General features: G+C 40.8%; 3 protein-coding genes across 6 annotated transcripts; 1 reads left to right on the plus strand and 2 right to left on the minus strand.

Annotated features, from left to right (window-relative positions):
- The first annotated feature begins 1100 nt into the window (after window positions 1–1100).
- On the plus strand, window positions 1101–39518 carry pard6a (par-6 family cell polarity regulator alpha). Of its 2 annotated transcripts, XM_040133176.1 has the most exons (6): window positions 1101–1476; window positions 8945–9167; window positions 27455–27744; window positions 30923–31048; window positions 32877–33076; window positions 34970–39518. In XM_040133176.1, exons 1-6 carry the CDS (start codon window positions 1354–1356, stop codon window positions 35280–35282), a joined length of 1275 nt encoding a protein of 424 aa, XP_039989110.1. In that variant the 5' UTR covers window positions 1101–1353; the 3' UTR covers window positions 35283–39518. The 2 variants fall into 2 exon arrangements, with proteins under 2 accessions (XP_039989110.1, XP_039989111.1); XM_040133177.1 differs by lacking the exons at window positions 1101–1476; window positions 8945–9167 and adding an exon at window positions 22714–22954.
- A 4607-nt stretch (window positions 39519–44125) lies between these two features.
- Window positions 44126–47781, minus strand: LOC120792787 (spexin prohormone 2-like; the record flags this gene model as incomplete). The annotated part of the gene is made up of 5 exons (XM_040132122.1): window positions 44126–44290; window positions 45759–45836; window positions 46794–46842; window positions 46933–47007; window positions 47740–47781. Coding segments are annotated over 5 exons (336 nt in total), but the record flags the coding sequence as incomplete, so codon positions are not given.
- A 3668-nt stretch (window positions 47782–51449) lies between these two features.
- tesmin (testis expressed metallothionein like protein) lies at window positions 51450–67480 on the minus strand. Of its 3 annotated transcripts, XM_040132118.1 has the most exons (13): window positions 67282–67479; window positions 66451–66683; window positions 66078–66170; window positions 65663–65753; window positions 65451–65555; window positions 63343–63466; window positions 58246–58274; window positions 58039–58115; window positions 57271–57342; window positions 56000–56102; window positions 53677–53814; window positions 52805–52902; window positions 51450–52404 (listed from the first exon to the last, which is right to left on the minus strand). In XM_040132118.1, the coding sequence occupies exons 2-13, from the start codon at window positions 66666–66668 to the stop codon at window positions 52221–52223; spliced, it is 1332 nt and encodes a 443-aa protein (XP_039988052.1). In that variant the 5' UTR covers window positions 66669–66683; window positions 67282–67479; the 3' UTR covers window positions 51450–52220. The 3 variants fall into 3 exon arrangements, with proteins under 3 accessions (XP_039988052.1, XP_039988053.1, XP_039988054.1); XM_040132119.1 differs by lacking the exon at window positions 53677–53814 and having other exon boundaries at window positions 52805–52941; window positions 67282–67480; XM_040132120.1 differs by lacking the exon at window positions 53677–53814 and having other exon boundaries at window positions 67282–67478.
- Between the last annotated feature and the right edge of the window lie 4609 nt (window positions 67481–72089).

Here is a 72089-nt window from a genome sequence, read left to right on the forward strand (position 1 = left end):
CAAGGAGCAGCTTAGAAGCCAGAGGAGCCAGCAGGATCACAGGAGATGGTGTACTTCAGAAAGACAAGAACACTGTGATCGCAGGATCCATGTACATACTAAGTAGAAAACCAAGCCATTAAATGCTAAACATGCCTGCATGTGTAGTTGCCCTGAGTCACTATTCTTGTCCAGCTCGAGTGGCCACCGTCACACCCACAAACTGAAACCAATGCTTAAGTGCCTCAAGGCATATGGTCCAAAAAAGTCCGAGATGGAAATGACATCTATCCTCAAATTCTTTCTCAATATATACACATATTTTTACTACAGGGCTGTTTCTAATATGTTGTTTCATTCTTCGTTCATGAGTTTCTTGGTGAGAAAAATAATCTATGATTTGTTTAGTGAGCTTGAATCTGAACATCCTGTTTTGAACTTCAAGGCAGCATTTGGGGCCAATGAGAGTAGATGCAGAGTAATAGTACAAATACAGTATGTGTTTACAGACGGTGGTCCAAAGGAGATTTATAATAAGAGTGTACCTGTGTAATTACGACTCCAAACTGGAAACTCCGGTTTTGCAGTTAGTGGGTTTGACTTCGGACTGTGTTATTCATTCCTCTTCATCACTGAACTGTGTCTGAACTTTACAGGATTAAGCACTACAGTGATGAGTGACTACAGTATGTAGTTACAATGGTTCGCTTGTGTAGCTAAAGTGACAAACACACAGACATAGACCCCCCCCCCCCCAAACACACACACACAGACACACACGTACAAGGTTTAGGACGGCCCCAGAGGCAGCATTAGCTATAGCGACGATGTCAGTAATGTGCTAATCGTAGTGCTGTAGCTAGCAGTGGCGGTTGCGGAGGCAGCAAATACGCATTGCCTCTAATGTAAACAGTAGCCAAACAGTGAAATATTGCTAAGCTAGTAGAGATGGTTTTGTCGGTATCAAGAGCCAACGTACGGTTACGGTAACGTTTCGGTGGTGTTACTCTGGCATCATGTCCCGCCCCCTGTCTTGTGTCCTCCAGCCCCATCAGGTTAGAGGAGAAGGACGGGTTACACGGGCACCTCACATCCCGCACTGGATCTACCGGACCCCACCTGTCGCGAGCGCTGTTGTTTTGCGTCCGCGTCGCAAGCGAAGCGATAACGGCGCGCTCAGATACAGGACGGCACGAGACACAAACCCAGGAGCGAGAGCTGGCCGCGCTTTGAGCCGAGTGTCGACGGAAAACAGAAAATTAACGCAGGGACCGCAGAGGAGCGCCTCGGCTCGCGCAAGCTGTTTCATGTTTTGAATCATTTTGTTCTTTTATCAGAGGACAGAGGAGGGAACGACAACCTTAATTCCGGTTGATGGTTTTATCCGCAGTGCTTCAGCCAAGCAGCCAACCGGGGAGCAGAATGTCAAGACAGCAGCAGCAGCAGCACCGGACGCCGTTAAAACTCACCGACAACGTGGTGGAGGTCAAGAGCAAAGTGAGTGGTGGCCTGATGGGGATGTTTGGCTGGTCATTTTAGTGGGGATACGAGGGTCTGGTTTACCGGGGGGGGGGGGGGGGATTGCCGATGCACTGACAACACCAACACAACCTGCCGTCGTTCAGATAAGGGACGCGATGTCTCCCTCTCTCGCTCGCCAACAGACCCACCGACACCTGCGTTTCACCGTTTAACGCCGGTAATTCAGAGAAAATACTGTAGAAATGAAGAGCGACTGGGGTGTAGCTGACCGGCGGCCTGGGTGCGCCCGCCGTAGCCTCCGCCGTAAGCGTAAGGCTACCAGACCCGAGCCTGCTACCGTCCGCCGCGCCGCTCAATTCCGCATTTATTCTGCACCCCGCCCCCATTTAAAAAAAAAAAAAAACGAATCTGCTACTCAGTGCCCGCAGTCTTTTCCTCTCCCTCTTTTCCAGAGGTCCTTTGTCCGTCTCTTCAGTTTTCATCCGATGAGTTGTCCCGTTAGGCTGTGTTACTGTGGTACCGTAGTGTAGCATTACTTCGGGTGCTACCTGTTTTAGCACTAGGCTGCGGCAGGTGTTAAGGTCGGGCTGTATTTACTTCACCACTGCCTGTACGCCGTTACTGTGCTTAAGGAGACCACCGTTTAGATGGTAGATGGTACCAGTTGTGGTCGCGACGTCTCAGTATAAATACAGTATACATACTCCGGGCTTCAAAGTATTACTTAAGTCACAGTACAGGAGTAGTCAGCGAAATATACTTAAAGTACAAATAGTAAAAGTACTCATCAAGCAGAATGGCCCTTGTCAGTGTAATAGTATTATATTATTGGATGATTATTACTGATGCATTAACAGGTGAGTGGTACTATAATGTTATAGTAGGTTTTTAACTGCTTCATGTACTTTTGGGCAGTTTCATCTGTAACAGTGCATCTTATGAAGTGGTGAGAATATGTTTTGCATGTAAAATCTTAATCTGTAAAGTAACAGATTCAGATAATAGCTGTTAAATAAATGTAGTGCAGTGAAAGGTACAGTATTTGTCTGTTTTGGGAGGCTAAATTTCCACTAGTTGAGGAAACAGATGTAGCTGACAATTGTAACTTTGCATTATAAGGTACATTCATAACATTTAAAACACTGATAAATTGTTTGGGTGACGGATAAGTGTGTGAGTTGTAATCTTCGTGTAATATCAATATCAATTTATTATACACTGGAATCGGTGTAGGTAAAAGATAACATGCAGTCAGTATTTTGAATCTTTATTTTAATCTATTCTCAGGTTGGAAAATTAATGGTATTATCGTGGCTTGATTGCTGTGCCTTAGAGTTCCATAGAGTCTCAATCAGATACAGCTAAGGCGTTGTGTCCATATATCCTCTGACATTATTTTCCCCCTGTAAAGATTTATATGCCAGCCAAAGCCTATGTCAGAGTACTTAGAGCATCCACAACATTAAAAAACGTAGTAAACAAATAACGCATTGATAATCTCTCGCTGTTTATAGAAGTATTCTTCGCAATGAGTAGGCCTACTTTAACTTTTGATTTCAACCTCTCAATGACTTTTCCACCACTATTAATGAGCGAAAATAGATATACAGTGTTTGGAACTTTCCACTGCTGTTGTTAAGCTGCAGTAGCTAGGGGAGCAGGGAAAAAAAGAAATTTAAGTGGACAGCATGTATGCCGAACTGGTCAGCGGGATGTGTAGTTAGGAAGATAAAACTTGGTATTGTCCCTTAAAATACGTTTTAGGATATACCATTACAGGCATTTGGAACATTTGAATCTGAATGTTAAATGTAGGTTAAAACCACATTTGTCATTTCTGTGGAAAAAAATAAAAGACAAGAGATGCTCCACATTCAGACCCACAATATGAAGCGAAACTTCATGACATGCTTGTTCGATAACGAACAAGCATGTCATGAAGTTTCGCTGCTTTAGCACACTCATGCAGTACTACAGTGGTATTTTCAACAATTTCATACACTGAGGAGCATGTAAATCCATACTTACATACTGTATCAGCTCTGTGTGGCTACTACATCTTAAACAGGAAAAAATTCAAATACAGCTGTCAAGAGACAACCTGTATGACTGGCATCATGGCTGGCCAAGGCAGTCCTGGCCTGTCACGACCTGTCACCCACTGCCAAGCCCATGCTCTCACTAACTAACCAGGGACACTGCCAGTGGATCCACTGCTAGTGGATAGGAATAGTGGATAATTTCTCTGTCATTGACAGTTACTCGATGTAAGGTTACAGACAGCTACAGTAAGTGCCACGTTAAAGCAAGAGTACGTATTGAAAGTAGGATAGGTCATAGTGATTTCATAGCGATTTGCCTCCTGACCCCTGCTCACGGCACAGTTTAGTTGCAGCCAAAAGTTTTGAAGGTCTGTATTTCCATGCAGCTGCAATTCCAAGCAGCAATTTTTAGAAATCTTCTAGTTGAACACATTTGCGAGAAAAGTTTTAAAAGAATTAAAAGAAATAATGAAAAAAAATCCGACTCCGGCTGTCACCTTTCAACACTTAGATGATCGATTACCATCTGAGGGCAGTTTTAAAGACTTGAAGGGAATTACTTCATCAAAACCCATTTCACTAAGCTTGAAATAACGAGAGACACCAGGAACATACACACATAACACACACGCACTCCTACACACAGTCACTTTTTTTTCTTTGACGTTCGGTCTGTTATGATCTCTCTCAGACGTGTGTCCGATCTGACCTGCTAACGATCCTGTCTGCTTTTCTCCCTTTGTCTCTCCTCCTTTATCTCTCTCGCTCTCTCTCTTTTTCTTGTGCGACTTAAGTCACTTAAGTCACTATCCTGGCTCTTTATCAGAAACAGTATTGGCTAAGTAAAATATGTGTATTTTTCCGACTCGGAGTCTGAACTCTGCCACCGGCAAAGCTGGCACTATATAAATTTTTACATGCACACACTCTAATTTTCATACACTTATGCAGCGAAATGCTCACTGTCTTAAAGTGCTGCAACTCTAGCAGACTGAGGAGGACAAAACACGGTACAGTAAAGATAGGATCATGGTTTGATCAGGTTTATATTAGCCAATACTGATCCATTAAAATATGCCCAATTCCCATTCTTGGGATCATTTCTACTTATTTTATTCTATATTTTTGAATTCGGCTGATGACGTTTAGGACAAACAACACCATCAGCATATGGTATTTTTTCCTTTGGCATTAGTTAAGCCATACTGAGATGATGTGAAAGCATATTTTTTAGGTGTGCATTAATATGTAAAATCACATAAAACAGGAGACTCCAGAATGTGCTGTTATACAAACAATTTAAGCCCCAACAAGGACGTTATAGTGGAAGACACTGCAGTAAACTATGTGTATGTTTTATTAATTGTGGGAAAATAATGTGCTCAGTGCACACTCCACTTTGAGGAGTGTCTGTTGCTGTTTATATATGAGTCAGCATGCCGATAGTATGTTGGACTAAACTGTCCAACATCTGTCATCAGTTGTATGGCTTGTCAGGAAATGATTTATACCTGTATTTAATTAGTTTTATAAGGCTGAACGCAGTGTCAACTGTCTGATTTACAAAGGATTTTTGTGATAATTTTCCAGGCACAGATTTCTACTCAGACACATGAACTGGAGTTGTCATGCAGGTACACTAGGCTGGAGTCTGTCATTTTAGCATGTCTTTTACAAAAGGCATCTCTTTCCTTATCCCCCATAGTCGCATATGTTTAGTTTACACAAATTTCGATTTGCACACAAATAGAGCGATAATTATCAGTGATCATCATATCCAATTTTGTAACAGCAGACAGTGGACGGGGTGTTCTTGTTTCGGTTCATCAACCTTGACTTAAGACTTGATGAATAATGAACTGAAATCACTACAGGCTGCGACTGCACACTTCTTTCTCTTGATAAGACATTACAGTACGTGCTTGGCTGCATTTACCTCGGTACCCTAGTGAGACATCAGTCGTACCAACAGTATCTCCACCTTCACCAGCTGCACCAGCAGACAGAGGGCTGGACCTGCCGCTCCAGCCCTCTGTCTCTGTCCACCTGTTAAGATGGCTCAGGTAAATTTTGGGAGTCTTATTACATATTTTTTCAGACATAGCAGTTGTAATATTATAATTTAAGAGTACTAATTTTTCTCAGTTTGAGTTGAGTCGTGGCTGAGGTAACAATAAGGACAATTTGTGCTGCGGTTTTTTGCTTCTCGTTCTTCTACAACTTTCGGAAGTGTTAGACAGCAGGCTATGCTGCCATGTGACTGTTAACATTTGATTGTTAATACAATCACTGTGGTGTCTCACAGTGGTGATACATTTTCAGAATAGGCCTGACTGGTGGATTGCTTAATATGTTTTCCATCAGGCTCTGATTTCATAATAATCTGGAGTATACAGGTTGCTACTGTTCCGTTGTAGCGTTAATAATGGCCCCATTTACTCGTGCACTGTAGTGTATACCAGTACAGAGAGTTTAGGCAATAGCTCTGTTAAGCCGTTTACATAATTACATAAGCCTTCCTTTCCCTGTAATAATCCATTTAACTAAACTAGACTAAACTATATCCACTGTTTTAATTACTGGTATGCATCTCTTAACCCAAAATAACATGTTTCCTGTCCTGGTACAACCAGACCTTGCTAAAACAATCATAAGCATATCTCAGCACTAATGTCACATTATGTTGTCGATCACCAAGGGCCTTTCTCTACTACAGTTCCCGTAACTGATTCTTCCCACCATCCAGGCATTTCTGCACAGGGATTGATGAGGTTGGGTGGTCCAGAGGGAGTTCAGGGATTTAGATTAAAGAAGAAAGCGCACGTGCACAGGAATGGATCCGTGATGAGGCATATGAGATTGTGAAACACTTTGAGAGCACACACAGTGTCCTGTAGTTGTAGGCAGTACATTGAGCACACATGCAGTACCTGCCGTGCCAGCTCCAGAGAAGAACAGAAATTCCATCACCTGAAAGTACAAACCAGCATATGTCCTGCTAATAGCTGTTGATGAAAGATGCTTTTTCGGTTCACCAAGATTAGCTGAGAACACTTCCAAAAGTTCAAGGACACCAAACACAGATACAGCAGAAACAAAGCAACACTAGGGCAGACAACACTTAGAAGGATAAACAATATAAACTCCACAGCAGCTGCAGCTCACAAGCATTAAAGCAAAAAGAGAGCCTGCACAGTCTTTTCACACTGACTAGTGCACACACACACACACACACAGTGCTACGTTGCTATGCAACTCAGTGGTTGTTGATGCTCTCATCCGGTGAGTGAGTTACAACAGTCATCAAGTTTGTTGTTGTACTTACTGTCTGAACGGCGGTCTGTGAGTCTTGTCCTCCACTGTCGGCTCTATGTCCAAGTTCAGTTTGACCGCAGGCCAGTCAGCCTCTCTTTTTTCACTGTGCTCCTTAAAGTTTTGGAACGGTCTGAGCCTACTGAGTGCTCGAAGGCACACAGTGAGTGAAACGATATAGGAGCTGATTTTACTGTATTTGACTTCACTGAATGACACACCTCTTCAGTAGCTGAGAGCGGATGTGTCAACGAAAAGAACTGTGTCATATTGCCAACCATTTTCCTCTTTTTCAGCTACAGCCTGTCAGTAGTGGAAGACGGATTCAGATCCTTTATTTAAGTAAAAGTACCAACACAGAAATGTAAAAATACTCCACTACAAGTAAAAGTCCAAAATGTAGTTAAAGTATTAAAGTAAAAGTACTGGTTTGGTCCCTCCGGCATATTATTATATATGACTTCATTAGATGATTACTACTGAAGCATCGGTGTGTAAGCAGCATGTTACTGTTTCAGCTGCTGGAGGTGGAGCTGGTTTGAACTAATTAATATACAGTTTTATACAAAAGAATACAGATAAATTAAAAATGAATAAATAAACAAATTAATAAATAAATAAAAGTTGCAATACACATCTGTTTTCAGTTTTTGGACTTTTTCTCTGATCTTTGATTTTTGGTGACATATTGGTTCATTTGAACATTTATTGAAATGAAACCATGTGAGCAGTTTAGAGGGGAAAAAAAATCAGTATTTGGTGGAGGCATTAACAACTCGTAGACTTCTGAAATATGACCATCAGACGTCAGAAGCAACGAAGGTTGGAAACCTTTAATCTTTAAAAAAGTGTTGCATTTTAAGAGCTTGTTATATTATCCATCGTGTAAAATCTTCATCTTAAAAGTAACTAGTAACTAAAGCTGTTGCCGCTGGTTCAAAACACAGGACGCTGATGTTGCCTGGCGGCGGCGATGGCAGGAACCCCTCACTGTCTGAAAGCACCCGAAGAGTGTATTGCTCATTGCGTATTTTCAAACAAAGAAAATACCAACTGTTTTGTAGCTGTATATCATTTACTACATCTGAAAGTGTAATGTAGGCTATTCTCTGATTTTGTAGCTGACATGTAGTTGTAATGCACCAGACGTCACCAGACAAATGCATGGCAGTGTTAGGTCTTTTTTAACAGAGCATTGTGTTAGTTCAGGCAGGTTACTGAAGTTGTGGTTGCAGGAGCTGATAAGCATCTGCTGTTTTATTCATTCTTCTTCATCGGCGGCTTATTCATCAGCTGCTCAGCAACTTCACCCTCTTATTGTACATGTTACAGGGTTGTCAACTTCCGTCGACCAGCCGGAGTGATATTCAGATTATCATTACCCTCTGCTAATCATTTCTGCAAATGCAGTTCTGTGATGGCTGCAGATATTCAGAAAACACATCGGAAAGAATCCTACATACAAAAGTTGCAGGAAACAAACAGTACAACTGGACTGATTTTGATTTTTTTAGCGATATTTTCCATGAAGGAGTTGATTTAGTTGATTTGTGGCTTCCTCTTATTGAGGAAGCCCAAACAAATCTCATAAGATTTGTTTGGGCGTGTGAGCATGAGACAGAGCCTGAAAGCCGAGTGTCTTACGCCAGAAGCGTGAGAGTTGTCAACACTGATGTCATGTCAATTTTGAATGTTGCTTGTATTTCCATAAGAACATCTTTTTCCATCAAATTGGCACTTGAGGGTTTTCAAATATTTGCTCCTGACATTGAAACAACAAAAAATGCATGACTTCAATTAGACTTCAAGTTATCTCAGTGTGACCGTATACCACCAGAACGCCACCAGTTTGAGTGACCGGCATATCTGTATTCATACATATCATTTCTACATATGTCATATCATATGTTATGTGACTTTATGTATCTGAGAATCCGTCTGTTTTTGATGTCAGCAGTCAGGCAGGCACTTAAAATGTCTAATACAACATTACGTGTAAACATTGATAGTGATCTTGTTTGTCTCAGCTGTCAGTGTATTAAATTACAAGTTGATCCTCTTCCATCCTAAACTCAGAAATATCTAAGGGGGAAACACCGCTTGACGACTGTGTCGTTCCCCTTTTGCAGTTTGAGGCAGAGTACCGTCGCTTCGCTCTGAAGAGGAACGGCCCGGGTGGCTTCCAGGAGTTCTACCGCCTCCTCCAAACCATCCATCACATCCCCGGTGTTGACGTGCTGCTGGGATACGCCGACGTCCACGGAGACCTCCTTCCAATCAACAATGACGACAACTTCCACAAAGCTGTATCGTCAGCCAATCCGCTGCTCCGCATTATCATAACTAAGAAAGGTAAGAGGAGTAGGGACAGACTGGGAAAATGTATCATGAAGAATTAAAGGTGGGAGAAAGCTGGTTTCAGAAACAGTCTGAATACAGATCTCTATATGCACCTGTTTCTCTTAACCACTCACGGAAACACTAGGACAGCTTGAGATGAAAACACACTTTTTCTCAGAGCTAGGCTCAACCTGCTGTCCTTACTCGCTTTCAAGCGTTGTCTACTGGTGTGTGTTTGTGTGAGCCGGGAGCTGTGCATTGCTGCACCGAAGGTCTTTGTTCTCCACATCAAACATGGTTTATTCTTCATACACAACTTCACCTGATGATTCTCCTCCTGCCTTTTTTTTTCTCATGCTGTTTTTCATGCAGTTCACCGTTAGACATTGCAAAGCCATCACTTCAGAGTATGCCATATCTAGGGCTGGAGAGCATGGGCTTTTCCTTTTTTGCAAATTCATTCTCGAGCTTGGAAACAGCAGTGGGCAAGAGAGCCTCAACTGTCTACTTATACACTGTTATTTGACCATATTACACGGTCTTCATCATCAGATGGTCAATTGTCACAGAGCTGTATATGCTGAAACGTTCCATGATCCCGATCATGTTTAGGACTTCTCGTCCATGTTCACTTATAAGTTGAGCTTGACAGCTCATTCTTGAAAACTGTTTGCTTTTGTCAACTTATTGGTCTCGTTAAAGGGTATGCAGCAAGACACACAGAAACCAGAGGATTCATTGCAGTAACAGAAGATTAACCGACTTAGGTTTTCTTTTCAAACCACACTTCACAGTGGGTTGTGCTAATTGACAATACGGGTTCATGGCGCAATATTTCATCATAATTTCTTGGTCATAGGACGAAGAAAAGTCGTTTTAGAACGGCCCCATTTTTCCAGTTTTTATTGAGATTCCAGTGGTTCTAGTCCAGTGAACAACCTTAAATGGTACAAAGTTCAGCAGTAAACTGCCCAAGGTAAAAAAAATCCAAAACAAAACATTTCAGTCACCAAAAACTTAAAAATCATGTACATTTCATAGAAAAAAGGCCTTTTTCAGGGATGAAGAAATAGGTAGGTAGGTAAAACCCTATTTGTTGAATACATATGTATATAGATATATATATGTATGTGTGTGTGTGTGTGTGTGTTTTTTTTTGTGTATACATATACTGTACATATACACCCCATAGCCAAAACATTGAAAGTGGTTTTAATGATGTGGCTGATGGGTGTATTTTGGTACTGCTCTGTGACATTCATTAACACTGCCCTCACGCATTATGTTATTCACTGTGGGGCTCTCCTGCAGCTGCAGAAGCCATGGAAGCTGAAGTGAAAACACAGTGAAAATTATTTCATTCAATTAAATAAACGGCTGATTTTTTTTGCATGCACAGTGCTCATAACGTTTACCTGAAGGCGAGCTTGCCGTAGCAAGAGTAGACGTCACAGAATATGTCGTGACACCGGCTGTAGGCTGAGGTGAAGCACTCGTCCGTGTGAAGTTATCAAAAATGCCACAAGTTCTTACTTTAACATGTCTAAACAAAGGACTTGTCATTTCCTGCTGTGTCGTGAGCACCCTCCTGCAAATATTGCATTTTGGAGATATTTTGCTGACTTTGGAATGCTTAAGCTGTTCCGCCATGTTTGTTTACAACACCTTCGCTGAGTTATCACACGTTTTTATATTTCATCAGTCTTTTTTTTCCTGTAGTGTCAGAGAGGGAGAGGCAAAGGGAAGAAACTAAACAGAGAATGTGAATGAAAGACTCGATACGGGATTCGTTAGCCGTGGAGATATTTTAACAACTTTGAACCGGATCCAGAGGGGAACCGGCTATGGGAACCCATCCCTAATAGCTACACAGCTGTATACTTACAGATTATCCTACAGGCCAGTGTCTTCCTTCGCCCAGTGTCTCAGCCTATTAAAAATAGACTTTTCCTGGATTGTGCATGCCCAGCAAACAGTGCTTTTTTAAGATGAACAGGTAAAGATGACATAATCCAAGACTCTGCAATTCATTAACAAGGATGGTGTAATACCATTTTACAGTTGATTCTGTCTCTGCTGCTCTACTTTTGTATAGTGGCACTTATTTGATACTGAGTTTCAGGTATTTAACATTGTAGCAGGTAACAGTCTCTTTCTTGCTGCAAAAAACGAACCTAATCCACAGGCAGAGAGAGATGTTTAAGTAGTTTGCAACTCTCTGTTCAATTGCCAGTAAATAATACCAAATAATTCTGCTGGTGATATGGTTACATGGTCTTCTGCAATTTGCCAGTGGCTAAAATGCCATGTGGAACGATGAGGGAGGAGACAGCTTTTTATTTATTTTTTTTAGCTGAATCCTGTTGTTTCATTGTGGTTCGGTAGCACACGCCTTGTGGCCTGGTACCAGAGTGCACGTCAGGGGTTGGTTACCACTGACTAAATATGCTGGATCGTTCCATAATGTGTAAATCCTGTCTTTTGAAATGATTAACAGATGTAAAATAAAACAACTTAGTACTATGACTCTCTCTATATTTTACTGCTAGAGACTAATGTTAGCTGGCTCTATTATTTGCCACTAGGAAATACTGTGAGTTGGTGCAAGGATTTAATAAAGAAATCTGTTGGATTATGTGACTGATTAGTGTATACTAAACTACTGCATTGTTGTGTCCCAATGCACCCTCCCTTGCATAATTCATGATGTAATGATGCTTATCTGCTACTTAGCAGGCCACAATTGTTGTTCAGTATCACAGACAGCTGCTAGTTTAATCAGATTAACTCTGTGGAGAGAGAAGGAGAGGAAGAGAGCTCAGGAAAGCAAGATATTTAAGACAGAGTCTGAGGACAGAGAGAACAGGAGGAAATCAACACTTTTGTTTTAAAATGCTGTTTAGCAGGCGATATTTCATGCTGCACGCTCAGCAGCCAAAACATGTAGAAGTGTTTCAGAAATTAATCAAATCCAACACAGTCAAATCTTAAACACACACACACACACACACACACACACACACACACACACACACACACACACACACACACACACACACACACACACACTTTGCATTAGGAATAATGGCGTCATTTAATCTCCATTGTGCTTGAGAAACTAGCCTGCACGTCATTAGAAAGGATTGGGCCACGAGTCGACCAGCTAAAAATCTACTCTGTTAATTCTCCACATCCACATGAACGGGGAGACTCATACATACATGAAACCGCTGATAGAATCCACCCAGCAGTGTCTTCTCCCTTGTTCTTGGGAGGTTCAGACTATATGAACAGATTGATATAGTGGTGATAATACAATTTTTTGGAGTTTAGCAGTTTTTTCTAGATTCAGCACTATGGAAATCTTTTTGAATTATTCATAGCAGTCTTTAAAAATTTGTAGCATCTCTGTTATAATATTGCATGATTGTAGGACTTTATAGTGTGTCAAGTGTATGTGTAGATCTGTGAGGTTGTAAATTCTTCCTTAACTGCTTCAAAACATCATTAACCTCTATGCGCATTGTCAAAGCAAAAAAAAAGAGTTCATGTTGCTCACCAAACAGCAGATTTTTCCTTTTTCTATGGGTGCCCTTTTCTCTCTGTCCTTAATTTCATATTACTTTATTTATTTTCTATGACCTTTACTCAGGGTTGTCTTTGTGTGTATTTGCACCAGTGTCTGGACTTGTGTGTATATGTTTGTGTGTGTGTGACTGAGAGAGAGAGAGAGTGATAGCAGCCCATCTGGTGTAAGCCATTAGCCACTGAGTGGGATTATCTTACTCTAAAAGACTTCATCAATCATATCAGCTCCACTCACTGCCACCACTCTTTGTGCTGGGTGTGTGTGTGTGTGTGTGTGTGTGTGTGTGTGTGTGTGTGTGTGTGTGTGTGTGTGTGTGTGTGTGTGTGTGTGTGTGTGTGTGTGTGTGTGTGTGTGTGTGTTTGTGTGTGTGTGTGTGTTTGTGTGTACGCCAGGGAGAGGGGTATTTGTGTGTATTTGATGTGCACAAAAGGTCTGAAAGGATTATATAGAGGAGGCTGGTGTCTAATATGTGAATTTTCTCCATCTGAATCAGTACTGCAGTGGTAGCCTCATCCTCTATTAGTATTATGGTGGTAGCCATGGTAACAGTTCTGTAGGAGCACTACATTGGTAGTTGTGTCAACCGTTCCGTGTTAATATTACAGTGTTACTCATGGTAACAGAATGTCAGTGGTAGTTGTGGTTACACTTTCACATTTGCATTACATAGGTGGCCATGGTAACAGTTCTGCAGAACTATAGTGGTAGTTGTGGTAACAACTTGCAAGAGTTCTGCAGTGCTTAGCTGTAGTACCACTGAGTGGTAAAAGTGGTTGTACGTAAATGACTGAGAATGGCGATAGTAACCATTAGACGAATGTTTATCTTGCTGACATAATGTTTATGCAGGTACTTTAAATCAAGAAAGTAATAGACTACAGCTGTTGTGGATATCCCCTTATAATCTCTTTTCAGTGCCAGGGAAAGGCTCAAGATGAATTTGCATACTAATGCAAAACTACTGCAGTTATGTTCGGTGAGATAATCCATGACATAATGATGTAGCTGGCAAGTATTTTTAATCGGTACAGTTCTCTTGGTTGATCTGCCATCAGCAGGTGAGCCAGTGGCAGATTAGTTTTGCATGCTGTTGGGGAAAAGTTCAGACCACGAGCTTTGTGAGGCTGTTAAAAGAGAAGCTGACAAATCGGAACCGCAGAGCTCGGTGAGGGGAAAATGATAGACAGACAGAGAGAAGAGGACATGAAAGACTGACTATAGACAGCTGAAAATATCTGTGTACAACATGATGAGAGGAGGAGGAAATCAAATATTTATACACAAGCAGCAAGATGCAGGGATGGGGGGAACAGAGCTCATTTTCTCTGCCTTCTGTCTTGAAACCCTGCCGTCACATTCATTCAAGTAGTGAGCTGAAATGAGTCAAACTGGAATTAATTGATACAGTAGGACTTGTGACATAAGGAAGACAGCTGATGTTGTCTGTGGTGCTTTGGCACTTGTGGAACAGAATATGCACAATGTTCTAACAGTGCAATAACAGTGGCATCAGCACTACTGTACAGGGCAACTACAGTTATATTTGTATACTCTAAGCAAGGAATACTACCTGATGGATGCTACTTCATATCAGGGGAATCTTTGCCTTTTCATCACCGATTCCTCGGAGCATTACAATCATACACCAGTACTAATGAACAGCAATGGAGATCCCCATGCCACTGATCTCCATCATTGTTATATCAAGCTGTTGGATAAATTGATTTTTGTTCTCAGTTCTTTGATTTGTTTATAATAATTTTAAAAATCTATACAGAAATATGCAATGCCAGTTTTATCGTTTAAGGTCAAAGTGAAAATAAATCCACCTACTGATATAAAGTAAATATAAATATAAAACACCAAAAAATGATGGCAGAAGGATTCACTCCCAACAAGTCAATACTCAGTAGAGGCTCCATCGGCAGCAGTTTCAGCTTTGAGTCTGCGTGCATAGGTCTAGATCAGATCTGTACATCTGTACAGTTCCATCCAGAGAGACTCAATGCTTCAAAAAGCATTACAAATCTCATCAAAGTTGATAACTGTGCCCTCACGCACCTGTGTCTCATCCTTCATTTTTCACACACAATACACACACACTTTATGTGTGTAGGCGCCTCAAGGACTCACAGAAAAGTCTCATCACTTTCATTTTTTATTAATAAAAATGTCTGCATTTTTAAAGGTTTCATTGGGAGAGCTGTAAAAAGACCATTGTGATATACAGTATCTAAACCTTAGTTTATTTTTTTGAAATTTTCAGCTTATCAAATCATTCATAGGCTGATATTTTCCTGACATTGCCACATTTACGTTGTACTACTTAAAATCCTTTAATGGAGACAATCTAACACAGAATCGTAAACCGAAATAAAGAAAACCGACTTTAAAATCAGTCAGTTTTCTACTGTCCTTTATAGGATTACACCTTTTAGGTTTTAGCTTAAAAAAAAGCCCCGTTGGCTCAGGCAGTACACACACACACACACACACAAACACACACACACACACACACACACACACACACACACACACACACACACACACACACACACACACACACACAAACACCACCTAGATTAGCCACACCAGCATTTTATTTTACGATGCAGCACTGAAGTGTGAAAATGGGCTAGAACAGTTTTTCTTTGATTGTTGGTCTTGAGCATCTGATATGGTGATAAAGCGGCAGTTTCCACACATACTGATCAATATTTAATTGGCTGTCTCGTAAAATGTCAATAAATTGTAAAATGTCTAATATCTAGTAACTAGTATCTAGTATCCAGTAGAATTAGTGTTCATACTGGTACTGTAAAACTAGTTCAATCAGAGTACAATCCAGCAATTCAGTGGAAAATTCTATTTATATACTGTAATCTGAAATGTAACGATTTTAGGATTTTAGAAGAAGCGGAATTATTATTTCACATCTATCAATAGTCCAATTATTGATAGTGTGCATTTAAAATCCAGAAATACCGATCTCTGTCAGTCCTGGGCGGTGGTGCAGTGGTTAGCACTGTCGCCTCACAGTAAGAAGGTTCTGGGATCAAATCTACCAGCCGACCAGGGCCTTTCTGACTGGTTTGCCTCCAGTTACACACAATCCAATGGACAGGGTGTACCCCACCTCTCACCCAATGTCAGCTGGGGATGGCTCTGGCCCCTCAAAGGGAAAGAGGTATAGCTAATGGATGGATGTGTCACTCTTTCAGTCCTTATAATTTGTAGAAGATTTTTGCATTTGATACTATTATGATATTAAAATAAAAAAAATACACATTTTGAATGTGTTTTCAAGACTGTCTCTTCCATCTGTGAAGAGTTTCCTTTTCCAAAGAGTAATAAGTAAAGTAATTAAACTGTTGTTAATACAGTGTCACAGCAGAAACCTCAGGTTCAGTTCCCACTGGTGGTACATCCAGCTTTATCATGCGTTCCAGTGAACACTGTTGGTCCTGTTTGTGAGTGGGTCTGGTTCTTGTCCTTATTGCTGTTTTAGGCACCTCCGGGTGGGGGTGGGGGCGTTCCCCAGGGACAGTAGAGTTAATAGTGACAAAGACTGCAGGGTAATAAATGAAATAGTAAATAAATAATGAGTGATTAAAGATTCTCTTTTTTGTCATCATTGTCAGTCTCATCATCCGACTGTTGTGCTGACCGCAGTCGCATCCAAAGATGGGAGAGGGAGAGAAGCCTAGAGGCAGCTTTCAAAACTTCTTTCTCTTGAAGCCCAAAGGGAAGTTAGTGAAGGGTCAAATTAACATACTTTTCCTACAGCAGTTACCAAGAGAAGGTGCAGCTTTATCAGTGATTCACACAGACTGAAGTTGCTATAGCAGAATCTAAAACCTCTGTTCTGGTCGGGAGAGAAGAGAACAAGGCGAATGACACGAATTCAGCGCCGTGTAGAAATCACAGTGAGAATCAGTTCGAGGGTAATGCAGACTTTTTGGTGTGGTTTGGTTGATTAATTTGTTTGAAATGTTAGCCCTACGGATGTTGTGATACACAGAACGAGTTCTATACACTGGACAGGGTTATCACTGAACATGGAGCTATAGCGAAGGCCAGAGGGACAGGCCACTAACGAGATTCCAGACATGTCACCCAGCCATAGATGTTAAGCAGTTCGCTCTTTCTCCTTCTCATACACAGAAACACATGCACCAACAAACGGCAGAGGCACACAACCGCAGATTAAGAACAATTGCTTTTTTTTTTATTGATGACCTACCATGTTTTTAAGGATTATAGGGGTGTCAAATTAATGTGATTCATGACCCTGTGGCTGTAGCTAAGAAAAATGGATTTGTCTGCTCTTTTTCCCAAAACACCTTTTTCAAACACAGATACCATATGATTCTAAAGTGTGATTAGGCTTGTGATTTGTGTAGAAGTAGGTTGCGGGCAAACAATCAAATGAGATGTATTCTATACTCTTGCCATGGCCTATGTTTTGGTTTGGTTTGGTTTGGTTTGGTTTGGTTTGGTTTAAAAACACAATGAAATCACATTTTAGGATCTTGTCTCCTTACGTAATGTATTACCTGCTTAACTGTGTAACTGTAGCACAATGAAACACAAGAGACATTATAAAATATGTAAACCAGTGGTGAGAAAAATGTGGATGTATGTCTTACAGGGAGGCGTGATATTGTATTTTTAGGTTGCATTTGTAAGTAGGTGGTAAGGGTTAATACCACACCCTCACAGCATGAAGTGAGTCTTTGTTTCATGCCCTGTCTCTCTCCACTGTACAAGCTTACTGTGGACCTGCACTGAATTCAGCCATATGGCAGCCCCTTGGGCTCCAGATGATGGGCACTACAGAGTGAGGTCATTGTCACACACACACACACACACACACACACACACACACACACACACACACACACACACACACACACACACACACACACACACACAAGCTTATGACAGCTGCAGATCACAGACTCATTATGCATTTTAGGACAGATATAGGACACACAAACACAGAGGCAGATGATAACATGACATATCCAAATTATATTTTGTGAATGATTAGGTATTAGTTTATCATACATTGTTTCAGTCACTAAATCACTCCCCAAGCTGCAGCTACCTATACGCTCATATTTGTAGTAATTTAGTTCAGGAGCACAGCTAACCTACCTGACTACTACCAACCTAACAGCACTTATTGGTTATTCAGGTAGTCTTTAATTTCAGTAATTTCCATACCTTGTTCTGTAATAATGTGATTCAGGGTCACAAAATACAGTATAATCAAGTAGGGGTGGGACAAAAATCGTGATTCTTTTTTTTCTTACGATTTTATAATCGCTGCACTGATTCCTGAATCAGTATTTAATTTATTATTTACGCTGAGCTAGTTGTACGCAGCTAGCAGCTAACAGTTAGCCTGGGAGCTAGCCGGGCTGTTAGTATCAGCACGTGAAGTTGGGTTTGTAGCAATGATGCTGCTGAAATAAAACTCAGAAAGACTGACTGAAATGTGATGTGCAATGTTTTTGGAAATATGACTCGTGATATACATAGTCTCTAGAAGTTATGATTAAATTTTTTCCCATGGTCTTGTGTTTAAAAAGTTAATAAACATCGCAATAAATCGTAATATTGAATCACAAACTTTAAAATACAACACACACACACACACATACAATACATATGGAATCGATACCCGATTATCTTGATAGAATCGGGATATGAGCATATTGTCCCAGTCATATAATCAAGTAAAACAGACGGTCAGACAGACACTGAATAAGTCAGTGACTCAGCCCAGCACCCGAGTACTGTAGTCACTGACCTTATTTTACTTACAGAATCTAAACATATGAATTGTTAGGTGCCAGATGCTAGTACATTTTGGGAAGTATGGTTGATAAATAGATAATAAATAAATAGATTAATATCTTTAAATGACAATAACCTAAATGACTATTGTGTTTAAATGCATAATGTTCTTGACCTCAACTAGCAAAAGACTTGTGACTGGTCAGGTAATTAAATGAAATGTCACTGAAACTGACATTATGAATACTAACTGACGTAATTAAGTTATAAATGATGCAATTAAGTCCCCAGTCGAAGAGAAAACAACTCAAAATATTGGAGGAAATGCATCAGTGTGGAGATGAGGAAAAGCTTGCAGTTAAAGGATTCTATGTCAGTTGTGTGGAAACACATTGAATTTATACATGATACGTGATACAAAACAAAACCAAGCTAGATGTATACACTGTAAGAACATGTCTGCAGCTTCAAGACAGCAATAGCAATTTGTTCCAGCACCTGAAACAAAACCATGTCACACAATATGAGTACAAGTGCATCGCAAATGCATGAGCGAGAAAAAAGTAGTATCAGAAAATCACACATTTTAGACACAAAGATTTTTCCAGTCACTCCATACCTGTTAAAGTCTGGCTGATGGAATGAGATAACAGTGTTGTAACGCTGTGAACGGTGCTATTCACATCTATTTATACCGTCAGTATTTTTATACCACAAGATCACAAGATATATGAAACAGAGACAATTTTTACTTCGATTTTCAACATTTAACACGATACTCCACCATTTTCTTTTTACTGTTCAGTACAAAAATTAAGAACAGCTCCACTGCAAAGACAGATAATATTGTGCACGTGTGTATTTGATGAGACATTGTTTCATCAATAGTTACTGAGGTAAATGTAACAATTAATCATGAATCTAATCAGAATACAATTACCTATACAATACCAATATAGAGTATAAAATATAATACATACACACATTATTTATGGTTCACTGGCTCTTTGTTGGTAAGTCTACAGTTAATTTCAGATATAGGTTAGAAAGTCAGTCAAAATCAGACAGCCCCTAAACTAGTCAGCAAACCAGTCAGTCAGTGTATAAGGCAGGCAGCAGTTTCTTGTTGGACAGTTATTTATTATTCTTAGTGTCCGCCAGGGAAGAAAAGCCTTCATATCAATAAACTGAGCCCCAACAGTTATAGCATATGAAATGCAGATCTTTATTGACATTATGAATATATATCACCAAAGCTTTTGCAGCCACACTGTGTAAATATACAACTGAATATGGCTTTACACACATGCACAAACACAACACCTCCTAATATTGGTGTCTTTATGAGGATCCTTCATTGTTAGCATTCATTCCGTATCCCCTAAAAGCTTACACTCAACGCCTGATTCTTAAACAGCTCCTTGAAAACGTGAGGACCAGCAAGAGTGACTTCACCTCAAAAACATTTTCTCACTCTGAAGGTCTAAAACTCTGATTGGTTCCCACAGAGACAGAATTACACGGATACACAAATACCTACAAGTTTCAAAAATGATTGAATTGAAGTTTACTCCATAAACATACAGTATCAGGGTTCAAAACACTGCAGACTTTGTGGAAAGAAAAGTACAACAGATATCCTCTATCTTCTAGGTTCATGTTGGACTGAATGATGTTCATTTAATATTCTTCCTAACTGGTGTTACATTTCAATAACAGATAATATCATTTTATTCAATGAACCATGAACTCCGTGTCACATAAAATGAAGCATGGATGATGCTGTGGTAAACGTTTCAGGATTAGGCCTGTAGGTTTTACATTTTGGGTGTATCACTGCATTAAAGGACAAGGGTTGGTCTAATATTTTGGGGAAGGAGAAAGCCTGCAATATCTTTCTATCAATCTACAGTGTGAGTGTGTGTGTGTGTGTGTGTGTGTGTGTGTGTGTGTGTGTGTGTGTGTGTGTGTGTGTGTGTGTGTGTGTGTGTGTGTGTGTGTGTGTGTGTCTGTGTGGGTCTCTGCGTGTGTGTTAGACGGGGCTTAGCAGTGTCTGTGCCTTCAGGCTTTGGTCTGGCCCTTTCCGGTGAGGTCCTGTCTCTGTCCTGTCAGGAAAGATACACACTCTCCAAATGGAGACAGTGCGTATATGTATGTGATGTGTGCGCATTAGTGTGTTTTCTCTTACCATTAATGTTGCTCTGCGTTGGTCAATACAGCTTCTCAGAGAGTGACCTAATGCAAACTCACATACACACACACACACGCACGCAGTGAGGGAAACAGCTTGTGTGACAGAGTGAAAGAATGCTGTATGAGGAGTGCAGCAGGTCAGGTATTTGTCTCCAGCAGAGAAGCTGCATTCACTCTGTTTGCTCTTTTCTTTTCCAACTAAATAAAGCCCCGTATGAGACTTGGCAATTATTGCGTGTGTGAATGCGTGACTTGCTTTTTGTTGTTTTTTGCTGTAACAACAGTCAAACAAACTGTGGAGAAACAAGTAAAGGAGAGAAACAACCAGTTTGATTAGAGTGTGAGCAATACTGTATGAGTAACTATAGGGTTTAGAGTCAGTATAGCAGGTGTATCTACCTGAACGCTCAACAGAGTTTACAGTTGCCTTTGTATGATAAGCTCTCGTATGTCTTACAGGAAATTCAGCTGTGTGAATCCACTGTGTGCTCTATGAACGCAAAAAGACAAAAAGAAGGATATGCACTTATTTAGTCAGATTTATAAAGCCAAGTGTATGCATGGTTCTGTTTTATAAACACTACCACAGTTAGCCAGAAATAGATGTAGACAAGCCCTTAGTCAAACTGTGATATGAAGACCTCTGTCTGCTCTGCAAGTCTCTCAATGACTTACATCAAATCAAAGTCCTTCAATAGGACCAGAGCAGTCTCCCTTGCACAGGACTGTTCCACACTACTGCAGTGATTTACACTGATCAGCCACACCTATGGGAGATTTTGGACTGACGTGTTAGACAGCGCTCTCCACCACCATCATCAAAACACCAAATGAGGGAACATCTTTTGGAAGAATGGTGTTCCATCCCTCCAGTAGAGATCCAGAGTTTTATACTTTTTGATAAATAGTATCTTGACCTGGCAGCGCTTTTTCCAGACAGTTAGATGAGATAGAGGTGTCTCTTTGTTGTTCCCTGAGATAGGTTATACTCAGCTCTTTTTAGATGTGTTTCCTCAGTTCTGTAAATCGTTCTTCAAAATGTTTTATTAGGGGCTATCTGTGAATTCGGAGACCTGCTCCTGAGTCTTGGGTGGGTGTCAGATTCCCAGGATATACATCGAAAACAGGAAATGATTTAGAGGTAAACCTTGTGTTAGGGATAAACTAGCTAGCACTGTGGTCTGCTTCATTTAAATGCTACATCAGCACAGATTCACAGGAGGCAGCAAACAGCTCCTTCAGTGGAGTTCATGAGCTGAACCTAAGCACCCTGCAATTTTGGTCACACCCTGATCAGTGACATCACAGCAGGTGTTTTCCATCAGCTGGCACAGGCAGGTTTTATTCAAATAGCTTAGTAAAGGCTGCAAGGAAGGTAATAGGTCTATAACTGACAGGCTGGTTTGGCTCAGGATTCATAGCAACACAGGAAAACAACAGACAGGTCTGTGCTGCTTCTGATGTCCAGTAAGACAATGACTTGACTTTGCCAGTTGAGTCTGACTGTGCCTCTCCTCATGTCTGCTGTTCTCATGTCCTCCACAGGAGATTTAACATTAGACTTCATGACCGTGAAAATTCTTAACTCAATGTCCACTTACTAGATTTTTCTTGAACTTACAACTGCATCTCATGGCCTTCCTCTGTGGATGGAGTTTGCTAAGGTGGCATCTATGGAACTTTGATGATATGATAACAGGTGGTTATATGTGAGAGGTGATGGTGCCTCCTGTCTTTGACCTCACGTGTCTGATCTCCGTGATATTCCTTCATTTCTTCTTGAAGTGTGACAACAGCGACAGTTATATCTTAGAGTTTTTGCAGCTCTGGTGCATCAGTTTAAATGTGTAAACTGACCTGATGAGAGTTATAATGTTCTAGCAAGACAAGCAATTCTTGTTAAATCATTTTGTCAAATCTTCGCACTTAGACTGGGATTCAAGAACAGTGGTGGCTGAGATCTGGTTAGTACTGCTTATAGCAAATAATTAGAAAGATTGACTTTTAAAGAAACAAAGCATGTACAAACGCTGTAAAGTTAGGTGTTGTTCCTCCACGAGCAGCCAGAATAGCTTCAGTGCTTATTCTGCTTGCAAAAAGTCGTCCAAACTAAACAACCATAGAGGTCGTTTGTCCCTACCCTCGGATACGAGCCATGGGAGAGTACCAGCGGCAGGTGTACCAGACCTTCGTTGTCATGGTTGCAATACAGGTGACCAGCACCACACACTACATCCTCCAAAATGATCCTACAGTTGATTCACCGACTCTCTAAAACAGTTTTAAAAACATTAGAACCTTCACTAAAGGAGGATTTCTTGCAGCACTGTTGTATTAGACTGCATCAGCTTTAGCTAGCTGTACCTAATAAACTGCCAACTGAGTGTATATTGGATCTTATCAGTTGTATGCACAGGCTGCAAATTGTATGACTGGAATGTATTGTTTGCTTTTGGTGTGGCAGTCACCTCAGAAAAATACCAATGCATAGACACCTGGTAGCATAAAGATGTCCGTTAATTTCATAGTTTATCATATTTCAATATTATATAGCATCATACCCCCCCAAAAAAGTTACACATTTATTCCTTTTATTATTTTTAACTTACTTACTTTGTACTTTTAACTGAATACATTTTTGACAAGTAATTTTGCTTCTGCTTGAGTAAAACTAGTAACAGTAGTGAGAGGCAATTCATGTTCTGACCTACTGTGGTGAGCAGATTGTCTCAGTTCCGGTTGTCAGCGTTTCTGTGTTACTGGTAGCCTTTTTTGCTCAACCCAGCTAATTTTGCTGTTTTATTCATTAGTGGCTAATTACCTGCTGTACATTTGAAATTGCACTAGCACTGATGGAGCACTCTGAGCTCTCTCCTTCTTTTAGCGATGGTTTCTATCTCTCCCTCTCACTCTCCTACCCTCTCTTGCTCAGTGTGTCTTGGATCAACAAATTAACTAGTTTATAAGATTGTGGTGTTTTTGTTCACCACAATGTTCAACAACATCTGCTGCCTTGAGGTTTTGACAGACCTTCTACACAGTCAAAACAAAAATATCAACTATCTGGCAGAGAGCTTCGAAAAGGTGCTGTCAAACCAAGAGTCTGATTGAAGACCTGTCACCCGGTCATTTATTGGGCGTGGCACATTGCCTCCAGAAAAAAGGAAAAATGTAAAACAGTAACAGCGCACAGTAAATCAGACTGCGTAGGGCCAGAAAAAGGCTTTGACTTTCTTTGAATTGTAATTCATAGCTATTTAATGGGCTTGTCAGGTCCAGATGCACCCACAAGTAGTGGGTATGACCTTGTTAATCCTGTTTGTCTGTAAAAAAAAAAGACGGAAATTATTGATGAATGGCTCAAATCTGAGTCACATCTGGAATGGAAAAACCCTTTAAACCGTTCAATCATAGCCCCATCATCCCTTCCTATTCAGCACACGGCAGTGCTTGAAGATGCTCCCAGTAAAGGCTATCACTCATATGGTTCTCTGCTAGTAATAATCCACAGTGTCTCCATGTGTGTGCATGCACACACAAGCAGTTGATACCTCAAAGGAGGAGACAAAAGAGAATCATCTGCTGCTGAACAACAACGATGGGATTGTAGACTGAGATTAAATCTTTCAGTGATTAATCTGCTAAGAGTCTCAGCCTGAGACCCTGAACCTCCACAGCTCGCTGGGTCACAGAGGTTAGCAGACATTCATCTTTAATCAGGCAAGTTAGTGAGGGCCGCAGTCTTAGTAAAAGTCTCAGTATTAAGGTGGTGTGGGGGGGGCATTTGGGCTGGACAGTATAAAAATCATATCCTAATTTTCTTGTTAAAATATTATTACGTTCTTTTACATGCATCAAGTGCTGACATATCAAGAATTTGATTTGTTTTCCTCTGTCATCTTATACAGCATTTCCTTCACTTAAACAACCATCAAAAACCCAAAGTAGAGACCACCAGCCCTTTATTTGTAAATAGTCCTTTATTGCTAATTTCATCTGTCTTTGAAGATTGATCAAATTTTGATTAGACATCATCCTGTTTTCTAATCTGCTTCCAGTCGCTTCTTTTGTTTTGTATCTTTTTTTCAATTTTTTTTCATTTTTTTTTTTTAAATTCCTATTAAGATCATTCCCCTTCCTGATGGTGCTTTTAATTTGAACGGGTAGGAAAGAAATATCCTTCTGGAGGAAGTATTGAGTGACACTGACAGCTGCTTGACAGCCCTTGAAAAACTGTGCAGTAGGAGCAGATGGAAATAATTAGTGGATAGAACAATATTTCTGTTAAAAAGGGAAAGTGAGATGAGTATGACATGACTGTTATAATGATAGCTTTAGTGTTATGGTAATGTTCGTTACATTCAGATGATTGCACCCTACCTTAATCTTTTGTTTTTTTTTAAATCAGCCATTATTTGTATACCAGCTTTTACTTCAGAATTTGTGGTATATTACTTCGAGTTCTGGTCATTTTTGATGGGAATTTGTCCTTGAATGAAATCGAGTCAAAGGATCATTTACATATCAAAAAAAGTCTACAGATTAATCTTGAAACAGTAAATCTTACTTGCAGCCTGTTCAGTTATCAAGTAGTATTAAAAGTATTTGAAGTACAAATAGTGTGCTGTATTTGAATTACTAGTTTTATAATGTGTAGTTTCACTTTTAGTGTAGTAGTGTAGTAGTAGTTCAAGAAGCATTAGCAGCTGCAGTTTCAGCAGTAATTGCACTAGTAGTAATAAATGTAGTTGTACAAATAGTTGTTGAAGTTTTACAAATGGCCGGTAAAATGGCTTTCAGGAGTTGAGGTACGAGTCAGGAATATTAATTTATTAAATATTCGTTCTTTCTGGTTATCTGACATCTTTCTGTTGAAGCCATGCTATCCACTTGATCTTTGATGAAGCTGCAGAGAGAGAGAGAGAGAAAGAAAGAGGAAAGAGATGGTGAAGTGTGAAATTAGAAAATGATGTGAATACTGTAATACAAATATTCATAAATTCCCCTTGCACATACTGTCAGAGTAATCGATCCAGATATGAAATTTGACACAGAGAATAATATTTTTGGACTGAACTGTATGAAAGTTCCTCCAAACAAAAATGAAGAATAATATTCAAATGTACTGTTCCACTTGATTAGATTAAATAGATAAACCTGCGCTGGTGCTCTGCAAGTATTTTGACCAAGCCAGTCTTTCCCTTTATCAGTCTTCCTTTACTCTTCCTCTTCTGTTCTCCTCTACCACACCCCTCTGTGTATGACTGCTAGGGGTCATCTCTGTTGTAGGTTCCCACAACTTACTCATCAAACACTAAGTTGATTTTGAGCAGTTATGGATTCCATTGAAGGTTTTGAAAGTCCACTGCCAGTGTTTCTTTAGTTTAATCACTATTACAATATCTGCATGCTTCAACTGTTACTATCTAAATATGAATACAAGGCCATTGCAGACTGCTGTTATGAGACAGAATAGGAAACTGGGCTTTGGGCTTCCAGTTTCAGAGGTTTTACCCCCAGACCCTTACTTTTCGCTGTACTATAAACTATATTAGATGCACTGTATACCAACTCTTGCAGATGCTTTGAATTTTGGACGTAATTCATATACTGCAGAATCATAAATATGCACGTACATATAATTCCTAGGGGACTGGGCTGGTTTTAAGGGCTCGATAGTCCCCCATTGTAATATTTTCAACCTCAAGAAACAGCTCCATGTTCCCTTGGTCCTACAGTATGTCTCCTCAGTAAAAATGGAATGATGTCCTTACTTTTAGTATAAAAAAATGCTATAACAAAAATAAATAAAGCTGCTTGCTAAGATGCTCTTATTCAGACGCATCTTTTTACAATATTGAAAAACATTTAAAAAATTGATATTGGCACCAATATGAATATAATCTTATTACTTATCTCTAAACATAAGTAACATACACAAGATCTCCATATTTGAATTATCGACTGTAATTCATGACAGAGGTGTGTTTCAATAAGAGAAAATTTTTGAAAGTAACTTGTTCGATCTAAAACACCATTTTAGATTGGACATATACCATAAATTCATATTTTATTAACAACCCAGAGATATGGACATAGAATATATGCTTCATTTTATTTTGAGGGATTAAAAAATTGAGGGAACATATGATTGTTTTCAGTTTGGAAAAAAATACATTGAGGGCGATGATGGAACCTGGCAACATAGGACCTTGGGAGCATGGTTATGCTCGCTCAACAAAGCATCATCATGTTTGGGAAAACATAGCGGAGCGGAGACTGTCTAACTGGTTAATTTACTCTGAAAGGATTGTACAGTGTAGTGATACTGTGCTATCCCGGTATAGTTAATGTAGTCAGGCTTCTGTTTTTTTTACCAGGCTAATGTCAAACAGCTGTGTCAATGAGCAACCATGTACATCATTTTTCACTATTTCACAACAGAATAGCGATGTGTTAAAATAACACCTACTCTATTGTTACCCAACATAGTTTAAACTAAGGATTTCGTTAACGTTTTTAAGCATGGGAAGTACAATCACTTAATATACTCTAAACTAGCAGTACGGTACGTATGGTCTATGCTGTGTCAGCCTAGACCAATATTACACCCATAGTAATTTCACCGTAATCGTCAATGTTGACATTTTCATAACACATCACAGTATAAATAATGAACTGTTTTCTCTGTCCTTGTGTGTGTTTATTTAAGAGGATGAACCTGTCGTTTTTGCCACCAACTCCCTTCAGAGGCGTAAAAAGGGGCTGGGCTTAACCGGACTGCGCACTGCTGGCTCAGGCTCCACCCACTCAAAGAACAAACCAGGACTTATGATCGGCCTGCCACAGAACTTCAGGCAGATCTCATCCATTATCGATGTGGACATCTTACCTGAGACGCACCGGCGCGTACGACTTCACAAGCACGGTACCCACAAACCACTGGGCTTCTACATCCGTGATGGGGTGAGCGTGCGGGTGACACCACAGGGCGTAGAGAAGGTGAGATCAGTTCATTCATTTCAACCTACTTATCATTTAAGATAACGTTCCACCTTCAAGCTGACAAAATTAATAATAAATTGATTATGATAAGTGAACACACCCCCACTCCAACTTAATTACATGTTATATTTGGGCCCCCTTGTCTCAGATTTTCTCTGAAAATATTCACTCTTTAAGAGGAGAACAAATAAACAGAGATAAAAGGGAAGGGCAGCGTATTCATTGTTCATCTTGTCATCGTTGGAAATATTATGCAACAGTTTAAAAATTTGAGGGCATTTTATTTTATGGATCTAACTGGGAAAAAAAGTCTTTAAAATTTAGGAGTTGTGTATCATGAAAAATACCACTGATGTCAAACTAAATATGTTGCCAGTTACATTTCTGAAAGATGTCTCAATATTATCAATTGTATTACTCTTTTTGTTAGCACTGTATCTTAATACATTTATACATTACATTATTAATGTATAATTATATACATTATTACAATTATAGACCATTATCACACTGTCATTCTTGTTGAAAGCATTGCGGCGACATCTGTGACCAGGCATGAGAAGGGTTTAAATTCTCATAGTGGGCAACATCATTGTGAAATGGAGGCTCAAAGAATCTTCATAGAGCAGGCCATCCAGCCGAACTTAGTAGCTGGGTAAGAAGGAGTTATGACCAAGAAACGATTCATCATTCCTCTGCCTTTGCTGCCTTTACTAGGTGCAATCTCAAACAATTCATCTTTGTGAGTTAGATAACTAATAACAAAACATGGATAGAATAAAAAACGATGGCTGGATAATACATTTTTGACCTGTATACAGACCTGTATATAATCCAGACCAAGTTGGGTTACTGCTGCATTCATCATTATGAAGCACAATTTATCGTAGACCTTCCCACCATTCCTGTGACCAAGTATCATGGTGGGGAGGGTCCAGTATCATCACTTTTGTTTAGAGGACTAATGGTTTGGCTTTTGTTTTTACTCCTCTCTATTCAGTGTATGTTCATACTGTATATTTAATTCTAAATAAGTCTGGACACAATACTCTTCATAGCTTTTTGCTAATGTGATATTGAATATTTAATTCTGGCTGAAAGTCTTTAAAAGAGACTCAACTGAGGTAAAAATCCTGAAAGAAAAGCTACTAGCCTGTTATGTTTATTTACATTCCAGATTTAAGTATTTTTTCAGTTACACATTTTTTGTTCTTCGGGTTCTGAGTTTCAGCATATTGAAATGCGAAGTGAAGTGCCAAGTCTCACCTTTGATTTGAGTAGGTTTACGTAAAATTTAGAAAGAGCTTCGTGAGAGATACGGCTCTTTAAACACATAGTGCTCAGATTACATCCGTTCAAAAGTAATTGGACACCTGGCTACCAAATATTTCTCGGGCAGCTGTGTGTCTTCTCAATGTTAGTTCATGCACAAAAAAGCTCACATGAGGCTCAGAGTTGACTGAATGTGGAGAGTTAGATTGAGGTGGAGTTGTCAACATGAAGAGTGAACAGGTAACCACGCAAGTGAAAAAGATAATAATGAGGCTCTAAAAAAGGAGCAAAACTGTCAGAGAGATATCAAAGGTAGTTGGTTTGCCAAAATCAGCAGTTGGGTACTTTCTAAAACAAGCATGTGTGTACAGGAAAAGTACAAAATGGCAAACAACCTGGCAGGCAGGTCTTTCTGCTCTTGTCGATGAGCAGAAAATAATTTGCTTGGTGAGGAAAAACCCCTTTAATATTGCACAGCAATTCAAGTATGCTCTCCAGGATGCAGGGGGACATGTTACCTTGTCAACGATCAAGAGAAGACCTCATGACCATAACCTCAGAGGATTCCACAAGATGCAAACCCCTAGTAAACCTCAAAAACAAAAAGGCCAGGCTGCAGTTCACAATAACACACAAAAAGAAACCAGTAGAGTTCTGGAACAAAGTTCTGTGGACTGATGAAACAAAAATCAACCTCTGTCAAAATGATGGAAAGAGTTGGAGAAAAAAGGAAGAGCTCATGACCCAAAGCCACCACCTCATCTGTTAAATGTGGTGGTGGTTCTGTTATGGCTCTGGCATGTATTGCTCCAATGGAACTGGCCCACTGGCATTGACTGATAATTTCACTGCTGACAGAAGCAACGGGATGAATGCAGAGGTTTACAGGAGCGTTCTGTGATCAGATTCAGCCAAATGCATAAAAACTCCTTGGACAACATTTCATCATTCAGCAGGACAACGATCCTAAACCAACGGCCAAAGAAACCACAGAGCTTTTCAAGGTGAGGGGGTGGAATGTCCTCGACTGGCCGAGTAAATCACCTGATCTCAATCCGACAGAGCAGCAGTCCGCTTGGTTTAGACCAGACTAAAGGCAGAGAGATCCCACAACAAGCAAGAGCTGAAGGTGTCTGCAGTGAAGCTCTGGGAGAGCATTACCAGGGAAGATACAAAGACTCTGCTGATGTCTGTGGAAGAAAGACTTCAGGCACTACATGTTTAAACGTCTATATCTCCGACACAGTATTTCCATATTAATGTAAACCTCCTTAAATTAAAGCTGAGACTTGGCACTTTAATGTAGTGTCCATTATTTTAGTTCCAATTGAATGTGCTGAAGCCCAGAACCTTAAGAGCAAATAATGTGTAACTTTCCAAATACTTGAAGTTACTGGACTTTATTTATTTGATTGTGCATATTAATAAACAATGCTGCAAATGCACCAGACTTACCCAGAAGGATACGTTTTCTCCTGACAGAAAAACATGGTCACACTAAAAAATAAAATATAAGATTTAAATTTTACTACCCATACGTTAAAAAACATAAATAAGTCTGGAACTATTTAAGCAAGGCCACAACACAAAGACATAAATGCAGGTACGTAAGGACAGACTAGCTCATTCCTATGATTATCATTTACCATTAATATTTTTAATGCAAGGACTCTGAGGACTGCAAGATCAAACACAATCAGGTTGTTCAATGCACTTGTTTCTGCAGTTGTATACTAAACCAATGCCAGACAACATACGCACATAACAAGAAGGAGATTAATGATTAAATTTGGCATACAATGGACATGCTGTCATGGATTTGGTGATATGAGATATTAGTTCTCAAGTCGTAACACCTGTTGCAGAGAGATGTAACATTTGAGACTTTCCTTCTGTCCTGTAGGTTCCAGGGGTGTTCATATCTCGTCTGGTACGTGGTGGACTTGCAGAGAGTACAGGGCTACTGGGAGTTAATGACGAGATTCTTGAGGTGAACGGCATCGATGTAGCAGGAAAATCTTTGGATCAGGTAAATATGCTGCCCAAAATGAACTTTGGTGGAGACTTGCCAAGCCAAGTTCAAATTTGTCAATTAATTGGTTTCAGTTTGTGTAGTGAATTAGTTGTATTCAATAAAGACAGAAGAACATGTTTACAGGATTCATTCAAAATTAGAGTATGTACACTTTACATTTTTTACAACCACTGTCTTGTCATGTGGGAGAAGCCAAAAGATTCTACATGCTATTACATAGCAATAATATTAACGATATTCATAACCTGTCAAAATTTTACATGCACTTGGAAGTTGTTCATGGTCATTTCAATTATCTCACCACAGTTGCTAATGAGATTTCATCATTTCTAAGATACAAATGGGGATCTTTTTGTTTTTTGGAACGAGTCTTTGCAGGGTTACCTAAAGCTGATCTTATAGTGAAACCACTTACAGCACAGTGTAACCTGACTGTCAGTCTGGGCTTTTCTCGCTATTTTTATATGATGGTAAATCTATTCTATTACTTCAAAGATGCAATCTGGAAGATTTCAGTCCTGATTTGATTTGACAACTCCTGTTGTTACTGGTGGTAATATTAGATGTGGTTTAATACTACAGGTCACAGAACTCTGGGGGGTAGAAAAACAAACTGTTAAAGTGGTTTTAATAAGAAGTCAGGCAATAATTGGCCTTTTTTTTCCACCATTCTGTGAACAACCGTGATCTGACTTAATGCTACAAGCGGCATGAGTCTGCGACAGGAGCTGGTTACCTGGCGGAGAAGTTGGAGCTGTGCAGCCTATCTCTTGCAGCTCTTCATCTAACAGCTCACCGTGGCTGCTCCTCCTTGTTCCATTGCTCCGTGCAACATTTCAAACTGATCCGCTGTCCAGAAATGACCAAAATGACCGTTGTCATGTTTTGTAGACGCATTGTTGATGAAGGATAGTGATAAGTGCTAAGCTCACTGACAAACACACTGCATTTCCTGACTACTTCATAATAAAAGTAGACTTGGTTTTGCCAGTGAAATGCTTTTATTTTGAAGCTGCTGCTGTAGGAAATGTTCATTAGCAGTAACTTAATACAACATTTCTTTTTTGATCAGTGGACCATAGGCTCAGCCACCATTGTGTTACCTCATTCTGTTGAGAGACAGGGACTTAACAGACATTAACTTAAACGAAAATCTTGGAGCTTCAAAAAACACCACCACCATGTTACTATCTTGATTCTTCCATATTGGCATTTTCACATTTCATTGTTTTAAAATAATTTTTTGTGCCATCTTAATTAAAAAAATCAAAGATAGACAGTAAAGCTTGCTGTGACCTGCAACATTGGTACTTATTAAATGATGATCCGAGTAAAGGGGCATCAAACGCTAACATCAGTTTAAACCATTTGTCAGTAAATCACAAAATGTAGTTTTACTGGATTTATGTGCAAATCTCAGATTTTTGACATGAAATGCGACGGACTGAAGGTGCTACATACAGTCATATTTAACAGTGAGACCGTGAAAGGAACAGACAGATCATTGACTAAATTCTTTGTAACACTACTGAATACAATTTTTTTTGGGTTATTATTATTATTCTGTCTGATTTTTTTATATTGTTTAAAGCAGTCTGATGACATAATCGAAATAGATGGAAACCATTGGAAAATTCAACCTGGCATACAGGTACAAGTACATTTTGATCACAACAATAGCTGAATGTCAGGGGGGCAGTGAACTTGATACAGTAACACATTTTAGAATTTGAAGGAGAGGAAACTGAGATTCATGTGATTGACTTTGTCTTTGTTAGACCAGTAATCATCCAGAGCTAAGACTCTCTATCTGTCATTTCAGGTTACAGACATGATGGTGGCCAACAGTCACAACCTCATTGTGACTGTGAAACCAGCTAACCAGAGGAACAATGTGGTGCATCGTGGGAGTAAAACCTCAGTGGGCAACTCTGGCTCTGTAGGCTCAGCTGGATCTACAGGCTCTGCTTTGTCACATGACTCACCAAGCCCTGCCTCTCTGAGCAACCCCATTACTGCAAGGTACAGCATGGACAGGATAGAGGGACTGTTTTTTGCACTGACGCTACGAATAGAAAATGCTGTATTTTGCTGTTTTGCCCAGAAAATCCTTAAAACAAGGACTGAACATGTTTTCAGTGTTTTCTCAGAATTTTATGAGGCCATGGTGTAAAAGCCTTTAAAACGGCATGAGACCATTCTAACCCTGGATTATAATGACAAATATAACCACAAGCAGTAGCAGGAAAGCAAGAGGGGGAGATTAGATTAATGGTTTAGGTTCTAAAAAAATTGCTGGGCAGCAAGGAGAGCAAACAGATATATTGCATTTATGTAGAATGACACACAAGATATGGAAATAATATGCGTCTTACATTTTGATGAACCTTCTGTGGATCAAGAAGTACAAACGTAAATGTAAACGTAAAGAAAGTTGTTGGTATTTTGTTGGAAAATGTGTCTCAGACGTGGCTGAGAACAGACGTCTCAGAAGCACGTCTGTTTCTGGAGCAGAGTCCCTCCACTGACGATCTGGCGATTTTATCGCAAATTGAGCAAATTGAATAGTTGGAGCAAATGTACAACCATAACCGAATAATGTTAAAACATTCAGTATACTATTTCAACTAACTAACTACTACATGCATCATAACCAGTAGATTTAATGCAAAGTGAAAGTTTAATGTGATCATAGCCAGTCAGTAATCAGGAAATCAGTCTCCATGGATCCACAAATGAATCGGAGCGATCCTTACAGTATCTGTTGTCCACAGCTGCTCGGATGCTGCTGTATGAAAAGTTTCTTCTTCATTTTATGAAATCCCCGCAGCATCTTTTGACAAATCTGCAGCCTCTGATTGGTGATGCGGTGTCCAGACCACAGCTGTTTCAGAGCTATGAGAGCAGTGTTGTGATTGGCTGAGAGTCTATTTATTAATCACCACACCCTCTGGTCTACACCCATCAGCCACAACATTAAAACCAGGTACCGGTTTTAATGGTTTGGCTGAATAGTTTATATATACAGTACATGTATATACTGTTGATATACATTCAAACATTCAAACTGGTTACTGGTTGTAATGTTGTGGCTGACGGATGTAGATTCACCTTCACCCAGCCCTTTGACAAACGTAAATGTAAACTTCTTCATTGACACCGCCCCATCCACCGTCAGAATTATCCCCATTTTTCTTGCTTCGACGTCAACTATGGACCAAATTCCCAGAGCTTTTACAAGCAAAGGCACGATCATTTTTTGAATGGGTTGGACAAGATTATCAGACTTAGGTGTTAAAAATAAAAACAGTTTGGCTTTTTGATGGCTCATAGTGGCAAAAAACCTTGGTTACCTTGGTATATTTCATATCTTTAATGGAGAAAGAAAAGACCAATTCCAGCACTTTGCGCTTGAACCCAAAGCAAAACATGTTGATGCATACTTTGCATTTTTTATACGTCTCTTCAAAGGTTCAGGAGCTTCAACAGGCAACCAGCATTAATCAGCCATACACTAAATGTGTTATTTAAGCTGTATTGGTTTGCTCTCACTGCTCCCATCAACCTGGTTTCCAGCAGCAGCAGGCAGTTGTTTTCAGAGTCACTGTCCACTACCTGATCAGCATCAAATAGCAGACAGACACAGTCAGAGACCAGCTGGTGAACATGGTGGAGCATTTAGCTGCTAAAGAGCCAGATATTTACCTCAGGAGCTGGTGGAGACCAGAACCAGAGTTAAAAGAGAGGGAATACTGGTCTTAGAAAAAGTGGGCAAAAAACAGATAAATGCAGCTCTAACAGACAAGTTTTTTTTCCACACAACAAACTGTTACACTTCTGCATTAGACTGTAACTTCACGATTGATTGATTGATTCTATAACCATTATTTGCCCTGTCGTCTGTTGTTACCATAGCAACAGCATTGCAGAGGGTGACAGTGACGATGAGGATGATGATGGCGACCTCATTCTGGAGAACGACTGTCTGACCCCCTACGACTCCCATCGGGTAACCAATAGTAACAACACTAACCTCAACAGAGACTCACCTAGCAACAAGCTGCACAACTCCACTGGGGTTAGGCCCCTTCCACAGAGCATCTCATTGCCAAATAGCGTTGGAGCATCCCTGAGTGACAGCTCCGTGATGATGTCCAGTCACAACGGAAACACAGCCAGTAGCAGTCAAGAGAGCATGAGAGAGGACGGCAACATAATAACACTGTAACCGTGACAACGCTGACAGTTACACTGTAGCAGTGAGGACTATGGAATGTTACAACCACAGAATGCTGTAACCATGACAACAACAACAGATAGCTGTGCTCCCCGTCACCCAGATAACAGACTCAGCAGCAGCTTTTCTGACAAAGTTTCTTCCTGTTGGTTCGCCGATAGTTACTCTGCGTCCTGAGTCTGACAGGTTAGAAACACTGACAGCACTGCGCAGATACAGGACCAAGGATTCTGCTAGTTTCCTACCCTTTTCCAGCATTGGTGGATCAAAGGTTTTCACAATCTACAGGCATAACAACACTGACTTTTTATATGTCTGCAACATGTGGCTGAAGTAATGTACAGAGCTGAATTGTCTGGTTCTGTAAGCAAAAAGATCATTTATATTTACCCCAGGGAAATGATTTAAATGCCATAATGTATTAACTGGTCGATATGGATTTACAAAGAGCAACAAGATTGAGAAATAATTGTAAATGCTCCTGTAAAAGCCATAACTCAGTTTGATGTCCACATATTTAGGAAATCATCTTTATTCCAAAATTACTTGTGAAGTACTGCAAAATCTGCAACCCTACAGTTGCACCAATCAGAGACATCACTGTTCACTGCAGGATAGCTGGCTTGTTGAGTACAACAAGACGGTGACCGAACAATGTAATTTAATCTGAGCCCTATTTTCATGGCTCCATAAAGACCAGCGCAAGCGGCGCTGCGACACTTTCGTATCTTCCTGACCTTGAAATTTTCTTTGCCCGTCTGTGTGATATTTTGGTGCCCAGCGCAGAGCTCACAGGTCAGACATTCATTCAATTGAGAGAGCGTAAAGAGAGTTGTTGGAATTTTGATGGAACATGTGTCTCAGACGTGACTGAGAACAGACGTCTCAGAAGCACGTCTGTTTCTGGAGCAGAGTCCCTCCACTGGCGATCTGGCGATTTTATCAACAAGAGCAAATTGAATAGTTGGAGCAAAAGCACAACAATAACCGAATAATGTTAAAACATTCAGTATACTGTTTCAACTAATTAACTACTACATGCATCATAACCAGTAGATTTAATGCAAAGTGAAAGTTTAATGTGATCATAGCCAGTCAGTAATCAGGAAATCAGTCTCCATGGATCCATAAATGAATCGGAGCGATCCTTACAGTATCTGTTGTCCACAGCTGCTCGGATGTTGCTGTATGAAAAGTTTCTTCTTCATTTTATGAAATCCCCGCAGCATCTTTTGACAAATCTGCAGCCTCTGATTGGTGATGCGGTGCTCAGAGCATAGCTGTTTCAGAGCTATGAGATCAGTGTTGTAATTGGCTGAGAGTCTATTTATTAATCACCACACCCTCTGGTCTACACCCATCAGCCACAACATTAAAACCAGGTACCGGTTTTAATGGTTTGGCTGAATAGTTTATATATACAGTACATGTATATACTGTTGATATACATTCAAACATTCAAACTGGCAACTGTTTGTAATGTTGTGGCTGACGGGTGTAGATTCACCTTCACCCAGCCCTTTGGCACTTTGCACTGCTGTACCTACATGGACCAGAATAGCTGGTGGATCTGCCCACAGTCTGTAAGCCCAAGATCTACCACTTCGCACTGGTCATTGTGCTTGCAACATCGAAATAATGGCTTCAGTGGGCTATAAATCACAAAACACCAAAATACATACAGGACAGCAGAACCGAGAAAATGGGTGAAACCACTGAAACGAAAGGGATTCAGATATATTTGCAATACTTGCTATTTTTTAACTTTCTTTTTAAATTCCTTGTAATTATTATAATTTTTTTTTCACAAAATCATTTCTCATACAATATAATACATGATTCATCTCATGGGTTTAATTCAAGACTTAAAATATATAGCGATTTTTCTGAAACATATAAATAAAAGAAGTGGAATATTTGGTTCCATTACACACATTACTGAATAAAAAGGGTGGTCAGCTCTACTATATTGTTAGACTAGATAAGATATAGCATTTACAGTCTGGCATTGCAAATATGGAAACATGGTTACTGTGAATCAAATATGTCACTCTTATGATTTTTAAATTATTTCTGCAACAGTTATTCAGAAAAACCGGGTGGGGAGATGGAACGGCGTGTTAAATCGGTGATGCAGGTATACAGTCATTATTTTGAAGGAGCTTCACACTAAATTTAAGAATCTAAGAATCAGACAGAGGCATCAGTTCCCCTCCTCGATCAGAGAAACTAGAATAACATATACACATACACAGGTGTAGTAGATGCACACTACACCACACTCGGGGAGCAGAGGTCAAAATAAGGAAACGCCTGTCATGTTTGAACAGTCTGGGATCAGTGCAGTATGGGACACAGGGAGTTCTAATAATCTTATCTGGGTCATATAAAGCTGTGTGTGCTTGCGTGTGTGTGTGCGTTCGTGTGTGTGAGGCCCTCGTCTTTGTTGTTGCAGCTCTGGGGGTATTGCCTTACAGTCAGAAATGTTGGCTGACTCCATCACACACTGCACTCTTTCTTTACTGTCGCCCTCTGTCTCACGTTCTGCTTCAAATTACACCAAAATGCTTTTGGTCCCACCGTCAAACTGAATCAATGTCACCATCATGGTTACGAAGCATTATCAGCTATATGATGCACAAATGATCATGACTCCTCTCTGTTGGCTCGGCCAACCTGTCCCCACCACAGCTTCGCTATATGCTAAAGGATGCTTTCAATTCATTCGTCAGAAACAAAATAGCCGTAATACACTAATAGAGATATTATACAGAGCTCCGTAGTCTGCCTGTGTTCAGTGTCCTCTGACAACCTGAATGGTTTTTTGTGTTTATGTTCTGTCGTGACCTTGACTCAAGCAAACGTTATAGACATAGCAGCCATCTAAAGGCGTCCTGTGGAGTTTTCTTGTAAACAAACAAGTTTTGCACTGAAGGTCTAACAGATGTGCTGCGTGCATATCCTTCCTCATCAAACATTTACAAAGTCAAATTTTAATTCTAAACTTTAATTTTGAAAGTATTTTAAACCCTGCTTCGCTTTCCTCCATGGTAGTCTTCCGATTCGCTGGGAATGTTGGGTCTCTGTAAATATGATTACAAAGAGCAGGGTCTAGACCTGCTCTATATGAGATAACTTCTGATGCAATTTGGCGCAACATTACGTCAGATAAACAAAACGGGGACCCACTCGTAAAAAAATCGCTCCACAGCACTATTTGAGGTCAAAAACTCTACAGGGAGCCTTTAATAGGCTGAAAGAAGCGTCTTTTTTTACCTTTTCACTTGTGAGCACATCCTAACTAACTAACCAGCGATTCAAGTCGGTCTGGTCTTGGGCTCACTGATTTCTGAGCTTGGCAGAGGGGATTACAAATGGGTCCTACACATTCAGCTTTGTAGGACGACATCTATGAAATATACTGACAGGAAAGTGGCAGCCAAAATGAGATGGACACCGTCCTGTTCCTACTGGAGGTGTGTGAACAACACACGTTCTGCTCCTGTTCCATATATTTCACAGCTAAACCGTAAAATTCCACAGAATGGCCCTGTAGAATTACCAAATAAAAGGTTGGCTATTGTTTTTTCCTGTGGGAGACAAACTATTTCCAGCCTGGCCTGATCCTAGTACAAGTCTGCGTGTTCCACTTTGTGTGCAGGAAAAATACATTTAAATCCACAGTTAAAAAGATGATGGAGCTTTCCTGCTAAAGCAGAGCTGCCATGGAGGCACAAGTAGACGCCCTTCTCGCAGGAAGACCTGTTCAGTTCACTGATTCCGGAAAGATGAATCGAGTCCACCTAACCTGAATATAGCTCGTCAAAGTTTGATGTCAGCAGCTGCTTAATAGACACGCACGCACACGCATACACACAAAGCGAGAGAGAGAGAAACATAAACACACAATTTTTCATTTTAATGTACGTTAATGTAAAATCTAAAATCTAAATGTAAAATTATGAAACAAGGGAGATTTTCGTTACCTGGGAGAAGTTTTTATGTAAGAGAACATTTTATAATATGTGTAAAATATTGAGAGTATTTTTCTTATTCTTGTACTTTTAAATTGTACTTGAGAGGAGATGGGTTACTGAGACCAGTGTGTGTTTGTGTGTGTGTGGTACGTTGCCACTGAATGTGTCAACAAATGCACATAGTGTTTGGTTTGTCTGTTAGCCAATGTGGTTCCAGTAGCTTCATTAAAGATGAAGGAGGTCCTTTTCAGAGACTGGTATTTCCAAGTATTGCTTCAACTTAAATTCTGCGAGGAACGCATGCTTACGTGTTCCAGGTTAGTGATGGAAATCCTGGAGCAGTCGCCCGGACATCCAAGCCAGTGGTACTGAAGTAGCACAGGGGTGGATGTCGGCACAGTCGTTCCGAGGCTCACGTGCCAGATGCTCGTCATGGCTTTTGAGTGTATCTGTCATTGTATGGATCATTTGTCCTTGCTGTTATCTGACTGACATTTTGTGTCCCTACTAACAACCACAGGGTTTGAAATCATGGAGACAACACTGAGTATGCGCATTACTGGACTATCAACCGGGCAAAAGACAATGTCGGCAACTTGATGAATGGTGAATTTGTTTGGTAGTATTCACCATTAATATACAATATAAACTGACATGAGGGCAATGAAAGTGGCCCCTGCATTTTGACTTTATCTTGAGGCCCTGTTTTGTTGAAGGACCCAGTGTCAGCGTCTAGTCTTAATAGCTAATAATATTTTCCTTGATAACACACGAGCTATATTCTTTGTTAAATCTGTGTGAAGTCAAACGGGCACAAACTAACTTGGACAGGGAAGTGGAAGGTGGCTATCCGGCCCGGCATTAAAGGAGCAGTCCGACATTCTTACCCAGAGCCAGGTGAAAAGATGAGAGTATCTCTGTGTGGCAGGACGTGTTTATCCTAGCTTAGCAGTGGGAAACAGCTAGCCTAGCTCCTCCTCCCTCTCACTCCCAGACTGTCATATTTATACATATTTTATAATCAATTACTTAACCAGCAACCTGCTGCCAGGTGTACAGTAACTATAGTATTTTTCCTAGAACCTTAAATGCATGATCATTTTGAAATAGTTTCACTTTGATTTCCATGAAAGTCAAATGCTATGGAGCTGTTTTGGTAGCAGCCCAATTAATCATCGCGTATAAAGTAATGCATTGTGGAAAAACACCATAACAGTGGTCACATAACTTTCATTTAGTTTAAGTGTAGAACCATTTGGCTTGGTATAGTTTACTGTGCAGAAAGACTAAATTTTTAACCAATTTGCTTACACACCTGCATTTATAGTTCCTGTACTTAGGAGTCCTGACCTTCCGAGCAAGGTCGTCTGGTTAAACATTATCACTACTTTACACTTGCGGTTTAGTAAGTGGCTTCCCGTGTCCAGTCTTTATGCTAAGCTAGGCCAAACACATCCTAGACATATCTCAGTGCTGGAAAATCATCTGACTCTGGATAAGAGCACAAACAAGCATTTAACCCCAAACATCAGACTGTTCCTTTAATGAACGGTCATACAGGACCCTGGGCTCTAGTCACTGTGATGGAGTAAACGTAAAAAATTATTTAAAGGTGGATAAATTCCATTCACATCGCTCCTCCCTCCACCACAGCCTTTCTCAGAAGCAAAATGGTACTTGAAAGAACGATCCCGGATTTACTACTGACGAAAATGGAGCTGAAGCCAATATGACATCTCCCTCTAAACTACACCTCTGATGTCGGACTAAACAGAAACCTGCCACTGTGTTTCTGACGATCACTTTGCCAAACCCCTCAGTGTCACGTCACTGTTGAACTCTGTATATGTAGCCCGTTTACATCCCGACAGCAGGTCAGCTTGGAGACGCTTTGGACGCTCGCGTGGCGAAGCAAAAAATGAGGATGTCCTCCACTGACTGTACAAGCTTTTAGAAAACAAAGGAAGTGCCTTTTTGAAGTAAGGATTCTGGTGTTTGATTTGATGTCATGTCCTGTGCGATGTCCAGTCCACAGCTGAAGCAGCCCGGTGCAGCAGGTTGTGTCGCATGACGGACAACGGCAGGACTTCCGCGCCTGATCAAAAAGCCTGGCGACGGTTTCCCATCAGACACGTGTGACGTGTGTACCCTGCACTGCACCGCTGGCTTCTGTAGGAGTCTGTAACCAAACTGTGAATGTCATTCGAGGTAAAATAAGATGATTATCAAATTATTATATTACGGTAATAAAGTATTATTACGAGGCACAAAGAGTCATTTCTTTCCTGCCATCCTTCCTTATCGTTTTTTTTGTTCTTTTTCTCTCATTCTCATCCTCTTGATTTCTTTCTCTCCTTTCTTCCATTCTTTCACTGCTCACTTTTTTCTTCATTCTTTCCATCGATCTTTCTGACCCTATGTCTTTCTCTATTCCTTGTTCCTCCTCTTTTCCATTCTTTTAATTGGCCATGCATTCTTTCTTTCCTTCTTTCTCTTTCTACGCCTCTATGTTTTCAGGTTCTCCGTCCATCCCATTCTCCTGAACCCGATAGCTCAGGAACGCCTTGAGGGAATTTCTTCAAATTTGGCAAAAACTTCCACTTGGACTCAAAGATGAACTGATTAGAATTTGGTGGTCAAAGGTCAAAAGGCCACTATGACCTCACAAAACATGTTTTGGCCATAACTCAAGAATTCATTTGCAAATTATAATGAAGTACACTTTGTACCTTTTTTAAAATGCCTTCAGAGTCTTCACCACATATATTATATGAGTCTGACCAGACATGGATGTAAACTGCAACTTGACTGGTTAATGGAGGCGTACAACCACGAGGCGGGAATTCTAGTTCTGTCTTTCCTCCCTTTCTCTTTTACCTGAATTTTAATCCATCTGAACGTCTCTTTTCCTTGAACTTAGACGAAGCATACGCAGTTCTGCTCCCTCCCAATAAGTGACAGAACACTGCATCATAGTGCAAAGTCCCGTCAGCTTCGGGTGCGGTCGGGCAGGCATCAGAGGTGGAATGATCCAGGACTCGGGCCTGGACCGCGTTTTAGCCAGCAGAGAGCAGCGCAGCAGCAGAAACCTGATGTTTACTGACGGTCTTTCTGATCCTACAGCTCATCTCAGGAGGTGAACACAGGGTTAACTCACACCTCACTCTTTCCCAGCCTCCCTGCTGATGGAAAAGGAAGAAATGTCTGAAGTGATTTCAGCAGCAGTGTGATGAAACCTGGCAGGGTTGGTCTGGAGAGAAATGTGATCAGTCTAAACAGAGGTGATATCCATTACAGGATTAGCTAAACCAAGCAGTGCTGCTGTTTGTTTAGCTGAGGCTAATAGAGACTGTTTACGTGACTGGAGGAAATGGGGCTTTGAGTGGTGGAGGTTGCGAAGAGGACAGAGAAAGAAACAGAGAGGAAACAGTGTTCGGATGGAGGCTCTCTGGCTCTGGTTTAAGCAGCCACAGCAGCTCATCGAGCTACAGCTGTGGAAAATGCCTCCATTCATACAGTGAAGTGGTCAGACCCTACTGTACATACAACTCTGGCTCAACTCTGGGACAACCACGGCCCGCAGAGCTCGGGTCACATGAGCCCAGAATAAGCCCTGCTGCTAGTGAGCAAAGCTGCTAACCGGCTGAGAGCGGCACCATTGTTTGAACTGCCTCCTCTTCATTACCTGACATTATCACATAGTATTTGAACCTCCAGGAGGGTTACTACTCTACTGCTTTCACCAAGAGGTGAAAGAATAATACATTTAATGATAATGATTATCCAGACCACTGCCTCCGAAACTGATGCCTTCGTCCGTCACATGACCCTCACCTCCTGTTATTACATTCATGCAACTCTTAAGATGACATGTAACCCCCACAAAATAAAACCTGAATTATGCACACATTAGAAAAGGCCATCATTTCATTCATAGTCCCCTGCCTTTGCACCGTCATTACTATGGAGACTGTACTGTATGTTTTTATCCAGCGGTGGAGGAGGAACTCTGATCTTCTGACTAAAGCTGCATTATTGATTGCCGTGTGGAGTCGTGTCTTTGTCCCCCTTCTATCTATGGTTTGGTCTCTACCAGCCGCTGTCGCAAAAATGGGCCTTTTAGCTGCTAAACGCTGCATTACGTTCAGTCCTCACCACAAGCAACGCCCGTCACATTACACAGAGTGATTAGATCCACTGGTAATATAAAGATACTGAGAAATCAAAGCTTTTCTTTGAAAGAGATACAGACAGGAGGTGTGTGTGTGAAGAGAGAGGAGTGTGACATTGGGTGTTATGGGCCCGAACCATCAGGCCGAACCCGGAGAGTGCAGCCTTGAGTAAAAGTAGTACCACAGTGATCAAGCAGTATTGTCTCAGTGTAACACTTCCCTAATATTTAATCAGATAAAATAAATAATTATATTTCACATCACTACGTTCTACACAAACCCCCCATCTGCGTAAAAACACTTCTGAAGTATTAAATACTGTGTGGACAGGTTTTCTGCTGTCTACTGCTGCTCCCTGGTGGTCAACACGACACACTGCAGCCAGAAAGATGGAGGCATCATTTATTAAAAGCATTCTGTTCTTTTTCTGTTGAGCTTTATATACAGCAGACTGAAATCTGTACAGAGTTGCATCCATGAAAAATGCAGAGAAGACAACATAACAATTCACTGAGGAAACTGTAAAACAATGAAAGCTTCATCTAATCATATACTGTCCCATCATAAAGAGAGTTTTCATGATAAAGCGCTGATGGTCTGGTTGGGTTGTAGCACCACTTGTGTCTCTGCCCATCACACTCAATACAAAACTGGACCCTGACTGCTGTGAAATGAGCCGCATTCTGCATTACTTTGGACGTGTTCTCAGTGAATTGTTAGTTTAGTCCCTGTTCGTGGACAGTGTGCCTCAGTGCGTCTCATCTCTCATGGAGGCAGTGGATGAGGACCTTCTCTGAGCTCATGATGTGACTGGGTTTACTGAACTCCAGTGACTGCAGCCTCTGGATGCCTGCGCACACATACACACACACAAACACAAATGGAGAAGTCCCCTATCAAAAATAAAGCACAAACATGACATCAGTACCCTTTTTTTAGATTAACAGATACAAAAGTGGACAATCTCATGTTCGTCACACACAAACCACTGTGACGTCTCATGTTTGGAGGAGGGGAGGTGAGGAGAGGTGACTTTGTGCATCACGAGCAGGTTACAAACAAGTCTGAACCATTTCTGTGTTAGAACCATCAGAATATGACAACTCAAATGCACCTACTGATGCTTTATAATGGCTTCTCATGGATATGGATGCTGTATGATACATTGTAATACCTGTGATGGTGCATTCATATATATAAAAAGCAAAAAAGGTGAACAGTGTAAAAGTCCAACCCCAGCTGGGGTGACGTTCCTTCTATGATGGAAATGAAATATTGCTCAGAAGGTTCGTCCCTATACTGTTGCTGAAGTTCCCACTAATGCGTTGCACCTGGAGGTTGCTTTGCTTTCACCTTCTGTCCAGTTCATCCCAAACCAGCACCATGGGGTTTATGTCTGGAGACTGTGCTGGTCTTCCATCATGTGAAGCCAGCGTTTAGTTCTTCTCTTCCTATGTTCTGGGTCATTATCTTGCTGTAGGATGAACCCCTGACCAACCGGTCTGTCTTCCTTTGTTACCTCCTTTTTTTTCACCATTGTGACCGCAACATACATCCCTACTTCCTGCAGAACAGCATTGCCCTAATAATGCATCAGAGGGCATAGTAACACTTTGTTCCAACACCGCCTTCATGCAGACAGAGGGTCTGTAAGTCATCAACTAAAGTTGGGCACCTGTAGGAATTGTTTGCATTAACTTTCAAGGCTTCATTTACTTCCATTGCCGCAGGAAAAAGCTGTAAGTGAAGCAGTTTCTTCATCCCTGAAAAAGGCCTGTTTTCTATGAAATTTACCGGGTTTTTCTCACTTTTTGGTTACTTAAACTAAGTTTACTTCTGGCCTTTGTACCATATACATTACATATTGCTATTATTTGTATATACAGATTGAAATTCTTAAATTCTTTAACTTCTCTTAAGTTTACCACTTTTCTCACCAAAAGCCCTGGGAAACGCAACTTCATGTCGTCACATTTAGCACTGTACTGTAAAAAGTCTAAATGTAACTGTGGTGAGACGCCAGTAAAGGTCGTTGTGTCCTCGATGAAGACCTTGTAGGTCGACACACAACATCAATAAAAACTTCTTTCAGCGTGGAAGGGGCCAAATTAAATGTACTGATGATGTGTCTTGTGTCGTGAGCACGGATCAATTAATTCGAGGAACCTAAATAGCCCACCTGTTCCCTGATGTGAATTTCTAGTCTACAAGTTTCACTAGAAATTAGATTCAGTGGTAATATAGTTTTTCAAAAATTATGCGGTGTTAAGGAAACAAAGTCAGTGAGTCTGTCATAAGTAAATGAAGCGGTACTGTACCTCTGAGTACTGCATACCAGCCGTGCAGACCCTGCTTCAAAACCCTGTTGTCCTCCTCTGAGACGAACCTCCTGCCATCTGAAGAAGACAACAGCAGGAGAAAACGGGGTTGAGCGGATTTGTTGCTGTGCGGAGAGTGGACCGGTATTTTCTCATACACATGCTTCTCAAGCGTAACCCCAATAATTGTGGTCCAGTTCCAGTACTAAAGATCCGTTACCATCTGACAACTGATAAATTCTTCTGCTTCTCACCAAACCTGGGATCATTTCGGTGACACATTAGACTCCGTTAGTTCACACGTTTGCATGTATGCAGTTACTAAGGCTTTAAAGGCTTCAGAGAGGATGAACCCATTCTGTGCTGTTGCTGTTACATGGTTAGACCTAAAAGAACGATAACCCCGACTGGCCAGATGGGGGTGCTGTGATAGTTGCCCAAATATTTTTGCTTTACATTCCCATTTGTGCGATCATGTCATAAAACATGGTGCAAAAACTGCACGTAAGTCTTCCGGATGTTAACGTTTGCTTTGTTGGCGATCAGAGTGTTTCTGGGTAGATCTTCTGCCTGACTGGAAATGTTTTTCAAAGCTGCTACGACGGTTTGACTTCACTCTGGCAGCTGAGAACATGTGTTGGAGACACGGGGAGCAGTGCAGCACACAGGCTGAATGAAAACTACGTCACTGACTGTGATGAACCAAACTGCAGTGTCTAACTACGCAGACTTTAGCCAGTTCAAATACAATAAATAAATTGTATAACTCCACCAGCTGGTGTCATTGAATTGCTGATAAGAAAGTCTTGATGCCTGGAGCTTGTAAGATTGGGTTATAATACTATGTAATGTAGTAAAGTCATCTCTCCAGCCTTTTTTAAAGTTTGTTCAAGTTCAGAGAACTTCTTGTCCAAAGTTTACAATTTTACAAAACAGTTTAAATCCAAACTGATCCCAGCTCGATGAGGCAGCAAGTGCACGTTCAGCTGGTGCAGCTGAGAGCTGCACCAGAGTCTGCTCTGCGGCTATACTCACGCTTGCCCTTCAGGTACATCATGGACTGAGGACCCCAGTGGATGTTCAGCTGAGGGGAGAGAGACGACAACACTTTTCTTTGGCAAGAGGTTGCGTTACAGGGAACCACTGGAAGGTGTGCGTGGCTGGGGAGTTTTACCTTCTGTGCCTGGCAGCACACAACCAACAGGGAGGTGATTAACGTGCACGCCCAGACAACGGTGGCTTTTATCCTCTGGAAGAAGAAGAGGAGAAACAAAACACGCGTCATGTACCCTGTGGAATGGACCGTCCACTGAAGTCAGGGCAGCAGAGTCACTGCAAATCTTCCACTGCAGGTTAAGACCCACCTTTCTCAAAAACTCTCAGTTCTTACTTGTGTCTGATTTCTCTTTAAAAAAGAAAGAAACCTCTGTAAGCGCCTGATGTAGTGCCCAACATGCTGTTAGTTACTTGTTGAAAAGGGACACGCTCACAGTTCTCTGATCAGATCTCTACCCCGCTACTGTAAGTTATTTATGCTTCTTCAATTATTCATTCATATTTTAATAAATACCAATGACACAATGTTAATTTTACGTGGGTACTACATAGTAAGTAACATCCATACTGCTGCTAATACTCCTAATACAAACAGTTTTACTTGAATAACTGCTCTTGAATATTTTTTCTATTTGTTGAGTTATTAATCTGCTGTTTTGTTGGATTCATCATTGTCTGAAACCCTTTTTATACAATAAGCATGACCACAGCTTTCAAACGCTCCCCCCAGCCCTTGAATCGATTCAAAAAAAAAAAAAACCCTGACGCATTTACACTGGAAAGAAAGGACGCAAAACCAGCAAACCCTCAGATTATTTACACTTTGACAAAAGCGGACAAATCTGCGGTGGCACAGATATAAAAGACAAAAACACACATTTGACGGAATATAAAAACCTGAAACCATGCACTTGTTTCCACTCACCATGTCTGCTGCAGTGAGAGCATCCAGTCCAGTCACAGCATGTGTGTGTGTGTGTGTGTGTGTGTGTTTGTTTCAGAGCAATGTTCCGGGGCTGCTTATATCCCCCGCCGCAGCAGCAACACGTTCGATCCTGCTCCATATGAGGCCTGGCAGGACTCCTGTTTACTAGAGGCTTAAAAACAGCACAAAAACACAGGCTGACGTCACAACCGTGATCTGCGGTGAGGAACATCAATAGTATGGACTTGCTGTGTGATTCCTGCAAGTGCTGGGCTTTGTGTTTGTGTGTGTGAGATTTCCTCCCAGTGAGTGACAGCCAGAGGTATTTCATGTTGCTGCTGTTTTTGTTTCCATTACAGGTTTCCCAGTATCAGGAACTCACCGGATTTCTGAAAGCTCGTACAGCTGAGCACCAATGATTATCTGAGTCCACATCCCTCATCACCCGCTCTCTCGTGTTCTAATTAACTTTGTTTGGTTCATGCTGGACTAGATGTGCTCTAGATATGGTGAATACGACCTCTTGCTAGGCCCTGGGGCAAAGATTTCCTGCTGGGTGTAAATTTACCTAAATCTATAGGGAACTAAGGGCTTTTGACACAGGACCCACCTGCCAGGCCGGAGCACAACATCCGGCAAAAAAGCAGTAAATGCAGTAAATCTTGGGCCCTGGGGTCCTTGAGGTTTTGGACGTTTGGGGCCCCAGGGACAGGCGTACACTTTGCCTGGTTAGTAATCCAGCTTTAAGGGGCCCAAAACTCCAGCAACAATCATAGTAAAAAGAGCAACTGTATAATGAGACCAGTGCATTTCAGCACGTGGCCTTCACTGGGGTCATCACATAACACATTAATAACATTTAACCTTGAAACAAAACATCAACCTCTGAACTTAAGCACATCAGTACTTGAGAACTCACAAAACTTGTCATTCAGGCTTCCTAGGAATAAACTTTTGTGGTTAAAAAAAAGCTTTTAGACACTTTTGTAAAGTGTCTTCATAGTATGACACACTTGACTCCGGAAGCACATTTTGGTTAAAAAGACATTGGCTGTCCCAGCTTGGTGACAGAGACGTTGTTTATTGACCGAAAATGCCATCGCCCACATCCATCCTTAGGCTCAACTCTTACTTCTCTAGCAGTGTAGTAATGTGATCAGCCTAAAACCATGACCATACACCCAACTCACCCACGTGTGTACATATGCATGTGCCCAGTTGTATGCAAAGGTTTACCCCCCGGGCAAATCCCATATTCAGCTGATTTTTGAAGTGAAAAGAAGTAAATCCAACCCCCACAGCAAACGGACATTAAATATCAGACGTTCTAATGCATTTTTTTAGGGGGAAAAAATAGTCAGACCTGCAGTTTTATCTGAAAGTTTTTCCTAATGAGATTTCGGACAGTGGAAATTTCAAGGTGGAAGTGCTTTGATATCTTTCTGCAGCCTTAAATTAGATTTATCTGCCACAGTGGGGATAATAGGGGAAGTTGATGAAATATGAGAAGGGTCTTTGGCGATTAGACCCCACTGTGAGATCATTTGTTATGTTTGGGGGGGGTCAGGCCACGAGCTGTACAGGAATATCGAGGTGAGTGATGGCTGAAAATCTGGATGTGATGTGGGGCAGGATTCTGTTGAGCTCAGTGGAGAACGAGTGAACACCCTCAGTCAGCTGCTTGAGCTGAACACAAGAACACACAGAAAGAGAGTGTTTGTGGGTGTGTGTGTTTAAATAGAGCAAGCATGAAGACAGACCTCCTGATTGAACTTTCACTGTGCTTCATATGACTGGTTGTTCTTTCGTGGTCATCCTATTTAACTATTCTTCGCAGTGAGCTGAAGGACGACCTTGAGAAAGGCCTCAAGCTGAAACATGTTGGTCTCACAAGTTGTTCACGACCTCTGACCTGTCCAGGCTATTTCCCTTCTCCCTCCACCCTGGATGTAGGACGAAGTTGTGCTGGAAGTCCAAGCTCTGCTTGGTAATCCAGCCATCAAAGTCCAGCATCAATCATGACCTAAAGGTGAAGGGGGGGTCACAGCAGGTTTTTTCTCTTTACTGCACTTTGGATGAAGTTAATTGATAAATAAAAAACGATTCATGGCATTATTTTTGAAGGCACCCTCCCTCTACCTTGACTTTTACATGATAGTGTGTGTGTGTGTGTGTCTGTCTGGGTGGCTGGAAGGTGTTCAGCAGTCTGACAGTGTCGAAAGAGGACGTTTGTGTGATTGTGGCATCATCCAAACTCTACTGAATGCTTTAAGTTTCTGCTGTTATAAAAAAATAAGACTGAAAACTGGTGCAGTACGCGACGCTATCGTTCATCTCAGTGTCCGTGGGTCACATTTTTAACAGTCTCACTGCTTGATGTAACACAGCTGAGTGTAATGAATAGCACAACATTATATGCTCTGAACTGGTGACAGTGTAGAATGAGAGCGTGAAAACACTGAGCCGTCTCATCTATAATGCTGTTTACACCCAGTACAGGTTCAGGTTAATTGTCATTTCCACACGTGTCGCTCCCCATGAACCTCAACTTGGAACAGGCAAACAAACACCACCCGTCCTAATGGTACGAGCGAGCGCTCTTGCATTAGCGTTAGCGACATTCTGGATGTGTATTTTCTCCTCTTGAAGCAAACTCGACATGTTGGTGGAATTTCGGCAAAAGTCTTGAAAGTTGCACAAACCAAAGCTGACGTCGCCAGCGATCGTGAGAAATCCGTCGGGGTGTGCTGTTGCAGGTAGACTGCTACGACGAGAGATTTTTCTCCCAAGCAGTGTGGGGAAGCATCGGCCCTCCATGCTGGGAATGTGATTCATGATGTGTCCCTGTTGACAGGTCAGATTCTTTTGGGGGTAGGGGAGCCTTGGACTCATAACCTTATTATTTCTAAAATCCTGGCTAAGGCCCTGTGGTCAAGCACAGTAGGACAGCTAAATGTAATCTCTCAAGATGTGAGCTCGTGCCAACACACATCTGCACCATGGCTGACAGCTGAGGGAGTGTCACACAGAATCACAATGAACCATAGAGGTTACTACATATCCATCCGACCCCAGCTCTGTAGAAGGTCCACCTGAAAGTAAGGTTGTCTACCTCCAGCCCCTTCACAGATGCTGGAGAGTGACAATTCAGGTGCCTCTGAACTGGAGGGTCTGGATTCTTGGCTCAGTGGATCAGGTTTTCTATTAGCTGCGTTGTGACTTCACACATGTATTGTGAATTGCCTGATAAATTGCTCTTAGTTTCAGATGCTCAGCTAGCACAGGAGGGTCGTGTGAATCTTGTCAATTCCTCCTCCACAACCTCAGGAGAATTTTCTGCTTTACCACCAGGGAGGAGGCCCAGGTGCTCCTCCAGGTGCTGGTCATCTCCCATCTGGACTAATGCCATGTAATGTAAAATCCAAACTGAAGGCATGAAAAATATCTACAGAAAGCTATGACCAGTTATTTTGTTCATGCAGTGTATCTCCCTGAAGAAAGATCACTGGCAAACGCTGCCCTTCCCTCATAGATCCACTCTTAAACTAAGACAACAGCACAGGTTCCCTGAAACTATTTTTTTCAAGGAAAAGAACTGTGAAGTACTGTGGGTTAAAAAAGAGGGTGCAAAAAAAAAAAATGCCAGTATGAAGTGGTTTGTGGTTAGGACCAGTGTATGGTAGGTAAGAAAATAAATCTGCACAGAACACTAGATGTCGATACTTTTATTTTGGAACCAGTTCAGCCTAGAAACTAAATTCTTCTCAAGGCTAATGTAGAAACAAATAAACATGTATACATATTTTAAATATCCAAAACAGGCCAACAGGTAACAATTGGAACAACAAGAATGAATAAGGTAAAGTTAAACATTTTTTACATTCATTCGATCATACAGATTGGTCAGTCTATGTTTTTATTATTTCTAAAGTACAAAGGGCAGTGACTCCTTATAGGGAATGTATAGTAGAAAGCACTGGAACGGTCCATTCACGATGCCTCTGAATGTTAAATGGTCAACAGTTTTAATTCAGAACTAGCGCAGCAACGCTGCTCTAAACGTATCATACAGACAACCCTCCAAAAATCCATTGTCCGTTTTGTTTTAACAATAAAACAGTAAAACTGGAAATTCACAGCACTCAGGAGCAAATCAACAAGAACCCAAGTTTTACATGGGCCAGTAAAGCTTTCTAAGCAAAGAATACAGACCTTAAAATAAAACTTAAACCCTGTAAATAAACATACATACACATGTCGCCACAAAAGCAAATAAACTGTGTCTAAGCTTCAGTCATTGTTTTGTGTATTGCTTTTGTCATGTGACAGGCTTCAAACTCCAGATTTAGAAAAATCTATAGTGAACTGTAAACGCTCCCAAACCCAAATACGCAGCTGAGAACACGGCTGAGCTTCGATATTAACCAGGTGAGGTTCGGGAGTACGACCCAAAGACGTCTCCACAGCGTCATTCTGAACTCTCAGTATGTACCGTGCTTGAACATGGCCTTGACAATCTGAGTGAGACAGTGACCGAACTCGCCCAGGACCATGTGCTCAGCCTGGGCGGGGCTCTGGTCCTCCCTCTCAGCCTCCTCAGCCTGGGCCAGCAGACATCCGCACACAGCCTCCACCACCACAGGGGTTATCACTGACACAGGCCATCTGGGGAAACACGCGGACACACATTAACACGACGGGCAACCCATTCCTGTGGGGCATTGGACCGTACACACTGTACGTCGGTGAGGCGGAGGGAGTGGAGCTTGACTTGACTCAGAATCAGGAAATAGGCCAATGGTCACTTAAACTCTCTAAACCTTTAACTTGATAAATAGCACCTGTACATCTTCAGCATAATAAATGCCCCTAAATTGCTATATAAGGTTACACGTCACTTGAGAACAAACTTTTTACGTGGTTGTTTGTATGGAGTCCATTGTTTCTACCTCTGACGTGGCAGTAGGTTTATCTAGTGCACTGGTAAGTTCAACAGCAGCATTACAGCTTTAAGGCTGACTGAGCTACTACAGCGGCTGAGATGTGTCAAATGTGACTGACTTACTTGTCCTTGACAGTCTTTTCTTTGAGACCCTTTTCGGAGCCATCGTCGTAGTTTCTACAGCCAACACATTTACAGCTGGAGGTGCACATGATGTTGGCCTGCACACAGACACAACAGGTTAACTCACTCTGAAGAAACTGTGGAAGAAGATAAACAAATGAAAGCAGGAGCAAAAATGATTGGAATGAACAAAGATGTTTGTAGTGACTAAACACCTGGTGACATTAACAGAGGATATGAAACACAAATCAAATAGATAAGAATGATGAACAAAAACTTTGAAAACCTGCCCATATTCTTCCATATCAATCATTTTGTATTTCAAATTATGTATTAATTCTCTGCCAGGCAAAAAAGGTCAATCCCCAAACAAAGTACTGAAGCCTGGGAGACCAGTCATGAACTCAGCTTGTGAGAAATGTACTCATTGTGTATGTAGTGAGAGTTGAGTTGTTTTTATTACTTACTTCAATAAAGTTGTAGCTTCCAGTAGTTGGAGCCAGCATCTTGGCGCCATTAGAAGGAGTGTAACACAACGCCGTGTTCATATCAACGGCACTGGAGTAAAATATATAGCCTCCCCAATTTTTTCAAAGTCTGACAAAAAAGTTGATTGTGGCTAGCTTTGATGCAGTGTGGTGCGTCACACCGCATTGGCCAATCAAACACGAGCAAACAATCCCTAAATACTGCCTCAAAGGAGTATAAAGCCCTGTGTTGCCAGTGAGGCTGCGTCGGTCTGAATGCCCCCTACGGTACCTCCATTTCGGTTTCAGCACTCAGACCTTTCGGCTGCCACTTGGTTTGTTTATGATTTCCAGAATATCTAAGTAAATCAGGGTCACTGTGTGTGTATGTGTGTGTGTGTGAACCTCATAGCACTCGCAGTAGTTCTTGAGGCAGCTGGAGCGTTTACAGTTGCAGCCTTTGTTGTGCCAACCTTTAACCTCTCCTGACTTCCCACCAGCAATCTTAGGCCTGAAGGCATCTGGGTTACGACCTAGACACGACTACATAATGGAAATTCCAGTGATGATTAGAGCGAGAAGAACTGGGAATGACCTGTTAAAACTGTTAATATTCCTCAACCGCCAATATACATGTATGTAATTAGTCAAATGTATTTGAAAATAATTTTTAATTTTGTGTTTTTTTTTAATGCATTGGCATCTCTACATCACATATCTGATCTGCACTTTTTTTTTTTTTTTTAGAAAGGATGAAGTCGGAACCAATAGGGTGGAGCTCCAGCCCTCTGGTCATGAGGTCTTTGTAGCGTCCAAAGGAATGAGATTACGAATATTAGTGGGCAATATGAAATGAACTTCCTTCAGAGGGCGTCAGGGCTCACGTTTTGGTTGACAACCTCAGATATCTGTAAGGAGCTGCCCCTTCACATTAAAAGGAACCAGTCGAGGTCAGTTGATGACGGAGGGCCTGGGAGGGAACATAGAGAGCTGAAGTCATGACGTCAGAGGCTGGCTGCTGTTCCACTTTGCTTCTGCTCCTCAGTGCAATCTCTCATTCAGGATTTCTTTGATTTTAGTCTTTCTGAAAAATGAAGCGTCTTCCTCTGGGTTTTTTTTCCATATTCTAAGACTAATCAGCTCCACTACACTAGTGGCTATTAGAAATTTAACCCTTTGTGATTTTCACAAAGTTAAAAAACGATTACTTTGTCAACACAGAAAACACTACAGCTCCCAATGAAAAACACTATAAGATCAGCACAGGGTACTTGCGTCATCTTAACTTGGTTTCATCCATATTCCTAAAACTCACCAACGCTCTCTTCTTTTCTACTTTCTACCTGGTATCTCTGCTCTGCTAAAACCGGTAGAGCGTTCAGTCCTCTGTCTGCTGTTATTACAGTCAGTCGTGTGCGAGCCCTGATGTTACGCCAGCTCATGAACGTCTTGGGAAATAGTGTTCGTTAAAGGATACATACATATAGACACACACACACACACACACACATTCAACCACAACAACGGCAACTGGTTTTAATGTTGTGGCTGATTGGTGTAAGTCCACACACTGTCCTCACAAGTGACGAAAACAGAAGTGTGTTCGGGACACACCAGAGTGTGAGAAAGAACATGTCTCCCCATGAGTGTTTTCCTGTAACGGTGCTGCTGGATCAGACCTGCTAATAGTGTGACACCTGTCACCTTGGCTGAAACACCAATTAGAACGATCAGTGCTGTCAGCCCTACTCACCATGTCTTACTGTCTGCTGCGGCTCAAACACCAGTCGATAGCGTTTCAGCTGTTACTGACTGATTAGCAGTCAGCTCACACTGCAGTCAACTATCCTGTACCAGCCCACAGCTGGATGATGATTAAATGTATCCCCAGTACCCTGCTTTACTTTTTCTTAAGCCTTAAGTGGAATGGGACTCCAGATGTGTTTTTCAGATTGTGCTAAGTTTTCTCAAAATCGTAATCGTAGCTCCTGCCCGCTAGCTGGACAGCTGACAGAATTTTTAGCTCTGTGATTCTTCTTGCCCATATACAATCACGGAAGTCGTAGTTAGCTTCCCCTCTGAGGAACTTTATGTACACAAGGTTGTACCTTTGACTTTTTATCGAATGCAGTTTCATCATTTGGACCGATGATTGAACCAGGAGAGTTTCATACCGATTGAAGCCAAAGAAGGGCTCTAACTGTGAGTCACGCAACGTTGTCTGTGGGAAAAATGAATGGGACTTTTACGCCTGGAACCAGGGGCACCAGAAATAGCCCCTCCCACTTCCCAACTCTATTGTGTAATTAACTAAATAACATTACTAATGATTTCTCTGACTTCTAAAGTTTACTTTGTAATATTATCACAAAACCTATTTCAGTTAGTGAAAGACCAGTGGTTCAGTTTCTAATGTGTGCATTGGTCACTCACTCACCATTCATTCGTATTATCATTCACTGACTGTCTACATTCATTGATTCTTTTCTTATCTCAATATATATGTCCTTGTGTGCTGATACTGTGTAATTATTTTTGTATTATTAGTTATTGTGTATCGGTTATTAATGTGTGGGGTCTGTTTCATTTAGTCTCTTTCCATTCATTAGTCGCTTAGTCTGTCCTATTCAAATATTCCCTGACATATTAAAGAGCTACTGTAAAGCTCCCCTGCCATACAGATACATTTGTAAAGTTCATGACGTTTTTTATCAAAAGCAATGCAAACCTTAATTGCCTTGTGACGCTTCAATTCGTGCTCTGCATTGTTGTGGCAGTTAGAGCAGTCACAGTTGCTGCACATCACTCCGGTGGCAAAACACTCACAGTATCTGAAAGAGATAATCCCACACAAATACATATTACACTCCATCAAACAACATAAAAATGTAAAGTGTGTGTGTTTGTATGTGTGTGTGCGTGCGTCCTCTGCTTCTCTTGTGTGTTTATGTGAAATAACAGTGAATTTGAGTGAAAGAGACAGACGAGAGTGTCTGTCGCAAATTACCATAAAGAGCGAAAAATGTAACACTGTATTCACTAAGTATAAAATTTCTGAATGAGCCCATCTGGTATGCATGAACTGCCACTCAGTGATATCCGATATCAGTTTGTTTTGATGCATGTTGTTGATATCTGGAGAGTAGTTAAGCGCAAATAAAAGTGTTTTTCTGCTGCTGTACTCGGAAAACTGGTTGATGGGAAGACGCTTTAGTCCGAGCAGATATAAAATACATAAATGTCAGCAAAAAAAAAAGATCAGAGATTGAATGACTCATGAAAGAAGGTGGGACATCTATAGTAAAACTTTTGCAGTTCTTTGACTAGATTATTTCTGTAAACAGATAAACAAAAAATCTAACAGAGAGACCTGATAAGTATTGCTGGCTGCTTCCTTGCACACGGCATTGGACCTGGGCTGCAGTGAGCCTTTAAAAGTCAGGTGGTGAGCCAAGAGCGCAGGTAAAATCATGTTGTAATGCATCTTTTAATTTGTGTTTCGCTCTGTCTGCCTCTCGTACTGTTTGGACCCAGCTATAGTCTCTCATCTTCTGTGTGTGTAGGATAAAAGACAGCCACAAATCTTACACCTGCTTTCCTCAGATGTTAAAAGTTCTTCTCCTGCAGTTGTCATTCTGCCGTAGTAAACCATGCACAGCAGGTATTTTTCAATATTTCGTGAATCTGAACGGGACAGCCTTGAAATGCATACTGCACTAGACCAAACACACGGTTATCAGCTGTGCCGCTGTGATTCCATTTTACAGATGTAAAACCTTGGTGTGAAAAAACTAAAGTCCTTAGTTAATATCACTCAAAGGGGGAAGTTGGTCGTTTATAGTAGGATGTTTTATGGTCATCTTTGACAGTGTTAGATACAGCTGAAGTGCAAACAACACAAAGAATAATCATGATGTCTCAGAGGCATGTTGACATGTTGACTACATCCTGCTATAACGATACTTGAAAATGCAAGTAACAACAAGATGGTCTGCTCACAGTTTGAGGCACTGGGATCTGGTGCAGTGGCAGGGTTTCCTGGACTTTGAATCACACAAAGTTCCAACAGCTCTACGGGGGTAAAAGGAGAGAATAACTTAACTGTGACCTCACTGAAAAACCACAGTGAGGTCTCCTGGTGCATTGTTTTATAATATGTATGACAACGTGCACACACAGGTTGTTAGTGAATGAGGCCCCATGTTGCCAGTTCCATTATACTACTGATGACGACTAAGCCTTTAAGGAAGCAAAAATGATTCTCATCAAATGAGATGAGTACAGTAATAAATACAGACATTTCACAAATAAGTGTAGATTGGAAACAGCTGGGATTGGTACAATTACCAGAACCTGCCTATTTCACATGTACTTGAAATTAAGCTGGTTTTGAAATGGAAGCCCAATATATTCATCTATCTTTTTCAAAATAAAATCAATTTGGTTCACTGTGTCGCAGAGACCTAAATTTTGATTTTACCATATTTTGGTAAAAATATGATTTCACCGTATGAATGGAAATGGAAATCATCCTGCAGGAGTGGTCTGAGAAGTTTCTAAGGGCATTCTGATACTTTTTCTACCATTAAAACTTGTCATTATAAGACTCTAATGTACATGTAGTGTTGTGGCTGACCACCGGCTTGGCGATGGAACCCTGTCCATGAGAAGCTTAACGCAGTTTGTATTTCGATTTCTTTGTTGTATTACTATGTCTGTATGGTGGAGGCAACAATCACATTTTGGATTCAGTTCCAAAGTTCTTACCGTGCTGGAGGGGCTCGGGGCTGCATGTTGGCTTTCTGATCTCTGGAATCGTACAGGGGACAAGCCATCTGGCTGGGCTGGGGAAGCAGTATATGAATGAATGAATGAAGTATGAATAACACTCTATGAATCAATAATGTAAAGATGGAGCTGGGGCCGGGGCCAGTTGATTTCTGGGTAGAAATGGAACAAACTTGGCTCTCCTACCTGGCTGGGAGTCCCCAACACACTCACATCTGTTGGACACAAAGGAAAAGATGATTACTACAGAAACCTAAATTTCATCAACAGATGTAAAATGTAAATGTACTCTCCCCGTGCTAGAATTTGGGTGAGCCATTTATGTGCTTCAGTTGTGCTATGAGTTCTCATAACACATTAAAATACATGAACTTCAGCTATCTGTGTATCATAATTGTTGCACACTTCTCTGGACTGAGGTTAATTCAGGTTCTGTTTAATTTGTTCTGTTTAGGTCCAGCAGCTGTTGGATCTGTTGGGATTGTCTTTCTTTTGACTTCTTATGGACTGGGGCATCTCAGATTCAAGAGTCCTTGCCGATTCAGGACAAAAGGCTCAAAAGCTGGCACAAAATCATTGGTAGTCGGCAGTTATTTACTTTTAAACATATTTCGCAATTAAAATCATAGTTTTGCTAATTTTATACTTTCATTTTGGCAAAGTTCTTGCATCCTTGTTTGTTTTAGGATAAGACGACATTAAAAAAACTGGTACATTTTTAAAGGTCGGCTTATTTTACGAAATGAAAAAAAAAAGGGGTGTTGTTTTATCTCCTCATCCAAATCCTTTCGTACTGAGTACGTACAGTATGTAGCATTATACACTGTAAGTATAACACTGAAGTGGATCCCACATTTGTTATTTTCAATATTTTCATCAGTCATCTGTCCAACATGAACAATATACTGCAGTTCAAATGTAGGTTTTACACAACAGCGACCCCTTGAGGCAGAACATACGTTGTAATGCCAATTGGCAACACCAGCAAAACTTTGTAAATTTTTGTTTAAAAAGCCAAAGAACTTCCTTTGCATCTCTCACTAATACACAGTGATGTATCACTAACCAGCTGGTGTACTGGCCGGGTAAATACACAAAGAAAATCAGAAATCAAAAATAGCCCACACTAGTTCAAATCCCTGTCACGTTTTGGCTGGAGATTTCAACAGGTTTTTTTGAAGAATGTGCTTATATTTAGAGCAGTAGATTAATGGAGCTTTCTGTCACCACTGAAACTTAGGTAATACCTTTGTACATGTATATGTAACCTTTATTAAATGAGATAATCTGACTGAGATCAAGATCTCTTTTGTGAGAGAGACCTGTGCAAAGCAGAGAGAAAGAAAAAAAAAAAACATAACCAAACAAAACAAAAGCACATATACATTAAAGCAGGGCTCCAGACTAACTTTTTCCACTAGTAGCACTGGTGCTCCCTATTGGAAATTTTAGGAGCGTCACTTAAATCAACATGTAACGCAACACATTCATATTTTTCCCATCTTGTATTACTAATGAATGCTTTGGTAATAAATAGACAATTTTTAAAAAAAATAACAAAGTGCTGTTTTATTTAAAAAGGAAAAGGTTACAAATTGAAGTAGCGCTTTACAGGAAAAATCCATTAATTTAAATAAAGCTCTTTTAAAATGGACACCACACTGCTGGCATAGGCACCGAAATTCCATCAATTCATCTGCCCTGCATAGTTTACGCTTCATACTGTTGTTGTGCTTTACAAGTGTTTCATGTTTTAAGTTTATGGCCAAGTTTTCCTACTTACATACAATATCTCAGCTACATAAACTGCATGAGCCATTCCTGTCAGAAAGAGTAGGTCTTTGCCTTTTTCAACACAAGATCAGCTGCTGATTCCACGTCTCAATTGTCAGAAATTTGGGACTGTAGTGGCACAGGAGGTGTCATCCACATGTAAATGGATATTATAAAACTGTGTTAGAGTGATGATATTGTTAATGTAGAGTGTAAATAGTAAAGGACACAACACAGAATCTTGTGGTTAACCCCTGGTTTATCCCAAGGGAGGTTGTCTTGGGACTATCAGTACAGATCGCCTTTGTTCTGTCAGACAAATATGCCGGATTGTGTAGCACAGTGCTCATCCATTACCAGTGAATGTATGGTATCATTTAGTACAGCTGCAGTGGCAGTAATTGCACCATCTCATGGTCTAAAGCCTGACTAAAACCTGTGGCTGGAGAATACTGTTACACTCTAGATAAGCATGTAGTCACATGTGAACCAGATTTTCAAGGATTTCTGCATGGGATTTTAGATACTGAATGATGACTGGTCATGTTATCAGTGGATCCACCTTTGTGCAGTGGGATGAGCTGAGCTGCATCCATACTGCTGGTATCCTGCTAATAATGATTGTTAGATTCAATATATGGGTAATGCAACTAGTGATAAAAGGAGCACTAAGAGTCAGGAGATAAGGATCTAGATTGTCTTTACCTGGTGGCTGTCTTAAACCTCCAAGTGCATTGAAGTACTGAAAGGCCTAAAGGAAAAAGTGCTGTTTGTGGCAGAGGGTAGAGTGGGTGTATCTCCTCCTGCTGGCTCAGGAGAGGAATGTGCTGCTGTGATATCAAGCTATCAAGTAAATGTTTAGCAGAGAGAAAATGTTGATTATAAGCTTTTGCAGTACTTGGTTTGTTTGAGATCGCACTGCTTTCACATTTTATTTGCAAAGGTAGTGGGGTTTAGGGGTTGTTCTTAAAGAGAAGCAATCAATCCAGTTGATATTTGAACTCAGCAGCAAAATAAATACACTCCTCTCTGCAGTGCTCCTCCAGAAGCTCCACCCCCAGATTCATGGACACAGATTGCCAAGGCAACGACACTAACAACTGGGCTAGCTGACCAAAAGAGAAATATGGCAGAATCCAGAGCGTCTTATACGGTGTGGGGGCAGATACTCCTTCTCATAGCTGAAGCAAAACAAACATAATATATACAGAATTTAAATAAACGGCATGCCACAGCACCCAAAACACGACGGAGTAAAAGCTATTGAGAGTTAGTTGTTTAGACTGTTTTTACAAAACTACAGTGACAGAAGACAGGACTGTTGATTTGTAGCTGGCAAACGGTGGCTGTAAAGACCTTTGCATTTTTATGGACAGATACCATGATATAAAACAAACGAGACAGCAGACTGTGGCTCCAGTTTCTGCTGCAAAGCTCACATTCAGACAGGACGAGATGGCTTCCCAGAGCCAGCACACCAGCTGCAGACAGCGATACTCACAACTCTCCTGCTACTATGGCTAACATCACAACAACAACATATCTTGGCAAACCAGAAAGTTTGCTGAATGTCCTCGGGCAAGTAATTTAACATTACAGGATACACAAATGTGACACAAGTACCTGCTTGCTAACTCACCAGATGGGATTAGCTATCAGAAACATTAGCAAATGTTAACGCGGCTCTTTGCCCTTGCCTGATCATAGCACTTCTTTTTTTCAGTTTTTGTTCTTCTGACCTTCTTCTCTTTGGCTGTTCCTCGGCCATTTCTCCTTCAGCACAATGCGATTATGTTGTGGAGTATATGCCGCCGTCACACAACTTCCGGCAGAGGTTCCTTTCATGCACTCGCCTTAACATTGCTGGTGGTCTCTCGTCTGCAGCCCCAATAAATCCCATTCAAATCTCCATACGGTCTGGTGGTGACAGAAGGGTAGACTGCTCCCTCTCCTTCCCCTGGTAATCCTTAAATTGGCACTATCCATTAGTATGTGCCAGATTTACCGTCTCTCTCTCCCACTGCCTCCTCTCCCCCACCTCCCCTCTTCTTCTTTCCCTTTTCCTTTGCACGAGCACAAACGCCCCCTGTTGCTGATTGACTGGAATAGTGTTGTGTGGCTCGGTCCGAGACACTTTGCTTCCCATTTACAGAGCCAGGGCTGTGTAGAAACACAGAATTTTTTTCAGCACACACACAGAATGGAAGGCTAACGGAGGAGATATTCATTGAATTTGACAAATAGTGTACTGGATTAGAATTGCTTATACCTTTAAGACTTGTTACAGTTTTCCAGAAAGGAAACTGCATTACCCTGGCATTTAGTAGACCAGCAGACCTAGCTACTGACCAGGCTTTATCTCTGCAGTGTTATGTTTTAGATAGTTCATGACAGAACTGTGGATCTGAATGTTTTGTTTCTTTTAACTCTGTGAGTCTTCAATGGAGCGTGACTATCAGCCCATCTGGGTAAAGAGCTAATTAACGGTCTGGGATGGAGCAGGTACTAAGTATGGGTGAGCTGTATAGGTCAAACAGAAATCTTTCCTTTGTAAAATGTCTGAAGTTCCTCTTGGTCACTGTACGGCCTTGACTAGTTTTCATTCTGCCATTCCTAATACAGGCTACTGCACAGTGATCACTGATGTCCTGAGCCAAGTCTCCAGCAGCTGTTTTCTTACAAGGTCTATTCGTGAGAATGAAATCAATCAGTGTGGAGTTTGATGGGTTGGTGGTTAGGTGATCAACTGGGGGGGGGGGCATTTTGATAAGATGATAGTCACCAGTGAAGCATAAATCCAACACAAGCTGTTTAAAGAGGGAATAGAAGCATTTAAAACCTTATTTGTGAGCCATGTTTCTGTAAGAACCCTTTAGTATAATTGTGACAAAGTGTAATTTGGGCAGGAGGCTCCTTATATCAAAGTGGATATAAGGAGATTTAAGACAGCGGCGAGTTTCAAATTCAGACATGCCGATATTGTTCAGAAGGAAATTCAGGTGCTTGTATTTTAAGTGTTTGTAATACAATTATGTTATTATGGTCACTTCCTTCTGGGATGTCGGGTTGTTTTGTCCGAATTCTATACATTTCTCTCTTTAGCAGAGGACTGAGGGTTACCTCCAGGCCAGGAGGAGGAGCTATTGACTGAAACAGGGCTACAGGATACAAGCTGTAGGGGAGATCAGTGGCATCATATTTAACCTGGTGCGATAAGGCAGTAATGAGTAATGAGAATGTGGTGTGGAGGCAGCATATATCAAAAAAGTGAAATGAAACCCAGCTCTATTAGCTTTAGTCATTCATGCTGTTGAGTAAATGTAATCACACTGTCATTTAACTGGAGATCCAGCAGGAGTTTCTCCTCTGTGATGCTGCTGTTAAGGTGATCTGGTGGAGGGTTTCAGAACACAAAGAGACACCAAACTATGATCCTTCTTCTTTTGTTACCTGCCCATTGATGCGTCTGACTTCATTTTATACCTGGCACACAACTAAACTGAAACTAACCTTTCCCTTGAGCTGGGCAATCGTCTCTGTGTGTTGGTGCAGATTCCAGGGTAAGGAACCAAGGTCTTGGCTCACAGTGGTTAACCAGCACAACCTGTCCACCTCCACTCACACTACACACCAACTACACAGACAAGAGAAGATTTTAATAATTGGTTGATTATCGAAAGTAAATCAGAAAATGAATTGGCAACTATTTTGATCATAAATTAATCACTGAAGTCAACTTTCATGCAGACATACCAAACATTCTCTGGTTCCAGCTTCTCAAATGGGAGAATGTGCAGATTCTCACCTTGAACTGTGGGAAACTAACTTTTTATCTGACATTTTAAAGGATTACTTGAGAAAATAATCTGCAATTTAACTTGTGATGAAAATAATCATTAGTTGCAGCCCTACTTTTATCATCATACTTCATATTAGAAATGACATAATTAACATTTCTAATATGAAGAGTAAAAGGAGAATGTGTCTTGCCAAAACACAAAACACAAAAACACAATTCCATATTCCCTATGTATATATAATATTTTTGTTCTCTAATTCTTCCAATAATTGGTTTTAGTAATCTATTATATTAGTCTATTCATTTTTTAAAAAAACAGATTTAGTGAATCCCTCTGTTTTTTTGCTTTTTCTTTTTTTTTGGTGCCACCACTCAGCCTGATCACGTTGAAATTTCTGTAGCTTAAAGGTGAAGTCATGTTTTTTTTCCCACCACAACCTTCCTTGTGACTGTAAATTCCGTGTCTGCTATTTTCACGCCTGTTTTTCAGACATGGAAAATTTTCCACACATAACTGACTGTTGCAAAGTGCATGAACTTGGAAAATCCTGTTGAAAATATGTATCAACATCTGTTAACATACGGTATCTCCTCCTATTACTTGCATAACTCTCCGAATACCAGGGGGTGGATTTAGGGATTTGCACAAAACAAATACCACGAACTCTTGAGATGTAGCCATTAAAGTCGGGTGAAGTCAAGTGAGGTATTTACACTTTACTTAACAAAATTTACTTTTATGCTGCTTTATATGTCTACATGACTACATTTGCATATTAACATTTAAGACATATCAACTGATAAAATATGATGCATCATTATAGATTAAACTACCCAGTAGTACATGAGGTAGTTCAAATTATAATGTTAAAGTTAACATTAAAATGATGCTTACATGTTGACGTAAGCATCATTTTAATGTATATTCATAATAATACATAATAAAATAACAAGTAAAACTTTGAATGAAGTTCTTTGAACAGTAATGGAGTATTTCTATATTGCAGTAGGCATACTGACAATGATTGCTACAAATAGCACTTTGAGGGTATTTTGTAAGTTATTGCAGGGTATAAATGAGTTAAAATGGTAACATAATGTTACATTTAAACATCATCACCACCCCTTTTAGTTCAGTTCCCAGGCAGTTGCCTATCTTGCCTCATGGTAAAGTCCACCCCTGTTGAATGCATATCCAATTAGGAGAGAGGCCGACCTTGTAAGCTCTCAATAAAATGATATACAAACTGCTACCCCTGGCTGGTGTACCTGTTTGATACATACACTGAATGTGTCTGGGACAGAATGTGTCACATTTGAGCTGAGAAAAAGAACATCCAAAAGCCAAAGGCCTTAATAAATCCGTTGCTATGTTTCTCAGAATGCTTTTTGTCTGCTCTGAGATGAGGCCTGAAACTGTTGCTTTCACATCACAGAGTTCTTTGCTTGGACCAATTCTATTCACCTTATATATGCATGCCTTAGACAATATTATCAGGAAACAATCCATAAACGTCCATTGTTATGCTGATGATACCTCATTGTATTTGTCAGTGAAGGCTGATGAAACCAATCAGTTAGCTAGACTTCAAGCAAAATTCAAGTTTTGTGCTTTCTCGTCTCTCTCCTCTCTCCTCATGTTGCTTTCTGCAGGTAATGCTGCCTCTTGAGCTGCAGAGTCTGGATCTGTGACCGTGGGCCAACTATTGCCCCCCTGATCCTGCTCAACACCCACTGCTTCTATTCAATAATTACTTGAGATCTATTCATATTTCTTGAATAAAAAATCTGTTTCCCTTGTGCTGACGGTAGAACTTACAGGCTGTGTGTTGTGGGATGTGATTTCAGTCAGTCCCTCCTGAACCTGCTGATTGGCCATGGCTTGTGGTGCGAAGATGCTGGCAACAGGGATGTGTAAGTCCTCCTAAAAACACACAAGACACACCCACACACATAAAAACAAAGCAGAAATGTATAAATTCTGTATTACTCCACGGAAACAGTTACATGATTCTTAGTGTTTGAACTCACCAGCATCATACTGCAGAGAACAGGTTCACTAGTAAACCAAGGAGCAGAAAATGAGCTGTGATGGCTGCTGTCTGGTGGACCAAGGACAGGGCTGAGGAAACCAAGGATTCCTGAAGTCACTTTACCATTCCAAGCACATAATTTCCCTCCCACATATCACAAAACTGGTACATTTCAGGATGCTCTCGGCCCATTTATCTCAGTGTCCCTGTGTCATTTTTAAGATCGACACCAGATGACGCAAAAGTAAAAACAGTCGTAGTTCAAAAGTTGCTGAATGGCACAAAGGATTTATCATCTGTTGGAGACATTATGATTACTGGTACCTGACATTTTGTATAATTTATTCAGTTAATGGACTCCAACATGCTAGAGTGGAACACATGCCATACTTGTACAGTGAATGTGGACTTACCCAGTGAGCAGGTGACACTGATTCGATTGGTGCTCCAGGAGGTTGTCTGGATAAGTCGTCTGACACTGAGCGGACTGACATGGACAGTGGAACCTGCAAACAATTCTTCAGTCTTAGCCGGGCAAAAATTTACATCAACTGTTTAGAGGTTTGGTTAAAGCATTTGAAACAATTTGTATAGTGCATGGAATTCTTGAGCGTTTTTGTTTTAAAAATAGGGTGGGGTCAGGAATTTCGTGCAACAGTATGGCCCAAATAGGACAAAAATATATGGCCAGTGAGTCATTTTGGTACAGAAACTGGAAAAGAGGAAACACTTCCAAAGCATACAAATGATCGAAGTAAGAAAATAGTGAATGAAAGAACATTGTACCTCAAACTGAGAGGGTCCACCATTCCTGGCTGGATAGTATGCTGGTGAGCACGGGTAAGTATTCCTGGCACACTGGCATTTGAAGGGGGCCCCGCCCAAAAAGGGGTCCCTGCAGGGCCAGGGTGGACAATACCGTCCTTCTCAGATAAAGGGTCATCAGTGCCAGTATATTCCTGTTTTATTTGTGCTGTGCTCAGCTCTGTTGCAGGTCTGTCCATCCCGCCAGCATGTACCTGTTTTCATCATACATTAGTGAGATATGAAGATGGTAGTTGATGATAGGATTTTGAGCTTTATTTGGTTTAATTATCTTTGACGGTAATAGAATGGTTTGTACTGACTTTAATGGAAGGGACCTTACACGGTCCGAGTTAATCCTGTTTTCTTTGTCTAATGACACTATTCTCTTCTACCCTGTTTCATTTTTGATGAAACCACCTCTAAATTATTCTTTAACTTCTGATCCTCCAACCCTCAATGTGACACGCAGGCGGTCAGACTGCTCTCATGTTTTCACTACACAAATTTGCACCAACATTTCTGTGGAGTTTATTTGTTTTCCTCCAAACACTATGACAGTATTGTAATTATGATTTTCTTTCTTCAAGTGACCGCCCCTCCCCCGCTAAATTGGCTTTAACCTAACCAGTCAGCACTTAGCTATTAGCCTAACGCTATCTAGTTTAACGTTAGATTAGCTACATTTTAGCTACACGGTCTACATTTTGTTGATTACGTTAGCTCATTAACGTATTAGCCTAAAGTTTGATGTTTAAATGTTTAATTTTAACCGAACGGTGGCCCCAATAAAAAGGGATCAGTTTACATTACCAGTTCGTTCACTCCGGAGTGACCTAAATTAAAAACATGAAACTCTGTGATGAGATGGAAATAATCTGCGGTTCAGCTTTTTTCCGTTAGGGTGCTCTCGTTTTGGCAGAAACGTGTCAGAAGTCTAAATTGGACTACTTATACACAAGTGGCTCGTCTCACATACTGCTCTCAGAGGTGAATAAATTGAGCGCACCGTTGTTATGGCCTTCAGACTCGAGTGGTACCTTAACCCACTCAAAAATTGTCCAAATAACGAGAACCTATTGAGTAAAGCAATACGAAGGAGAACGGGCGACCTTTTTCCGATTTGCTGACATAGGTTTATGAGAACGTGAACATGTTTAACTTTTTGACTTTCCTGTTTTACCGTACCCGTTTTGCTCTGTTGATGGGATAGTGTTGTATTTCCTATTGTTGCATTTTCTAAAGTTTGTTCTTTGAATAACTAACTCTTCCTGTGATTGTATAAGTGTTTTATTGAGAGCAAGAGCTCCTTAAGTCATAATGTCAAAATAGTATGTGCTTCATGCACATTTTCATCTATTATATATTGTCTATTTTGTTATTATTTCCCAAAAAACTTGCTTCTTCTAAATTAGTGGTCATGTTTACGAGCAGATATGAAGGCAGCATCAATCCAGCTAATTGCATGCACACACTGTGACTTTCAAAGTTGAGAGATTTCTGAACTATCCACACTACACAACTTGTTGTCTTGTCGTCGAGAGTCGCGATACTATGTGCGATGATTTTTAAAAAAATAACTTTTATTGATTATTTATCAACATTTTTTGAGGAACAGATTTTGTCCAAATTTCACAAGTCTTTGGGGACTGTTATACAATATAGACAAAGAGTTAGAAAAGAAAGAGAAAACAATGATTATTTGGTTCCATGTCAGAAATATGCATAAAGAGAAAAAGAAGAGATTAAAGTAACACACATGAACCCACAAGAGAGGTTTACTTAATCGCTTATAATATTAAAGAGTTTGTATAAAAATTAATAGTTTTGTTCAATTTTTTATTACAGGTTTTTAAATGTGATAGTGTTTGACAAATTATGCTTAGAGCTGTCTTTTTAACTGTAATATAAGACGGAAACTTCTTCAAGAATTTCATTATACAAATGTAGAATTTGTCTAAAACAATGAGCAAATGAACGTAATACAACCTTCATTGCAGGGGGAGTTGGGACTGTTGAATATTAATAATAAATCCTGTTCTTTAGGTCACAACCGGTCACAACACTTTTCACACCACTGGATTTGGACTCCCCAATGGATCTCAATATTTAGCCTGCCAGATTTCTTTCATGCGTCTGCGATGCATTGGCAACTCTCTCGGATCGAATCTTTGAACAGGTCACAAAAAGCGATTGAGCGCCGATTTGCCTCTGATTGGGGGCTTTTCTCCAAAAACTGTCAGAAACTGGAAAATCAGGGCTAAAATGATGATGATATGCTAAACTCCAATAATGGCTTATCACAGTGTAGTTGTTGGTATGATGGTGTTCCTTATTCTACATTGGAAGGCCAGAAACCATATTGCGAATGACCAAGAATTCAAGACATGTATACAACAGTTAAATGGGAAACAAGCTGTTATTTGCATCCAAGAGACAAGGCTGAAACCACATTTGGACTTTAATATTGAGGGATACAATATAATGAGACAAGGTAGGGATGGTGGTCAGGGAGGGGGATGTGTTGTCTTCATCAAAGAAGAAATGTCTTATGGTAAGGTATTCATTTATCACAATATTGATCCAAAAGTATTAGGTGTAAAGCTTTGGGTAGATAAAAGAAAGATTGTTGTTATAAATCTATATAATCCCTGTAAAAAACTCAAACTAGAAGAATAAGGAAGTTTGAACTCAATGCTCATGGAGTTAAAAGGATTAGTTTGTTTGGAATTTTGGTAGGGCAATTTGGGAAACATTTACTAACTGCTGTGACTCAGAGATTGGTAAAATAGATGTCAGGACATAGTGACGAAATAAATGAAAATATTACTACAGCTATAATTAAATGTGCAACTCAACTATAAGTAGTAAAAGAGTTACTGTGGTAACGCAGTGGAATTTGGAATATAATCAGAATTTTAAAAAAGATGAATTCCCTACAGAATTTACTAGAGAATAAAGAAGCTCAAGCATTGTAAGGAAACCATAGATAACATGGGTGTTGGGGGTAAAGTATATAATTGGATCATGAACTTTTTTTGGTCAGTCTATTGGGGGACCCATTTTCAGAGAGGTATATAGTTGAGAATGGAACGCCTCAAGGTAGTATAATTACCCCTCTTCTCTTCTCCATTATGATAACGGCTATATATAAGCCGGTAGGTCCAGTCACTTTTTGCAGACGAAAAGGGGTAGGAATATAGAATATGTTGTGAAAAAAGTCCAGGGGGTGATCACTAAAATTGAAAACTGGTCTCTGAGACAGGGGTCTAAGTTATCTGTAGAAAATTCAGAAAGACGAGCCAAGAGTCTTTTTAACAAACAAAAAAAAGGAGAAGGTTTTTGATTAAAACCTTATGGTGAAAGATTAAGGAAAATCAAAACTTTGAAATTCCTAGGAATATGGGTGAATGACAAGGTCCCATGGGAAAAAAAGAGGATGAATTTAAGAAAATCTTGAATATCATGATATGCTTCACAGAGAGTGTGTGGGGAGCTGATAGAGTTGCTTTAAAAAATATTTGTACAGCTTTATTTGGGTCAGTCCTAGACTATGGTTGTGCTGCATGTTCATCCATAAAAAGGTTAGACTGAATCCAGGCTCAGGCATTAAGGTTATGTTGGGGGCAGTCAACAGCGTTGTCAGCACCACAGGTAGAAGTTTGGGAAATGCCTCTTCTTTTAAGGACGTAGAAAATGGCCAATTATTGGGCAAATTAAAAATCTATGATATATATGGGACAGATGACTCTGGTCCAAACTCCAACATGGTAGGTGGCGGTAAAGCATCGAAACGCTGGGGGCAACCTGCCATAAAACAGGGAACGAAGAAAACCCTCGTAATGCTACCGGCTTGGTCGGCTAACTGAAGCTCAGTGGAGGGACGGTGCGACCATGAGCGTGTGTCTGTGCAAATCCGTGCTGGTAACGGGCTCCACCAGAGGAATAGGACTGGAGCTGGTGAAAGAGCTGGCCAAAAGCAGCAGAAGACCCCCGACCATCATAGCGACCGCCCGCGATCCAGCGGGCTCCACGGTAATGAACATCGACGTAAAGGTGCCGAGCACATCAAGTTGACGCGGGTCCTCACAGTAACTTGTCTATTGAGCGAAGGCTGCGCCAGACTCCATCCAAAACCTCCTCTTTTGTTCCAGTGGCATGTGTCGATTGTGAGGGATTTGCCACTGTCGGGCTTCGGTGAGCCGGTCCCGTTTCACTGCACCTAGAGCCAGTGTTGACGAGCGGACGACCGCGCACTCTGCTCCACCGGTTGTAGTTGTGAAACCGAAGTGTCAATCACATGGTTTCTGTGCAGGCACGTTGAGTACAAGCGTGAAATACGGGCTCGTGTGTGTATACACATCACACACCTGGTGGTAATTCAAATCAGGGACTTCATCAGCGAGTCACCAGGGTGCCCCTGAGTTTCTCACGATAACTGAGCAGCAGAAATAGTTGAGAGATTACACGTGAGGGTGAAAAGCTAGTGGAACAAAAACCTGAACTCATGCGTTTACATTTTCAGTTGTGTAAAAAATTCCCACCCTTGGGCTGCACTTGAAGCCACAGAAAAAAACAAAACACTTTGTTTATGCTCCTGCCAATTTTGTTTTACCGGACTCCATTTACCAGTACAACTACAACTCAGTCATTACAACCTCTTGAGTCGCTCACAGCAACTTGCCAAAGATGCTCTCTCGCATCACAAAGCGACGAATCTGCACTCCGCGACCTTTGCGACGCTTTCTTCGAATCTTATGGAAAACTTGCACTCGTAGGTGTGGAAGCGATACAGCAAAGCTGGGGGGGAATCAGAAATTAGAAGACAAAGCGCTGTTTTGCTCTGCCTCCCCTATGTCTGCTAAATTAGGTCCGCTACAGCACACCGAGCCAGGGTAAGCGTCTCCCATGAGTTTAGCTTTGGTACATTAGTACTCTGATCAAGGAATAAATAAAAAACGCGCGCCGCCATCAAAACCTCACATTCCCTATAACGTGTGGAAACAAAATGAGAGTGAACGTGCACTTTGGCAAACGTTAACTATATTAAATGACAAGCCATCTAGTATAAATACTCTGATCAATATTAAGATACAGTGGTGGTTTCAAAGGCTTCAGATGACACTTCAAAGTTCTATTACAGAAGACCCACCTTGCATGGTAGCTAAAGTTAAGTTTTATAAATCAATTATTGAACTATTACTAATTTTATCTTCGTTTGCTAGCTGATGTTAAGGCTAACATTGGCTCTAAACTTGCAGCACTGTGACTGGTGATTGTGCTTCTATTATTATTTAATGATCAATCCTATTTTCACACATCAGAGCCATTGTGAAGAGGACCACTAATTATTGCAGATGGGATATGACTACACGTTATAAGGAATGTGAGGTTTTGGTGGCATGCCTTTATTTACTCCTATATCACAGTTCTATGGAGTTTCTTCCCTATCTTGATTCATGAGCGTGGGCTTTCATTTTGAGAGCTTTATTTCTTCATTTCATGTTCAGATTTTGTTATGCTTTCCTGCATAACACAAATGTGTTATTTGCTGCACAAATGTCCTGTGCTTCAGTTTGAGCCCTTCTCCTCGAACTCAGGCTGCTTCTGTGCGCTCCCGA

This window comes from Xiphias gladius, chromosome 8 (assembly GCF_016859285.1).
Source record: "Xiphias gladius isolate SHS-SW01 ecotype Sanya breed wild chromosome 8, ASM1685928v1, whole genome shotgun sequence".
Lineage (NCBI taxonomy): Eukaryota > Metazoa > Chordata > Actinopteri > Istiophoriformes > Xiphiidae > Xiphias > Xiphias gladius.

Bases quoted from the DNA above. Each gene is read 5' to 3' on its own strand.
- pard6a (XM_040133176.1), top strand. From the start codon at position 1,354: ATGGTTTTATCCGCAGTGCTTCAGCCAAGCAGCCAACCGGGGAGCAGA. The intron at 27,745-30,922 runs GTGAGATCAGTT...TCTGTCCTGTAG, and splicing joins CACCACAGGGCGTAGAGAAG to GTTCCAGGGGTGTTCATATC. The intron at 33,077-34,969 runs GTACAGCATGGA...TTGTTACCATAG, and splicing joins AGCAACCCCATTACTGCAAG to CAACAGCATTGCAGAGGGTG.
- tesmin (XM_040132118.1), bottom strand. From the start codon at position 66,668: ATGGACAGACCTGCAACAGAGCTGAGCACAGCACAAATAAAACAGGAA. The intron at 65,556-65,662 runs GTGAGTTCAAAC...GTGTGTTTTTAG, and splicing joins TTCTCTGCAGTATGATGCTG to GAGGACTTACACATCCCTGT. The intron at 52,903-53,676 runs GTTCACACACAC...GTCTGTGTGCAG, and splicing joins ACTACTGCGAGTGCTATGAG to GCCAACATCATGTGCACCTC.